A 72,089-nucleotide genomic window follows, 5' to 3' on the forward strand; every position below is an offset into this window, starting at 1 on the left:
GTGTTTTTTCTCACACAGAATAACCTTAACCTGGACATATTCAAAATCTATCCTCTCTCTAACTTAACCAATTTTAAGTCTTTCTGGTGTATAACTCACTTTAATATTCTCTTCCAAGAAATCATGACAGAGATTTTATGTCTTACATACTCAGAGTTTCCAAAATGCATCTGTTTCTCTCCAACCCATATGAAAGAAAAGAAAAAGAAAAAAGCCAAGACAAAGTCCTAAATAGTATATGAAATATTTGTAGTCTAAAAACAACTTTGTATTTCAGGTTGCCTAGCTGTTATTCTGGGTGCTTTTGAAATAAACATCTAGTCAAAGTCTAATTGCATTGTAACACTGGACAGAATTAAGAAAAAAATTGCTAGTCCAGACCTAACTATTTGCAAAACTGAAAAAAAAAAAAATCTTCTGACAAAGAATGGATATATGTTCTCCGCTGTGTTGTGTTTCCAGTTGTCCTGGTTTCAGCTGAGATAGAGTTAATTTTCTTTATAGTGGCTGGTATGGGGCTATGTTTTGGATTTGTGCTGAAAACAGTGTTGATAATACAGAGATATTTTAGTTGTTGCTGCACTAGTCAAGGACTTCTCAGCTTCCCGTGCTCTGCCAGGTGCAGAAGAAGCTGGGAGGGGACACAGCCAGGACAGTTGATCCAAACTGGCCAAAGGGCTATTCCATACCACATGACGTCATGCTCAGTATATAAAGCTGGGGAAGAAGAAGGAAGGGGGGACATTTGGAGTGATGGCGTTTGTCTTCCCAAGTAACCACTACGCGTGATGGAGCCCTGCTTTCCTGGAAATGGCTGAACACCTGCCTGCCCATGGGAAGTAGTGAATGAATTCCTTGCTTTGCTTTGCTTTGCTTGCGCGCGCAGCTTTTGCTTTACCTATTAAACTGTCTTTATCTCAACCCTCGAGTTTTCTTACTTTTGCTCTTCTGATTCTCTCCCCCATCCCACCGGGGGAAGGTGAGCGAGTGGCTGGGTGGTGCTTAGTTGCTGGCTGGGGCTAAACCACGACAGTCCTTTTTGGCGCCCAACGTGGGGCTCGAAGGGTTCGAGATAATGACAGATTTGATTGGAATGTGCTAGATAAAATTTATAGCTGTTATTGCTGTTTAGCTATTAACTGGCAGGCTTCTGTGCTTGCCATGAGGCTTGCTTGCCTTACTGTATATTAGAGTCCAGTGCTCGTTAGTGGCTGCTTTTTGCTTTCACTGCTTGCTGTGCTGCTGTACTGCTGATCATCTTACTCTGCTGTGCCTGGGAACATTTTGATAACAGCAATGGCCTTGCGCCTGGGCTGGCAGATGGCCAGGGCATCGCTGCTGTTTCTGTGCTGCTGTACTGGACAGGCTAGAACTCCGGTGTGAACTTGAGTCAAAGGGACTGTGACCTGTGGATGGATCCATGTGGGAGCAGGACACCCCGAAGCGTCTGTGCCCATGGATAAGCCCATGCCAGAGCAGGTATATCTTGAAACGTCTGTGGCCATGGTTATGTCTGTGCCACAGCAGGTATACCTCTGAAGGGATTGTGGCCCAAGGATAAGGTCACGCTGGATAAGGTGCACCTCGAAGCATCTGTGGCTGTGGATGAAGTCCATGCTGCAGCAGGTACACCTCGAAGCATCTGTGGCTGTGGATAAAGTCCATGCTGCAGCAGGTACACCTCGAAGCATCAGTGGCTGTGCATGAGGCCATGTTGGAGCAAGTTTACTTCTGAAGGTACTACATTCTGTGGATAAGTCCAAGCTAGAGCAGGGGCAAGGGGGGGACTTCATTGCAATGTTAAACCTGATGGTCTGTCCAAAGGGACCAGGGGTGGAGATTGTAATGGAAATACCTTTAAATTGTTGTATCCCAGGATTTGAGTTGCATGTTGTGGGAATTACTATAGCAGGAACCCCTTGTTGCTAGCCAGGCTAGGAGCAAGGGGAGGAGTTCATTACAATGTTAAACCCTATATCCTGGTACAAAGGGACCAGGGATGGAGATTGTAACGGATATACCTTTAAATTGTTGTAAACCATGATTTGAGTTGCATGTTATAGGAATTACTACAGCCGGAACCACCTGAACAAATGGAGGAGAAGCCTTACAAGAAGCAGTGCAAGCGCAGCAGTGACCTGACCTGAGCTGGCTTTGGTACCCAATAACTCCAAGAAACACACCACCTCTCCTGTCCTGAGTAACAACCACAAGAGATGAAGCCCAAAGTCATGGACTAAATGAACTCAGTGGACATTTTGTGGACATTTATGGACATTTTACAAATATTTTGTTGGGGTGGTCCACAGACTAAGGGAATTATATGTGTGTATTATATCAAAGGATGGGAAGGGTGACAGTGGGTAATGAGAATGTATTGGATAATGTGAGACCTGAGCATGATGTAAATGGTATAGAATAAGGGGTGGATACTGTCCTGGTTTCAGCTGAGATAGAGTTAATTTTCTTTATAGTGGCTGGTATGGGGCTATGTTTTGGATTTGTGCTGAAAACAGTGTTGATAATACAGAGATATTTTAGTTGTTGCTGCACTAGTCAAGGACTTTTCAGCTTCCTGTGCTCTGCCAGGTGCAGAAGAAGCTGGGAGGGGACACAGCCAGGAGAGTTGATCCAAACTGACCAAAGGGCTATTCCATACCACATGACGTCATGCTCAGTATATAAAGCTGGGGAAGAAGAAGGAAGGGGGGGACATTTGGAGTGATGGCGTTTGTCTTCCCAAGTAACTGTTACTCATGATGGAGCCCTGCTTTCCTGGAGATGGCTGAGCACCTGCCTGCCCATGGGAAGTAGTGAATTAATTCCTTGCTTTGCTTTGCTTGTGTGTGCGGCTTTTGCTTTACCTGTTAAACTGTCTTTATCTCAACCCTCGAGTTTTCTTACTTTTGCTCTTCCGATTCTCTCCCCCATCCCACCGGGGGGGGAGTGAGCGAGTGGCTGCGTGGTGCTTAGTTGCCAGCTGGGGCTAAACCACGACACCAGTTCATACAGTTTGTAGTTTGATGCTTGATCAAATTCAACTAAATAGTTTCAGTTGAAATTGTTTTGTATGCTTCTGCATCTTAAACTCTATTAAAAAAGAACGATTTTTATGTTGCTGAGTTCTAAATATTATTCAAAGTGAGAGAATACTGAAAGAATATGATACTGCCCTTCTCAGTGCAGTGAGAAAAACATTAAATAAATGAAGGAGACATATCAGTTCCTTAGCTGGTGTAGATCAGTATAATTTTATGGAGTTCAAGGGGATATGTTTTTCTCTTATTGTAGAGATTCTGGTCTTTAGCAGCTAGATAGGAAGGGGTTGCTCTTCATAAAATGAGATGAAAATTTGTTTTCTAAAGGTTAAGATAAAAGGCTACCTGACAGTCAAATAACAATGGCCAGGATACTGCATATTTGATTGTTTCTTCTTTGACTAAGACAGTATTTTACTCTAATAAACAGACAGACCACCTCTGGACAGACACTCTTTACTTTGCTGAAATCTACCACTCATCTTCAGATGCATTTCACTCTTTGCTTTAATTCAGTCTCACTGTACAAAAGACATTGGTTAGAATTTTACTCCACTCAACACTAAATATTATCTGTTTAAAAATTATGCTAGGTACGTCCTTTTCACTCTGAAACAAAGACCATAATTCCCAGTGTTTTTGTTGGGCTTTTAACCCTAAGACTGCATGAACTTATAAAGTAATCTAAATGCTTGGAATTTGAAGTACAAGAAAGACATGGACCTGTTTGAGACTGATCAGAGGGATGGAACACCTCTCCTATGAGGGAAGACTGAGAGAGTTGGGGTTGTCCAGCCTGGAGAAAAGAAGGCTCTGGGGAGACCTTATTGTGGCCTGTCTTAAGGGGACTTATAAAAAGGGGCTTATAAAAAAGACAGAGACAGACTTTTTAGTAGGACCTGTAGCGATAGGACAAGGGGTAATGGTTTTAAAATAAAAAAGGGTAGATTCAGACTAGATATAAGGGAAAGAATTTTTTTCAATGAGGGTGGTGAAACACTGGAACAGGTTGCCCAGAGAGGTGGTAGATGCCCCTTCACTGGAAACTTTCAAGGTCAGGTTGGATGGGGGTCTGAGCAACCTGACCTAGTTGAAGATGTCCCTGCTCATTGCAGGGGGGTTGGACTAGATGACCTTCAAAGGTCCCTTCCAACCCAAACCATTCTGTGATTCTCTGATTCTTCTCCTAGCAGAGTATTCTTCAATGCAGCCATTATTAGAGGAAGATAGGCTGGGGGCAGGAGGGAGGAGGAGGCAAAAAAAAAAACCAAAAGGCTGAATTCTAGATTAGAGAAAATAGGAACTAACCAGTAACTCCTAGATATCTGTCAACGTTAGTTTTGTTTTATTTTGTTTTCTTTTGTTTCAGCTTTCTGCTTTGTCCTTTTTTCTCCATCTTCACAAATATTTGAGCAAACATATCCCACAGCAAAAGAAGAGGGATAACAGTATTAGCAGAGTAACTTAGAAAATAATAATAGAGAGAAGGAAGGAAATTATTTTATCCACACTAGCAAATAGTAAGGACAAATAATAGCAAATCAGTAGAACAAGACAGCTTTTGCAGAAGACCCAACATCCATACAATGTTTGAGGGGGTTTCCTCAGATAACCTCTGGTTTGGTACTGTGAACTGAACATAAATTCATGGCTGGAGAATGTTAAATGTGCTCCAGGAGTATATCTTTCCGTTTATTTTCACCTAAAAAAAAAAATAAAAACCCAACCCAAACCCAAACAAAACCTTTGTGTGTTCAGTCCTCATTCCACAATGTGAGTAAAAGTATAGCAAATGCTAGGGACAGTCAAGAGTTTCTGTTTAAAAGAACCATGGTTGCTCTTGATCTGAACTGAAACAGTACATGTATGCACCTATAGAGTTCTCTCTGTGTGTATGCTTTAACAACAAAAGGAAAAATAACTTTTATTTGCATAGGACAGAGCTGTCAGACTTTTTTTCACCTTAATAATTCTTATCACAATTATTCAGCACTGCTAATCTGAAAAAAAAAAAAAAAGAAAAAAAAAGGTCATGGCTTTAGCAAGAGGATACTGTCATACCTATGCACATACCCTGTGACATAACGCTATAACTAAATATGGGGGGTTTTATGTCAGAACTGTTACATAAAGAAAAAACCTCAATTTATTGTGCTTTTAAATCTAAATTATTAAACACTTTTCCTATCTCTCCTTTTCCTCTGAACTGACCCCATAATGAATGGAATCACCATGTTCAAATACCGCCACCTAGGGTGACCAAAGCAAAGGAGTTATCTTGGTTGTTGCTTTTTTTCTAATGTTGGAATGAGCGGTAAGGTGTTTGAGATCTCTGCAGATATTCCCAGGTAAATCTATGTTGGGACCCATCTCAGCTGCCCATCTCAGGTACACAGAGTATCTGGGGCCATGGCTCTCCCTGCAGAGGTGTAGGAATGAGTTTCCCACTGCAGCAGCATGCAATAATTTGCCAGGGAACAGTTGTTAAGACACTCAGAATTGTTCATACTGTCTGACAATTATTTATCTGGTTAACAGGTAAATAGTTTTTCTGTTCTAGCCCTGGCTGTCATTCTTCCCTTACTCTTAGATAGGAATTTCTGATACAGAGATAGATACATTCCTTGAGATCCTGAGTAGATTCCTTTCAAAAAAATCAGAGGTATATGATAATGTCCTTAAACAGACACAATAGTGAAACAGCATCATCCTTATCTGGAAAACTTATCTCCAGACAGCTCTGGAAACCAGACTTTGTTGTCTTTACTTATAACTGTTATTATTTCTTTTCAACTCCCATCATTTGGTACTGCTGTCATCACTGAGCAGCTAAAGTTTTATAACATTTTATTTTGTCTAACTGTCAGCTCAGTAGTGAGAGATCAGGACATACAGAGATGTGGAAGAACCTTTAACCATATAGTTATATAATGATCATGACCTCAGTTTCAGATTATAGAAGGCAATATTTCCCTACAAAACCAGAAATAACATCTTCTTATACTCCTAAGAAACACAAGAAGTGTAATTAACAGTTCTTTTCTATTTTGAGGGGCAAAAGTATTCTAAAGCGGGTGAATGTGAGAGGTACACAGTCTTTAAATACAGAATAGAACTTTTTCTTGCTTATTTTTACTGTACCAAAATGGGATGGCAGTAAATAAAAATCATATTCATACAGAATTAGAGTGCTTTGAAAACGTTATTTAAAAGAAAATAAACCAAAAACAGTCAATGGAAGATGGAAAGTACAAGGTCAAATTATTTTCTTTCTGTATTAGAAAAAATCTTGCTTAATTTTGAAACAGATCTAGGCTTATGCAGAAAAAAAGATGTTGAAGTTTCAGACAAATGGCAGACTTATTTTTAACTTTAGTAAATTTAATATACAATAAAAGTTTTTAGATGTCACTGCCAAAAGATTTGTGTAAAATTCTAAAGGACAGCTCTAAATCCTTGCAAACATATAGGGCAGTAAAATCATGAAAGATGCCACAGTAATTTTCTCATTCTGTTGTCTGCATAGCTGACATTTACATAACCAGAGATCTTTTTGGTGTCCAGACAGAGTTCATGATGCTATTTCATTTTCTCACTGAAACAATGCAAAACTATAGGAATACTGAGAAGGCTATCAGTCTGTTCCCAGGCAAAAGACAAAAACTTTTCTGACATCCACATACTGGAAAGATTAGTCAGTTTGGGAGAAAAAAAGTGTGGTGAGTTGACCTTGGCTAGCTGCCAGACCCCCACCCAGCCGCTCTCCCACTCCTCCTCCTCAACAGGACAAGGGGAGAAAATAAGTTGAAAAAAAGCTCATGAATTGAGATAGAAAAAGGGAGATCACTTACTAATTACCGTCCTGCGTAGAATAGACTTGACTTGGGGAGAATTAATTTAATTTATTGCCAATTTAAAATAGAGTGGTATGGTGAGAAACAAAGACAAAAACAAAAGCATCTTCCTCCACTTCATCCCAGGCTCAACTTCACTCCTTCAGTCCTGAGTCTTCTACCTCCTCCTCACCCCAAGGTATTGGGGAATGAGGGTTGTGGTCAGTCCAGAATAGTTTGTCTCTGCCACTCCTCCCTCCTCACACTTTTATCCTGCTCCAGCATGGGTCCTTTTATGGACTGCAGTCTTTCAGGGAATATCGACGTTCTCCAGCGTAGGCTGCAGTGTAGTTATCTGCTCCGACGTGGTCCTCTCCATGGGCTGCACTGTGGTACCTCTTCCACCGTTGTCATCTTCATCATCTTCTATGGGCTGCAGGGGAATATCTGCTCTGGCACGTGGAGCACCTTCTCCCCCTCTTTTTTCTCTGAACCTGGTGTTTGCAGGGCTGTTTCTCAGACTTTTTTTCCTCACCTTTTGCTGTTGTGCAGCAATTTGCCCTTTCTTAAATACATTTTCCCGGAGGTGCCACCAGCTTGGCTGATGTGCTCAGCTATGCCTTGCAGTGGGTCCATTGCAGCCGGCTGTGTTTGCCATGGGGCAGCCCAAGCCTCTTCTCTCAGAGGCAACTCCTGCAGCCCCTGCAGCCCTGCTACCAAAACCTCACCACATATCCAGCCCCTAAGGCTTTCAGGATTATTGTAATAAGCAAAAGTATTGGTTGGTGAAATTTTATTCAATGCATAAACAGTCCATCACCTGCACTCACATTTCTTCAACTCTTCTTGTTAACAGGATAGCTTAAAAGAGCCATCTTCATGAAGGATTTAAGCAGCAAATTGTTTTAATTGGGAACTTAATCAGAATTGGGGGTATTTGATGGGGTTATTTAGTCTGGAGAAAAGGAGGCTGAGGGGAGACCTTATCGCTCTCTACAACTACCTGAAAGGAGGTTGTAGAGAGGTGGGGGTCAATCTCTTCTCCCAGGTAACAAGTGACAGGACAAGAGGAAATGGCCTCAAGATTGCACCATATTAGGAAATTTTATTTCACCAAAAGGGTTATCAAGCATTGGAAGAGGCTGCCCAGTGAAGTGGTTGAGTCACCATCCCTGGAAGTATTTAAAAGACATTTGGATGAGGTGCTTAGGGACGTGGTATAGTGGTGGTCTTGGTAGTGTTAGGTTTACGGCTGGACTTGATCTTAAAGGTCTTTTCCAACCTATACGATTCTGTGATTCTGTGATTAGATTCTTCCGAGAAGTATCCATCACTTGAGGGAAAACTGTGGTTTGGCTATTTAGAGGATTGAAAAGTAAGCAATGATAAATACATGCTTCATCCTTTAGAGTGTTTGTAGAATGAGAGAACAGATGGAAATGAGATCTAATTTGCCTAACCTAGCAACATAATTTACTCATATGTTTTATGTGCTTAGATTATACATATATAGTCTAGGTAGCAGATGCCAGGGATTTATCCTGAGTCTGAAGCCAGGTATCAGACTGGCTCATACTCACACTTCTTATGCCTAGGTTGCTCATGGTTGATGAGGGAGAGAATCGGGGAAAAAAAAGTAAAACCCATGGGCTGAGACAAAGACAGTTTAATAGGACAGCAGAGGAAGAGATAATAATAATAATAATAATAATAATAATAACGCTGGAAACAATGGAAATATCTCAGTTAATGTCATTAAAATGGTTAAGCCCTAAGGTAAGTTTTTTTCATTGTTCATTTATAGAGCAGCTTGTCAGGTTTCTGGTCATTGAGTCATTGTTTCCTGAATTCCTTCCAGTTATCAACATAGTTTGTAATGGAGCATCTATGAGTAAACATATCTTGGCAAGCAGGCTCTACCTGAAGGTGAGACAGGAAGGAAAAGCAGGCTTATTACTGGCAACTTGCTTTTCTTTTGTCTATACAGCTTAATTAGTCTGGTTATTTTTGTGTAACTTGTCTGGCTATGTAACTTGTGAACTGCTGCCCAAATTGGTATTTATACAACTCTGCCTCCTCTGGAATCACTAAAACCAAGTAAAGTACTTGTTCATGTACTTTCAATTAAGAATGAGAGTAATCCTATTACACAAGCACAGTTTAAGTACATACCTAAATTTTGTAAGGTTCAAGCCTAAGTGAGTTATAATGTTTTCCTGAATTGTATCTATTGTTGGTGCCACCTTTTATTTGGCATTATCATTTGTTTTTTCTAGTTTAACATTGTTTGACTATATTCTGCCTATTATTCTCATTTTGCAACCTTCTTTTTCGTTTTTTCTCATTTCTAAATGTAATTCCAGAATCTCCCAGTTGTGTTTCACATGCAAATTACATCAACATACTGTTTATCTGCTCTTCCAGGCTATTAATGAGACACAGTTCAACTGACAAAATCATAGCTGACTCAGTGCAAACAGCAGAAAAAAGAAGTTTACATTGAAATATGCAGATATTACATAACATCAACATACATTTGCAACTGCCTTAATACTTGGAGCACATGCTATCATTATATATCACTTGTTAGCTACTTTTTCCTGTTAATTTCTTTGCTTATATACCTCTATTTGGCCTATGAATTTTAAATTATACAAGAACTTTGACTTTTTTCATAAATATTAACAACAAATAAATGAATAAATAGTCTGATAAAATTATTGTAAAATATTAAAAGAATCATATATACATCAGGGTGACAGATTTGTTTTTATAAAATAATTTTTCCCTGCTATGTGGAATGATTTTTTAAAATAAATTGAAGACTTGAAAGGACACAAAGCATGTTCTGTGTTCCTCAAAAGACCCCAGGAAATAAAATGTAAAATTTATTTAATTGAAGTGATTCTTGAAGTACTTTTAAGAAGGATTAGGATTAAGCAAAAGATTAATTGTACAGAATTAATATCCAGTTCAGAGATGTGGGTTTATTACTGTGTTAGATGCCAGGTTGCAATTTTATCCTGGTGCTAATTTAACAGAATTCACTGTTTTCAATGTCTTCTTCCAACTGTCTTGCAAGTGTTATTTTACCAATAGATTTGCAGAACTGTGCTGTATGGAGGCAGTTATTGTTCTGTTTGATGACACAGACAACACAATTTTCTGTATACTGCCTACTGGTCTAATGAACAAGGTCTATTCCAATTTAAACTAACACAAATTTTACTTCATGGTCCCAATATTGAATCAAAGTTTTGTTTTTCTTCTTCTGAAAAGGTCTATTCAGTATTAATATATGATTGATTAATAGCCATGATTCTAGATGATTTTCCAACCATTTTTAATACATATCGGCTAGACCAGATTGCCCAGGGCCATGTCCAGTTGAATTTTGATATATACTCTAGGGATAGAGACTTTGCTGCCTCCCTGGGCAACCTGTTTCACTGTTTGACACCCTCAAAATAGCCAAGTATTTTTTTGTGTTTAAGTGGAATTTTGTGTATTTCAGAGTATACCCATTGCCTCTTGTCCTCACTGAGCACCACCGAGAAGAGTTTGGCGCTGCCTTGCTTACATGTCCCGCCCCTTTGATAAGATCTCTCTGAACTTTCTCTTCACCACGCTGAATGGTCTCAGCTCTCTCAGCCTTTCCTCGTATGACAGATGCTCCAGCCCCTTTACTCCTAACTCTTTGCAATGGACCAAAAAAAAACCCAAACAAAAAGGACAAAAAGAAGAATGCCCATAGTTCCCATCATCTAAGCCTCCATTTTCCATGAGCCTATAGTTCATTATGAGCTGTGTAACTCCTGTGACCCTTTCTTACATGTGGCAATCCTTGGTCTGCTCTAAAGAGCTGAGAATTTTCCAGCCTCCTCTGTAGCCTGTGCTCCCGCTGGACTTCACCAGTAACACTCCCTCTTGCTCCTGTTTGTGGACCACTCACATGACAAGGACAAAAGTACCTTCACATTTTGGGGTGGATCTACCTGGCCCTCTATTTCTTATTTTCATTTGAAGTGTTATCCTACAGTCCTCAAAGAAACAAAACTGCTCCTGAAGTCAGTGACTGTGCCTGAAGCAAGGTATACGCACACGTTGTCCCACAGACATGTTTTGTTTCAAGAGAGGAAATATTTTAGCACTGACAGCTGCAGATGGAAACATTAGGTATTCTAGGTATTCCTACATGCCTGACAACCTTCCCCCTCAAGCTGAACTAATCCTCCTGCTGTCTTTCCTTGGGACACGTTCTTCTGGGACCTCTCACGTGACCTTATAAAGTACTTTCTAAGCTGGGAAAAGACTGGAACTGTTTGTAAGTCTAATCACTACACATTGCAGATGAATTTGGTTTCTTAAAATGGAAAAGCTTCCACCATTTCTTTCCTAAGCTTGAAATATTAGGCTTCTGTTGGATCATTTGAATTTGCAAGGCACATCTGTGTTAAATCTGATGGCCTGCACAAAACAAAGAGTCATGGTAATTATTAAAGCCTGTCAGTAGTGGCTGCTTTTTGAAATATCTTGTTATTGGACTTTTAATGTGAAATAAATTATCATTATTCAGAATAGCCAAACCAACATTTTAATGCAAATAGTGTGAAAAAAACCAAATTATACTCTTTTTCCCCCTAATGGGACCTAGTTTTCTAAAACAACCCTGGTGTTCACAATACAATTTTCAGCAGACTGACACTTTGAGTGGGAGATTCAATTCACTCAGGAACAGTAGAACTGTCCAAGTAAACATATTTCTCTTCATTGATTACAGAGAGTGGCTGTGTTTTAACACATATGCCTCAGTTGATTAAAGCACATTAAGGCCAAAAAATTGTCCAGTTTTAACAATTTATTTTGATTGTTCTATAAATTACATCAGTACACTAAGTGAATATCATTTTGCTCCTTTCAGGGATTGACTTGCAGCCACTGAGAAAAATCAGTGGGGAATCTGACTCAAGTTACATGATAGTGCCTGTAAAGATAGAAGCAAAACTTGAGAGACATGCATTCAGTACAGGTTTATTTAAATGAATGAATGTCTGCTCAAAACTGTGGCACAGTTTTAGATAAATGTATTAAAAATATATTCTTGAAGGTATCTAGAATGTAAATAATAAGAGGAGCATACTCTTCAAAAGGAAAATGTACAGTTTTAGTCTCACAACTGAGCAATGTTCTTATGTGATAGAAGTCTGTGCGTTCATAAGTATTCTTCTTTTTGTTTATATTTTTAGAAAATGCAACTTTATACAGCAATATTTTGTGAACTTTCTGCATATTTGTCTATTTATAAATGGTTCTTCTGCTCAGAGGACTTTAATAACAGGAAACAGTTGGGGTGCTTTTTCTAATAACTCAAAGACTTTTAAAGTTTTTTTGTTTTGTTATGAGGATTATTATTTTATAGGTTTTTCAATTTTAGTAAATACAGTGGTTAAGATAAAAATATTGATTACAGAAGCAATTTATTTTAAAATTTAGAGAACCATTAATCAGCAATTTTTCCAACCGCTTCTACCATTTTCAGTAAAATTCTTATGCTGCTTAGAGTTAGATGTTGCCCACACGAAAAAAGCCAAAAGGAACCATTTAGTTACTATGCTTATATATTGTTTAGAATATAGATACCAAAAGTGGTGTCACATTCCATTTCCAACATAAGAAAAATATCCAAAGCTTCAAACCATTTTGCAACGTTATTGAGTTCAGAGTGCTGGATTTGTTCATTTTTGTTTGAACTGCTGAAAATTAATAGCTAAATATTCAACTTTGAAGTGAATCATTGGTATTCATTTGCAGACTTCATTACATGACGTACTGAAAAACACATACAGAAAAACTTTATAATATATGCTTTTAAAAAGGACCTTTTTTGGTCATCGACTACTTATAGTGTCCCCTGTGTAAAATTAATTGATTGGTACGAAATCCTTCAGGGTTTTATAATACCTCATTTATGAGTTAGACTTATCAAAAAGAATTATCATTTGAATCAATACATTGTGAGATATCAATATACATAGTGAGAGAAAGTTGAAAAAAACCCCAATACAAATGCACAAATATAATATGTCATGGTAATGTTAAGGTACTTATATACACCAACATCTTTCCTTTCTTAAACTATGTATAATTTATATATACTTTTCAGGCATGCATGTATTAATGGAAAGATGGGAAGGAGAGAGAGAGGGAGTGAAAAAAGAAATAAAAATATTGTAAAAAATGTAAAATGTCATTGCCATGATGAAAAGCAGCTTGTCAAGACATCTTCAATTTTCTTCACAGGCTTCCATGACTGTTTATCAATCAAAAAACATTGTGTCAAAGCATTTTGACAACCTCAAACCTCCACAGAGTTGCTCTGACAAGAAGAGAAAGAAAACGCAAGCAAACATCCATTTCACTGCTATCCAATAATTATCTGTCTCTCTTTGATATCTGCTATTGTCTGAAATACAATTTAAGTTCAAATATTAGTTGTTTAAATGTGAATAAAACTGTTATCTGGTTTAACAGATGCATCCAGTGTATAAAAATAAACTTGACAAAGTTGCCAAATTTAATATATTTTTTCCAGTATATATATACTATGTGAACATGAGCCAGCAGAAGATTTTGTGTCTTAAGATCCAAAAGAGATATCATAATGACTACTTCTGCTAAGTAAATTATATGGTCATTTTTTTATTTTTCATTTTTTAATTAAGATAAATTTCATAAATTTTATGTATGAAATTGTATTTCAATTGTATTTCAATTTTCCTTTGTACAAAAAGGAGGGAATTTTTTAGTTAATTTATTTATTTTTATAGCTTGAGTAGTGTGTGACTGAGTACAGAGTACATTTATGGTCAGGGAGAGCTATTCATCACTGGCAACTCTAGCCAAAAATCAGGTTTTGAAAAAGAGAAGAAAAGAGGATGAAAAAAAAGATCAACCTAAACTTGACTTCCATTTCCTAAGTAGTGACTTTTACACAACTGCAAAAGCCATGGAAATGAAGAACACGTCAAAATAATGAATTTAACGTTAACTTAAAATTTTTGTTCTCTTATTCTTAAAGTGTCTAATCACTAACAGAAAAGCACGGAGATGTAAACTTTAAGTGAGTCAAGGAGTCTTGAAATTTCTTGTTAAATACTGAGATATTAAAAGTACTCATTTGTTTCTTTGAAATGTTTTTGTTTTGTTTTTGTTTGGTTTTTTTTTTAAGAAATTTAGAAATCCATGTGAATAAAATTATGTTCCTTGTTTTTTGAGTCATTATTTGAGCCTTTTGTCCCATGACTTCTAATTTACTGTATATCCATAGCATTTTAAGGTCAGAAAAAGAACATAAAGGCACATATGCAGTTGGCATATAAGTGTAACGGTCATGATCTGCCTTCAGACAAACACAGGACTTTGCTCCAAAATGCTGTTAACGCCTAATTAAATTTTTCAATGAAAATGTTGAAATTCTTAATTTCTAAATAAATAAAATTATTTTTATTTAAGTGGTAGTTGTATATTTATTACCATCTTTCTTATGAAAAATTTTTTCAGGTTTCATACAAGCAACAGTCAGACTTACTCTGGAACACAAAAAAGCCTGAAGAGCATTAGATGACCCTTCTCTAAAACATGAGTCACCCATTCCCTTCTATGGCTGGCCTCCTTGTGGCGGTGTGCTCCCCCCCCCCCCCCAGCTCCCCAGCTCCCTGCACAAGCAGTAACCATCAGTGGGAGTCATCCTGATAGCTGCATCCAGTTATCCTGGACCTTGAGGACAAATGGCAACAAAGTAGCCATTGGCTGCTTTGAAGCAAGGATCTAAACCTCTTGCTGATATGCAAATATGACCATAAGTCAATCATCTTACTCCTTAAATAGTGGACAGCCCAGGGCCCTTTGAGCTCTCCTGCACGGCAGCGGGCTGCACGCCAGGATCTCCCCTTGAGCAGGGACGCCTCTCAAGGTTACTCCTCGAGGTTGAGAGATTCCTTGCCGCAACAGATCCTCGGTAAGTGACTAACAGCATGCTAAACTTTGAAATCTTAGCTAAGTGATATAAAGGATTGACTGCGCACATATAATCCTTTAGATATAAACCGTTGACCAAGTCTGGGACTAGGACTGGATCTAGCCGCACCTAGACTCCTCTCTGAGAAGGAGTTTAGAAAGCAAGGGATCCTTTCTGAACCTCATGACTCAACGCAGGAGGGTCTCCCTGACAGTTTTGTCTGACCCTGTCCTCTATGCAGTAAATAATCAAGTGTGCCTCGCCATCGAATCTTGTTAAAACACTGTCGCATTGAACTTTGTTAACTCCCTATTCTGTATCGATAAACTATATTTTTACTTCTCTCTTACGAGTGAAGTGCACTTCTCACTCCATCCGCGACAAATTGGCGTAGTCGGCAGGATGGCAAGTAGTATCACTGATTATTTACGGAGGCATGGAGTGAATCCGAGTCCCAAATTCTCAGCAGAATGGACTCGTGACAATTGGCATAATTGGGAAGCCATTGAAGAACACCTAAAAGTAACTAGAGGCCACACAAAAGATGGAAAAGGGAAAGGAATTATCTGCAAGATGCTAGGTGCCTGTTTAGAAGCTGCACATCAGGAAAGAGATAACAGAAATAAAAGGAAAAGGAGCAGGACCTAGAGAAGGAAATAGAAGGTAGAAAGGCAACTGAGTTGTTACTATCTTTTAAAATTGAACAACTGCAGAAACAGTTACAGGAGGAAAAGGAAAAAAGACAAAAGTTGGGAGAAAAGGTCGAGATGATGCTTATACAGGCTCCCCGCCCCGACATTGTACAGATTAGGAAACTAATAGTATCCCCTGAAGATTGGGATGGAGACATCTGGGGTGATCCCGATGATAGCGAGCCAGAAGACGACGACCCTTTGTTCCCCACAAATCCTCCTGAGTATGAAGCCAGACCCATTGTTAAAACAGAAAGAACTGTGGGTCCTCGAGGTGGTCATCCGCGACATACTACGCGAACCATCCCCTGGGATCCGTTGCAATTGACAAATTTGCAAGAGAGATATAGCAGAAAACCAGGTGAAACTGAAACGGAATACTTGTGGCGAGTATGCCTCAGTGGTGGTGACCGAATAATGTTGAGTGAGGACGAAGCAAGCGGCTATTGGGGTCCGGGGAGTTTTCTTAAATTTAGGGGCCTGACCCGACAAATACACCTCATTCTATCACCAGCCGAGTAGCTTATTGGGCTGGAGGAATAGACAGCATGGAGCGAGGTGAACCCTCCATAATTCCCATTAAATCTTTAAGTGAGCTCTCTACAGCCATCACAAAAGCCGCCTGTATACAAGCCATGCACAAACGAGGGTCCCATGATGTCCCACTGTCTGCTACAGTAGATTTTGCAATGTTAAAACCACTGATTAGAGGAGCCCCGGCAATTCTTAAATCCCATTTAGTTGCAAAACGAGATGAGATCAAGAAAGACACAGAGCACAATGAGGGACTAGGTGATAACGCTCAAAATGCCTACAAGCAGCTCCCTACCTGGGCAGAATTGATGCACGGCATTGTTAACTACAGCCGTGAGATGGGCTGGGACGATGCACCAGCTGAAAAACAAAACCTGAAGCCCCAGGGAGGAGATCACAAAGTAAGACCCATAAAACAGGGAACAGAAACTAGATCGAAGGGAAACAAATTTAAAAACCCCCAAACAGAATCTCGAGAACAGAGGAATGAGTTGTGGAGGAATGCATTAGCTTTAGGCATTCCCAGAGCTGCGATTCAAGGTCAACCTACTGGCATTATTTTAAGTCTAATTGAAGCATTCCAGAAACGAGATAATGGTGAAAGGAAGGACCATATTTCAACTCCTCCTGCACCAGACCCCAGAAGGGGAGATAACCCCTTCCTCCCCCTTAGGAGGAACTGCAGGACATGAAGTCAAAAACGAGTAGTGTCCGGGAAGGCAATTGGGCCTGCCTGTCCGGAAAGTGGAGGCTTATCAGTGGATAAATGATAACGGCCCATACATTCTAATTCCAGTTGGTCCTCAAAGACAATTGGTAAAGTTTTTAATAGATGCAGGAGCACAAATTTCACTATTAACACAACAAGATGCCGAGAAGCTGGGTGTACGACCCAGACGGCAAAGAGTTAAAATTACCGGCGTGAACGGAGTGAGTGTTCAGTGCCAAACTGCCAAGGTCAATTTATGGCTCCCGGGCGAGAAGCGCATGTCGAGTACTCGCTTTGCAATTAAAGATCACCATGAAAATATTTTAGGTTTCGATGTTTTAAACGGACGAACCTGGCGCCTGCCAAATGGCAGCGTGTGGTCCTTCGGCTCGAACATCGATCCCAACCCCAGCAGAAGCCGGGAGGCTGCAGTGCGGGGCACTGCGCGCAGCCCCTGCGCTCCCAGCGTCAAAAATCACTAACGTACCGCAAATATCCCATTTCTGCTGCGGCACGAAATGGAATTTCTGAAGTCATAGCTGATTTGGAGAAACGACAAATTATCTCCAGAACGCACTCCCATATAACTCACCTGTCTGGCCCGTCCGGAAACCAGACGGGAGGTGGCGTTTAACTGTCGATTATCGGCGCCTGAACGCCAATACAGCCCCGCTCACAGCTGCTGTGCCAAGCATTGCCAACTTAACAGCTACTTTGCAAGCAGCTGCACATCCCTGGATGGCAGCGCTAGATGTAAAGGATATGTTCTTTATGGTTCCCTTAAAGGAGGAGGATAAAGAGAAGTTTGCTTTCACTTGGGAGGGAATACAATACACCTTTAACAGACTCTCCCACAGGGTATAAACATTCACCCACGATTGCTCATGCTGCGCTTGCTGAACTTTTACAGACAGTCTTACTCCCCCAAGAAGTGAAACTGTACCAATATATAGATGATATTCTGATTGGAGGAAACATGTGCCTGGATTTTCTATCATTTCCCGTCCCTTATACTCACTCTTACGGAAAGGTAAACCCTGGGAGTGGAAATTAGAACATAAAGAGGCAGTCAAAACTCTAACTGAAGAGTTAAAAACATATCAGTCACTGGGACCAGTACACCCCCGCGACCCTATTATAGCTGAATGGGGTTTCGCCGAACATGCTACTTACTGTAACCTGTTCCAAACTGGACCCGATGGGCCAAAAAGACCTTTATTGTTTAGCTCAACTGCATTTAAAGAAACAGAACAACGATACTCTGAATGGGAAAAGGGACTTTTATCTTTAGTCCGAGCAGTTAAACAAGTTGAGAAAATACATCAGGGACAACCTGTGCAAACTAGAGGACCATTTAATTTACTAGAAGCAATCCTAAAAGGGACTGCTCCCCCAGAAGGAGTTGCACAAAAACCCACTGTCCGAAAATGGTATGCCTACCTAACAGGAGTTGCAGAAAATATGCAACTAACTGAAGGACACACTAAGCTTTCCAAATTGCAGATGCCCATAAACACAGACCCTTTAGCTTTACAACAACCTTTTAAACCTTCACCCATTCTGGATGCACCACCCCTCACTGAGGGTACACCAACAGAAAACATTTGGTTTACAGATGCTTCAGCAAAAAGGGTAAACGGTAAATGGCAATATAAGGCTGTTGCATTAGACATTACCACCGGCAAACAAGTAGTAGAAGAAGGTGAAGGCAGTGCACAAGTAGGAGAAATAAGAGCAGTTGTTTTAGCAGCACAGAATGGAGCAAAAGTCATATATGTAGACTCCTATGCTGTGTGGGCCGGTGAAAGCCACACAGTGGCTCTGTCAATGGGAAACCTTGAATTGGGAAGTAAATAGATCCCCAGTTTGGAGAAACAAAGATTGGCAATTATTACTAGATATAGCCAGGAAAACACCTTTCAAGATGGGATGGGTAAAAGCTCATGCTAAAGATAATCAACCAGCCACAAAGTGGAATCAAAAGGTAGATGAGCTAACTAAAATTAGGAAAATCGCCTTAAATCCTGAGTGGTATCGACTGGGAGAATGGTTACATCAAAACCTCAGGCCACACAGGTAAAGAAGCACTTTACTTTGCTGCACAGAGTAAAGGCTGGCCTATAAATAGAAAACTTGTGAAACTATTCTTACAGAATGTCCTCAGTGTAGATTGAAATTACAAGCAGATCATCCTGCCAAAGCACCACCTTTACATATCAATGAAGGAAAACTTTATGGTCTACATGGCAAATTGATTATATCGGACCATTCAAATCCTCTGCAGGATATCGATACATCCTTACAGGAGTGGAAGTAGTCTCCGGCTTGCTTATGGCGACTAAATGTCGGAAAGCCGATGGGCGAAAACACAGTGCGAGGGCTATCATTTTGGTTCTCAAATCTACCTACTCCTGATGTTATCCAGAGTGATAATGGCTCACACTTTTCTTGTAAGGAAGTGCAAGATTGGGCAAAACAAGAGGGAATTAGATGGGTTTTCCACACCCCATACTACCCTCAATCAAATGGGATGGTAGAAAGAGCTAATGGCTTGTTGAAAAGGAGTCTCAAACCACAGGAAGCTCAATGGGATACGAGACTTCCCAAAGTACTCCATCAATTAAACAATCGGTATGGGCCTACTGGAAGCCCTGTAAGCCGAGCATTCTTTGCAAAAACTGAGCTTAGCGCTCCACCTACTAGGAAAAGAGAATATCCAATGACATTACAGCCAGGACAGCCTGTGATGGTCAATTTGCCATCTATCGGTACTGTGCCTATGACTTTAACTAAACCTCGTGGCCCACTTGCCTGGGAAGCTACTGATAGCAGTGGTGCAAAACACAGAATTAGTTCACGATGGATTTTTCCTTCTTCTTAATGGGGTAACCTGTTCGGACTCTCCCCACCGAAACAAGTCTCTATTTTCTCTTACAGCACCCCACAGGATGGCAGACCGAAATGCTGTGTTCATGTTACTATTCCAAACCCTAACAATGCTGCTCTTCTTAGCCTGTGGTCAAAGAACCCTAGAATGGCCATGGTCCCAAGCTCGTGTTAAGTACACTGGAAGTATGGGAATACATTCTAGTAAGGGAGATTTAAAGCTTTCCACCGTGGTCATGCACGGAACTGAAACATACTTAGAAAACGAATGGAGTTGGGATAAAGATGAAGCTGATGATAAAGTTCCCCGGCTCCGAGGAACAGCAGGGAAAGAAATTAAAATAGGATGCCGGATGATCAATGGGTCTACCCATGAGAAGGCATCTCAGATTTCTGTGTACAACATTACATCAAAACCAATAGCCAAAGATACGAAACTTTGCGCCTTTGAAAAACTGGACTGTTGGTACAATTTTACCTTAGTACGACCTGTTTTTGTAGTCTGCCTCTGGGCTCACCATCGTGTGGGATTATCCTTTAAATTTAAAATAGACATTATTAAGCCTAGCACAACATCCGCCCTGACTGTAAAGGATGAGACAATTCTATCCCCACAGGTTTCTGAAGTTGGACCATATGTGATCAAAAATACAGGCCAACAACAAGTGTTATTTAATCCATCATGGTCTCTTAAACAGTAGAACTACTAATGCAAATTAATATCTCTGCAATCAAACCGACCTGTTCACCATTCCTAGGTACACGTCCTATGCAGGATGGTTAGCATGGTTACATGGGCGAACCCTCACCTCTCCAAGACGAACAAGGAGAGATGTGACCGGTATCATAGGGACAGGATTGGGAGTCTTAAATAGTATCGATGCCGAAGTACTCGTAAAACAAACTGAGCACAACAACAAGTGATTTGAACAAATTAGAACACCCATTACGGTCTTCTCTATTAGCATTGGGAACTAACCAATGGCTCTTATCTGATATATTACCTCAGTGGAAAAGAATTAATGAAAGGGACCACCAACTGATTGTGGATGCACTTGGTGTAGCCCAAACCAATGTTTCTCTAGCTCTTAGTTGTATCCAAGCTCAACTGTGGATGCAATCTATGGTAGCAGCAATTATAAGAGAAGGTGAAGAGGGCACCTTACCCACTGAAATTCGAAAGGTAATTTGGGATAATGCAACTAAATTTGAGAAAGAATTCCAGTCCTGGTGGTATTTAGTCAATTTCACTTATGACCCCATTAGCAATAAGGCCACAGCTTTTGTCTTAACAATTCACAATGCTTCGGTATATACCATATACCCAATCATTGCGCTGGGATTGAATCACAATGGAACTGTACTCTATCCATTAGAACATAGAGTATGGGCCCACCGAAATGGAAACAAATGGCAAACTGTTGATGTTAATGCATGCGTTGTACGGAACAACAAGGATTTATTTGTGAGAGTAACACCCTCAAAGCCCAAGACATTTGTCTTGACACCGAACAAAATGTTTGTCATTTTGAAATACGACCTAATGAAGCCCCTGAAACTGTACTTGTGTATACTGGAAAAGGATGTGTTTGTATGAGAACCCTTTGTGATGTTATATTTGTAGATAACGTTACTGTAGATACAAGCAATCGCTCAAATATTTGTGTTTGTAACTTTACTAAAATTGTGGGATGTGACTTCAATTATTCAGCTCCTGTTACGTCTTATCAATTGTTACAATCTAACTACACATTGAGTCAAGATTTATTGTCTACCCCCATCGGAATGAATCTTACATTGGTGAAGAAACTACTACAACATGATGACCTGTGTCAACTGCTAGAACGCATACGAAACAATGGACACAAAACTCTAATCACCGTTCATCATGATGCAGAAGAAATACACCATGTCTTGGAAAGAGTGAAGAAGGATGGAGAACACCATTGGTGGGAAACTCTTCTTGGATGGTCACCGACAGCAACGGGAGTGTTCAATCTTATGCTTCACCCAGTTGTCATTTTACTAACTCTAACATTAGTGTGTCTATTGCTTATAATTATATTGTATATAAAGGTTTGGCACATGATAAAACAGATAACCCAACTTCAACCACCCAAAACATACAAATTAACGCATAACAAATAGCAGTGCTTCACTGTCTACTTACCATGGATCTATAAGCGCACAAACCATCAGTATACTATTTATGGCACAGAGGCAAGAGGTGACCGTACCACCACTCTGTGAAGGTAAGATGAATTGACTATAGTCACGGGGTGGAGTGTGGCGGTGTGCTCCCCCCCCCCCCCAGCTCCCTGCACAAGCAGTAACCATCAGTGGGAGTCATCCTGATAGCTGCATCCAGTTATCCTGGACCTTGAGGACAAATGGCAACAAAGTAGCCATTGGCTGCTTTGAAGCAAGGATCTAAACCTCTTGCTGATATGCAAATATGACCATAAGTCAATCATCTTACTCCTTAAATAGTGGACAGCCCAGGGCCCTTTGAGCTCTCCTGCACGGCAGCGGGCTGCACGCCAGGATCTCCCTTGAGCAGGGACGCCTCTCAAGGTTACTCCTCGAGGTTGAGAGATTCCTTGCCGCAACAGATCCTCGGTAAGTGACTAACAGCATGCTAAACTTTGAAATCTTAGCTAAGTGATATAAAGGATTGACTGCGCACATATAATCCTTTAGATATAAACCGTTGACCAAGTCTGGGACTAGGACTGGATCTAGCCGCACCTAGACTCCTCTCTGAGAAGGAGTTTAGAAAGCAAGGGGATCCTTTCCGAACCTCATGACTCAACGGGAGGGTCTCCCTGACAGTTTTGTCTGACCCTGTCCTCTATGCAGTAAATAATCAAGTGTGCCTCGCCATCGAATCTTGTTAAAACACTGTCGCATTGAACTTTGTTAACTCCCTATTCTGTATCGATAAACTATATTTTTACTTCTCTCTTACGAGTGAAGTGCACTCTCACTCCATCCGCGACACTCCTTCAATAAATAAATAGAATCTAGAATGCCAGCATTCCAGAAATTAAAGTTTAAAACTATTTAAATTATCTTCTGTTTCTTAAATAAAACTGATTCTGACAAGAAGACAATAACTTTTAATAATAGGTTAAAGGTCTGTTCAGTTTCCCCCTTAATCCATTAACCATAACTCAGTTATGTAAGTAACATAGTCAGTAATACTTGACATATAAGCACCAAAGATGCTGGTCAAAAATTGCAATTTAAAATGCTATCTTTGTTACTTTGTGCTGGAGCCTGCATCTTAAACAGCTGCATTTTTTCTAGACATCACGAAAATCAAAAAGTCAGAAGAGTATACTTTGAAAATTTACAGTCTATAATCTACAAGCAAATCTGAAATTTTCTAGGAAGTATCACATAGTTAGCTGGTTTGACTGAATATCTTTGAATATCATCTTTTTAGTGTTTCCTGTTTTTTTGGAGACGTTTTTGCAATAGTTGGTTGCTATCCATATACCCCTCTGTACATTTCATATTCATTTGAAAATTACTGTTAATAATTAAGTATATTTGAAATAGACTTAATACTTTTTTTATTTTTAAAATCCAACAGAGCTTTTTTTTTTTTTTTCTGATTTGTGATGGTTAAGAATTCTATCTCTAAATGTGTGTGCCTCAGTGAAACTTTAAGTCCTATAAGATCCTACACTTGCTGTTACCATTAACAATATTCTCTAATCAGTCCCCACACACACACAGGAAGATGACAGCACTTGCTTGTACGTCCTTGAATGAACAGTCACTTGTCAAGAACTGAACTCACTTTTCCCTGGAAGGACAAAGAAGACTATCATCCTAAAACTAGTGACTTTAAAATGTCCCTTATTGTCCCCCTTGCTCTCTTTGTCTGTTTCCCTTTTATTTTCACCTCTCCTGAGACTCTCTTGAAACAGAGAGTTGTGTGTGTATGTGTGTATGCAAATAACAAGTGCAGGCGCTCTCACTGGGTTTCATGTCCAAGAACACATTTACAAGAAGGGAAGCTCTTGTTTACCAGAGGGAAAGGCTAGAATACAAGACAAGGCAGGAGGATACACTGGAAGGAAGCTGGCTCTCCTGGGAAGTGGAAGAATATGAATAGTGTCTTGATTGCTGATATTTGGTTTTGCTCTTGTAAATCTACACATCTCTTTCTTGTTTGTCTGTGAGGAAAATGTAGTGCTTTTTAAAAATTATTTTGCCAAGTTTCTGTGCTCTTGCTTTGACTCACTGTTCTAGTCACAGTGGGTGAATAGAAACCAACATGATCTGAACTTAGGAGAAAGGATGTGTAAAAGATTTGAGATTAAGGGCTTAGATACCCACCAAAACACCTAAAGTCATGCAGGGTTGCTCTAAAGATTCCGCTTATAAAAAGGAGCATTTGTAGAATCTAAAGTGTAGTTAGAATTCATTGCTTATTCAATGATTATTGAAGCATATATGTCCAAACCCTTTCCTACTTTATGTATCCTTCAAGGTGTGGGTAACCTTTATAGGTACATCATTGTGGAGTTTTGAAATTGACATGAGTAGAAAGCCAGGCATTTGTTTGCATAACTGACAGTGTATATCAGACTGCACATTCGCTGTTTGGCTCTGATTTTATATTATTTTCCTCAGGTAATACCAATCTAATATATGATGTAAAACCTTGCAACAAGGAAAGAAAAGTTGCAGGAAACAGTTATAAACTCCATATCTATAGCCCTGCTCTCCCAAGTTTGTTTGGGGTTTGTTTTGTTTTGTTTTGTTTGGAGTGGGGTGAGGTGTGTGCATGTGTGTGTATGTGTGTTAAGGACGCTATATTATCTTCATACTGGTTTCCCTGTAGCACGTCTGTAGAAAATTTAATGAGATGAGCAGAGGAAGTCTCAGCAACAGCCTTCAGTCACCTTCAGTGGCTACTTGAGGAGAGACATTTTTCCTACCATTCCAATAACAAAGGGAAGAACAACAACCACTGCCTCAGCCAGTCGTCCCTTGTAGTCTCATAAATGAAAATACCTGAACCATTGACTTACCATTTTTCTGGTTGTGAGGCAGTGGTGGAGTTCACAATTCATGGTGCCATTACCATGTCATCCATTCATGGTGTTGTTACTGCATAATGAATCTATAACTTTTGTTCAATGAGTGAAAGGGTTTCAGTGTGTTCTCATGTTAGGTGATATGCACAGATTATTTGAATAGGACTGAGATGAAGCTTGGGGCTTTGGGCCTGGGAACAATACCCCATTTGGTGATGTAGGTATGTGTGAGTTTTGTCCTGCAGACGTAATAGCAAGAGATGTATTCTCAGAGGTGTAGTGGCTGTCACAGTCAGATCAGTGATATACACTATTTCTTGACAACTTTGAGTCAAACAATGGAATTCCTTGAGAAGGCCCCATAACTGCCCTTCCATCTCATTTTAAAAAACACAAATAAAAAGCTGAGCATATATCCAGTCTGTATTCTCGAGCACTCTTTATGTAGGCTAAAAAGATGTCCTTGGACAGGATAAAAAGATGTCCTTGGATGTGCTTTCACAGTGATGTTCTGTTGGACCTCAGGATGGGAGCCCTGGAGCATTTTCACAGGGCATGCACACCTTCAGGTTCCCCTCATGGTAAAGGACAGCATTCATACCTTGATGCTATGAAGAAGAGCTACTGGCTTGTATTCCCACCCAAAGTTTTCTCCATGTAACAGGTATAGCTCTGTCATGCTGCTTCATATGTGATTCCAGATCTTCAAAACTGTCTCTTTCTTCATAGCATTGCTGACTAGTGTGAGATACTGAAAGAGTTAATGTTGCAAACACTGTGGTGAAGCAAGGCGCTATTTGCATGGCGACGGCAGGTCGGTGAGCATGGGCTGGGGGAGTGCGAGAGCGGGATGTGGAGAGCGCATCAGAGGATGCGCGGTTCCGGGTTCCGACGGACCTGACCATCTATGGCCAGAGATCACACAGAGTTGATCTGAGGGAGGGGCTTGTGACTACCCAAGAAACCCCTCACGACCACCCCCCTCAACCAGCGCCTGCGCAGAAGATTGAGAACTTTCTAGTACAAGAATCATGTAAGTCCTGAAGGGGCGTACCTGGAGGCGGGGATTAGCTTATAAAAGACATGCCCCCCCAGGGAACCACGCGCATGCCCACCACTGGAGGATTGCCACATCTGTCATCGTCATCGCGGGATCCAAGGGTGGTGATATGAAGGAGTGAAAGGGTTGGCAAGATTGAAGTGCTGAGGGTTTGGGTTATGTCTGAGAGGAGGAGGCTGTGTGTCAGGAGTAGGAGTGGATGAGACTGGAGAGAGATAAGGTGGGCGCGTGATTTTTTTGTTGTGAAGAAAGGAGCTGCAAGGTTACAAGAAGATGGCCAATCGTATTAGCTGAAGGAATGCATGAAGGACGCATGGACAAGACATATAAACCAATAAGGGTTCTCTCAGTGGCGCATGTACAAACAATTAGAAAGTATATAAGCCATGTAATAGTTCAATAAAGGGTCTTCAATTTGCCACCAACACCGGAGTCCGTATCTCATTCCCTTCAGTGATACTTTTTCTTTCTCTTTCCTCCTCTCTTCTCCTTTCTTTTTCTTGCTTCTCTCTTCCTCTACTCTTCCAATATATGCAAGTTTTGGATAAATTGTGACGGGTTGCCAGGAAAATAGCTCCATTGCCTAATCGCCTCTGTTAGTTCGTTGAGCTTGCGAGTTCGTTAAATTTGTCCATTTGTTGAATTCACCAGTTAATAAAGTTGCTGGCCAGACTGTTCCTCTGAGTCATTGTCATGGCTCTACCAACCACGTGGCTCTGCCGAGCAGAGATCAGCTTTTGTCAGTACACAAACTGTCAGGGAATCAAAAAGATTCACCCATCTTGCAACCCACTGAGTGGGACGAGACATTTAGTCCCTTCCTACGCAGCAACAATCATAAGGTTAACAAACTCCTGATACTGCCAGAGGGTTATCCTCCCACATGAGAAATCCTTGGCTTTTTTTACAGCACTGATTTACAAGAAATATCATTTCCTCGAGGCTTCAGGTTACTTCCCTTTGAATTTCCTGAGCATTAGAAAAAGTTGCTATTGGAATTGCAGAAACAAGAATATGAAGTAGAAAAGAAGTAATGAAAGGACAAGGGTATTAAAAAAGAATAATAAATGGTTTAGAGAGGAGAATAGTAAGAAAAAGTAAGTCAGGATTTTGCCCAAAAGAGTAACTAGCCAAACTGAATCCAGTAAGGCCTTATTGAGGGGTTAGAGCACTAGAGCAGAGAAATGCACAGAATTTGTGAGGAAAACACACATGCACGCAGCCATACTGCTATACTAAGTTGTGAAGAATTGGCTGGTAAGTCAAAGGGGTTTGGAAAAATCAGGGGCCTGAACAGGCACAGGCAGAGAAGGAGAGCTTGGACTGCTGGGAAAGCCCTAGCTCTTGGGGCAGGCAGGGAGAACAGGCAGCTCTTTCTGTCTCAATTCTGACAATCCCACAATGAGTCTGGAGCCATTCCCAAACTAACAGTCCTTTATTCTCTCTCTCTGAGATCTTTGAGTTTTTAAAGAGTCCTTGGCTTTTGGCCTTGTTGTGAATCCTGATTTAGGATCCTACCAACTATGCCAATTTGTCACGAATTAATGATTTAGATCACGTAAAAAACCACCGTCAAAGGTATTAGCAAAAGCAGTTTTAATGTGATTTATAAAAGTGTGACTTAACAAAGTTCAATGGCAAGGTTCATTCTATTAATTACTGCATGGAAGAAACATACAAAGGAAAATTGGGTTACACTCGAGTTAGAATGATTCACAGAGAGACCGGGGGATACAAAAGGGTATGTAGGACCTTCCCGTTGAGTCACGAAGTTCAGAGTAGACCCCCTTGCTTTCTAAACTTCTGATGGAGCTTAGGTGTGGCTAGGTCCAATCTTAGTCTCAGACTTGGACAACAGTTTATGTCTAAGGGATTATATATGCAAAATTTATCAGTTCAGCATGCAATCAAAGTTACAAAGACAAAATCAAAGTTACCATACTTTGAATACGCATATCAGTAGCTTACCAAGGATCTGCCATTGCTAAAAGGTCTCTCTGCCTCGAGGAGCAACCTTGAGAGGTGTCCCAGCTCGAGGGGAGATCACTACCATGCTGCCTAGCAGGGAGAGCTCAAAGAAGGCTCACTTAGGCTGTCATATTTATAGGATAAAGTGGTTGGCTCCTGAACTATGTACTGCACAATGTTGAAGAGTGTTACTTTCCCAGGCAGCAGCAGGTGCCTTATCTCATTGCTCAAGTGCTTTTTTTCCTTGTTTAGTGTCTTCTTCTTTTCCTTATTATATTTAAATCAATCTTTTTCCCAGATGTCAAGGCAGTGACGAATACACCATCATCGATAGTTCTGGAGCCTCTGCTTTCAACCTTTCCCTACTTTCAAAACCTTTGCTGTTATCCCATACTCAAACTGCATATCATTTCAAGAGACATATGGTTTAGAACTCATGTTCACCTAGTGAGTTCTCATAACAAGGTGATTACAAGTCTAATAGGCAAGGAGTAGGGCTTTGTAAAGCAAATGGCTTTGCACTTGCAAAAAATAAAGCAAATGGCTTCTAATTAGCGATGTCAATACTGTTTCTGCTAGGCCACTATGCAACAATGGAACAAGGAGAAAAGATGTGTGGAAAGAATAGGAAAGAACAGCAATAAACTGCAACAAACTTAATGTGTGCTCTTTATGTAGCACATGAACCACTTCAGATATTATGGGGGGTCTGAGTAGTTTCAGAATCTTGTAGGCACATGCATGGTAGGAACATGCTGAAGTATTTCATAGTGGTGCAGTCCACAAACTGGTTAGAAACATAATGACTCCACTGAGTTTTGGAGTCCTGCAACAGAGTTGCTGTTTCAACTTTCTTCAAAAGGAACGATTTTTATCAAAGCTGCTCAAGAACTGAACAAACACAAGCAAATGCAGGCAATAAGGGGATTTGCTTCAGACTTACGCTGCTGCTCCAAAGCAACAGACTACTGTACAGAAAGCCTGTGCCGAACGCACTCTGACTCCCATATAATAGGAACTCAGACACCTGGCTAACCATGTAGACTCCATATGGACTCTTACACTTAGACATCAACAGGCTGAAGCTGAATACCGGACAAGTTGATGCGAACATAATAATGTGAACATAGGCATCAAGTGTCACTTGGGATGCCTAGACTATCACAACTTAACTCCAACTGCTCCACCAGAAGGTTATGAATCTCCCGTGAGTCCTTTAGTTATGTCTGCCACATTTAGGATTCTTGCATACCCATACATTTTTCAAGTGGCATCACTTCATAACTTAAGGAGATGGATCATAATCATAACATTAATTTCCAAACAGATAGTAATGCTTTTTCTAAGTAGCTGAAAATAATAACCTTCTTAGTGATATTTAATGACCTATTGATTAAAGGAGAAAACTTTTATGAAACATGTAGGAATCCATATTTCAAAGTGACATAAATGTCAAAGAAGTGTCAGAGAGGAATAAGAGAAAAAATAGGGAAAAATATTTTTTACAAAAAGCTACAACTATAATTATAAGGTAAATATATTAAAAGATGTGTGTATACTTAAGAATATTAACTGTTACTTGGCTTCTACTATACGCTTAACCAGACAGAGATAGAGAATTTTCAACTGCATAGTGCTTTAACTCAAGCATTTTTTACTCAACTAAGAGGACGAAAATAAGTAAGTCAGTCACACTTGTTTGTTCATCATTGAAATAAAATCTAAAGAACCTAACCATTTTGTGTTTCTAAACAATACCTGTGTTTCCCACCTGCTTTATTTCAAAGTAGTTTCATTGGCTGATTACAATGGTTTACAAAGTATGTTGGCAAGTAGCTCTAGGTCTCCAGGTTTTCTTATCTGAAACACTTCCTGGAATTTAATTCAACCTCTGTTTTGAGTGGCATTTTCCCTAGCAGTCTGTTTTAAGCCAGTAAACTGTTTAGTGCTCCAACCAGGTCATCCAACCAGGCCAAAAGCTAAATGCATCCATCAACAGCTTGAAACCATGTTCCCATATTGTATATTGTTTAGAGGAAAACAATTGCTTCTTTTGTTCTTGTGTGAAGTAGAAAATTGTTGATTCTCTATGTTAAGATGTCTTTACTCCCACCTTAGGTGAAAAAAAAATAGTTTTTTACTGCCTTTATTTCAGAAGATGGAAGATGTATTCAGAATTAGGAAGCAACCGGCAGAAGTTAAAGCACAATAATATGTTTAAAGGAACAAAATGGCATTCTGGCAAACTGCATTCTAACTCTGTCTCTGCCACATAATTCCAACGCTTTCAAATGAGCCAGGAAAACCATTTTTTTCAAGGGAGCTAGCCTTATTTATTCATTCCCAGCTTGAGAATCTGAGGCTTTTAGGACCTGGAGGCTAGAAGTGCAGAAGTGCTGAGAACATGCACTTGACTAAAGTCCACAAAGCTTGGATTTTGAATATTTGTATATTATTGGAATTGTATGAAATTTTGAGTCACCTAAAATAAATGTCATAGGGCATTTGAATTAGTGTATACTTTACAATTTTATGTATATGATTCATCTGCCCAAATTTAGATGCCTATATTATCCACTGTGTTTATGTCTACAGGCTCTGTAGTCATTACCTTAAGTTTTCTTTATAAGCACTTTAGGGATATAATTTGTCTTATACCAATACAGGTGATTAAATTAAGTCAACTGAATCACATCCTGAAAGTATCTTCTCTGTCAATAAAGCAAGCCTGATTTGACTAGCTCATATGTAGACACCTGGTCTGAATATAGCTATCTCTAGGTGAGATAGATTGTCTCTGATGGACAGCTTTAAAGTCTGGATAATGTCACTCCAAATTTCATAATGAAGTAATGAAGTTCAATTAGGCACATTATGGTTAGTGCAATAAGAAAAGTCAATGACTTAATGAATAATTTTTTCTTCAGAACAACAATATATGAAGTTTCTATAAATGCAATGAAATCAGATTGTATTTCCCAGGATCGCACAGTCCTAGACTGAGGAATAATTCTTTGGGTTTATGCCTTATCTTTTCCTATTATCTTTAATCCACAGTCAGGTTTAAGTGAAAATTTAAGTAGTTGCTCATAAAGTAAGTGTCATCAATCCTCTTCACTGTGTGACACTGCATGACTGGATGAGTTCACATAATCCCGCATTGCCTACTTATGGGCTTGAGATGTAACCTGAGGTCTTTTGCAATCTTCCTTTTGCCTGTCTGAACTCTTAAGTTCTTGACATTGTTACATTAATTCTCTAGTTACACAGACTTGTATAGAGCATATAATCTTAAAATCATACTGATTGGAGCTTGCTAAGACAACAGTTCATTTTTCAGGAATTACCTCTAGAAAAGAGCAAGACGTACAACGTTCTGTTTCAGTGAACAACAGAAAAAATAGCAAATACTGTTCAGTCCTATTTTAACACCAGTATTACGTTTTACATATCTATCAATGGATAGGTAGTTTTCATTCATAAAACTACTACAGTGTAATATAGCTCATCAACATAATTGTTGATGAGGAAACACAAGACAGAAATGGGTATTTTTGCCCTTTAAGTATTGATACATTTATTATTTTTTGTTTTGTTCTATCTTACATATTCAGTGGAACAATAAGCTTTAGACTCATTATAATGAAACGCAAAAATAGTATGTGACCTAACAACAGTACATTCTATTAGTTTCAACAAAATGTGTATCAAGATATACACTGTACTACTTGTCCGCACAGTCCTGAATTACTATAAAATGTAGGGGCTTTTTACACTTATCTCACTCATAGGCTTAAGAATTTATCCAAAGTATATAAGACATGAGTGGACAAACTTTTCGATCTACATATTAAAATCTTCTAATGGTTGAGAGAAACGTCTTATTCCAAATTCCTTGATAAAACTCTACACTGCCTAGTTAGTATTTATCATAACTTACTCTTGGGTAAAACAGTAGTTCTCAAAGGCTGTGTCTTCTTCTCAAAACAAGTTTCTTCGACCTGTAGAGAACAAAACCAAAGTACGTACCATCAGAAAATATATCAAATGAATGGCTTGTTAAATTAATGTAGATCATAGTCTTAGGTTTGAACCTTATTTTAAATGTTGTCAAAACTTTAGGCAGCATATGTACAAAGCTTATATATAACATATGTGTGTATATATAAATCTTTTCTAAATGTCATTAAAAATGATAATGCAAAAGACACTGGGGGGAAGGGAGGCAAAAACAAAACCAAAAATGTTAAAACTTTGTTAATGAACTTTTACAAGTGAAGAGAAACCTTTATAGCTTTTTGTTTTAAAGATATTCAGAGTTTAAAGCTTGCATAATACTGTAAAATTACTCATGTTGTCTCTTGAGCGCAATGATGTCCAGCAGAGTTGCATTTATTAGATTCTTTAATCACTCTGTTTAACTCATGGATGATTTGTCACATTGCCTTTAGGTCTTGATTAACATCTCTGCTGTAGGTAAAACTGTCAATAAGAAAATGAGTAGAAGACTTGTATCTGTTACCTTGCAATCAAGAGGATGAATAATCACAAGGAAGGAATAAAATTACAAATGTAAAAAAGAAAATGGAAGGACAAATGCTAAAATGTACTAAAGCAAAAAACTTGACAAGTTATCTTTCCACTGAATAATGCATGTCTGGCATTTCTTTTTTCATTTGAAGAAACATAATATACAACAAAATACATTCCCTTGTCAGCCAGAAATAAAGTTTTAGGGAAAGTGAAAGAAAGGCCTGAATACTTGGCTGAACGTGTTTCCTAGATTATTTCTTGAGTGGATGAAACATGAAGTTTCCAATTGTGTAGAATTTTAATGTTTTGAGAATTCTAATTCTTAATCATTAACATGGAACTAATATTCCATAGTTCAGCAAATAATAAAAGAAGAAACAAACCCAAAACCAAAACACCCCCAAAAAGTTCATTTAGAAAACTAGAAGCAACATGACTAAAACATACAAATTTGAAGACCAGAGGTTTGATTTTTTACAAGACCATTTTTTCCTAGGGTACTGCTTACACTACATTCATTCTAGCTGATCCTAAGATTCTTTGATGTTTTGATATATCATTCAGTGTTCTCTCTGTCACCAATTGCAAATAAGTCTACCAGAACCCTGCATCCAGAATTTGTTGTTCCTATTTCATTATATTTTATATGTCTTATACTACATTCAGTTAGAAAATGAATGAGGTTTGCAAGCATTGTACTGAATTAAACTTCAAACCAAGCCCCACATATAAGTGCCATATAAGTGTTCTAACAATGGAACCTAAAATACAGAAGTATGCAAATATTAGGCAACTTTTTAACAATAAAGCTAGTACTAGACACAGTGTTGACCCATAAAATGTTAAACTCCTGTCTGTTTGGCACATGCCATTTTAATTTATCACCAAAAAAAAAAAGTTTAAAAAAAGTATTTTAGTAAGAGTATTTCAGTAATTTGGAATGGTAAGTAATACCCTGTATGTGTACAAGATATGAGGAAGGAAAATTCATTCTTGTTTCTGTTTAGTGATGTATTTTTTATTATGCTAACACAAAACAGTGTGATGAATGCACTAACAATTGTCATATACTTCTAGTTAGCAATGCTGTCTTAAACTTAAAAAAAAAAAAGGGGAAAAAAAAGGAAGACTCTTGCAATAATAACAGTGCATAAATGCCAAAGTTCTTTAAGGTTATTTTGCAGAACTGTTTGCTTTGTAAATATTTTTTATCTACACTATTATCATTTCAGTATTGTATACATTTATCCTTCAGCAATTCTACAACATTAATAAACCATGAGTGCATAAACATTATGTTAGAGATATCTTTCAACACCTATAGTACTTTAAAAGTAAATACATTCAGGTGGAATCTTTCCAAAGTATGCTCAATTTACTTTATTCTTTGCAACATCCTGGCTTGTCAGTAAAGTGCGATTTGACACAGAATTACAAAAAATAGAGAGTAACAGTAGAAAGAAAGGTAATATTATCAGAGATTAATGTAAACAGGGGGGTCCTCTTACTGTTGAAGCATAAAGTACATAGGGTACTTTATGGGTAAGCTTTTGTGGGTAAGCTGTGCTGCCCTCCTATACAATATGCAGTTCTATATATTTTAGTAATTGTTAATCATTATTGATTATATTGTAGCATTTTACAGATATGTCATAACTACACATTCCATTGTCCCTTCTGTATCGATAATTTCTTCAGTGACTACTCTCAGTTGTCTTACAACATCTTGTTTTAAAGGTGAGGGAGCAATCATAGGAGACAGCCTACCTTAGATGGGTTAATTACACAAATGGCAAAATTTAGCATCCTACTTAGTGAAATTACTGTGACTGTGTACAAAAGAAATTATACTGATAGTATGAAGGGTGTAACTGGATAAAGCAGTGTGTGGCTTCTCTGAGTTATTGCATTTGCCAGATATTTTCGATCCATATTGGACAGACGAGAGACATCGGACAGCTCAGATGTCTTTAGAATACTGTACAATGTATCATTACATTGGGTGCATATCTCCAGTTTGAGATGTTTGAATGTGACCAGCTAAGGATGTAGACTTCTTCTAAGCTCTGTGAATACAGGGTAGGAGAAATGAAGAGTCACTGCCACTTGATCTAGGCCTAGATATCTTCATACAATATTTAAAAGTGATACATGTCTGCTTCTGTTGGATTTTATGCTATCTATCAGCAAAATGCAGTGACAGTGTTCTAAGCTTTGCAGACTCCCTAGAGGCTGTTTGTACTGTCTAACCTTAGACACTTAACAAAGCAGACAGCTTTGACTCGGTTCCCTGTACTATTAATGAAAGGGGAGGGGATCATTCAGAGGGTGATTCAGAACAGGAGCCTGAAAAGTATGCTTAAGTTAAAATGTCATTCTGAGTCATATTCTGGAGAAATCTAGCTCTCTCCATTAAAAATGTGTAAAGGACATGTAAAGATGTGTAAAAGATGTGTAAAAGATATATAAAGACAGTATGGACACATCTATTGTAAGTGTCTTAAGTAGACAATTGAAGCTAGTTTGTGTAGACATCCTCCCATGCTTCTGTCTTCTGTGAGATGACAAACCATAGATCAAACATGGTGAGAAGATACCAACCCTGGGAGGGCAGTTATAGGAAGACAAGAACAGTAGTACATGGCAGAATCAGTACTCATTTTGCAAAGTCTTCCATTTCCCAGTAGTAGGCTGTAACTTCAGTTTGATACTTCAGAAGATACAATTACACCATCTTCGGAGACGAGAATATAACATTGCTTCAAAGACTATGAATGAGGGAAACAAGATTTTGAAAACTGTTTGGAGCCTATATCAGCTCTCCAGAACACAAATGCAATGGCAGACCTATGAGGTATGAGTTGTTGCTTTACTGAGGTGTGTGGTGGGAAAATCACAGGCTGTGGTTGTAAATTGAAATGAGAGATTCGAACTGTGTAAAAGGAAAAACCTTTTTTGACCATGGGGACAGTAAAGTATTTTCAAAACTTTGATCAAAGAGGCTGTACAATCTTTGTCCTTAGAGGTTTTAAAAGCTGTTAAGGGATGTTATAAGTGGACACTGCCTCGAGCAGCTCTGGGCCCAGGAATGCACCAAGATGCACAGAGCCCAGTGCACCCTGGGTCTCCATCCTGGGCTAGGGATTGCAGTTGCCACTTTCCTGTTTTCAGGTTCAACCAGTAGCAAAGCTGAGCATATGTCCAAGAGACACACACACACACAGAGGACACCAACAGGGCCGGTTACACAGATGGCCACAAACAAGGTGCTGCCTTCAACAGAACCAGCAGACAGGACTCACATCAGACACAATCCCAGACAGCCACATCCCCTCCTCCTCTTGGGCTGGCAGAGGCAGAAAGTCACTAGTGCAGCACACACATGACACTCTCCAGGTTCACAGACACACGCACATTCATGGATCCCCCGAGCACTGGCTTGGCCCTTCTGTCTGCCCAGCATCCTTGCCTGGATCCCGGACCCTCTTACCCACCCTATGGGTCCCCGACTTGCCAGCTGGTCCATCTGGGTGCTCACTGCAAACACACAGCACTCACACACTTATCCCACAAGCACTCTGCATTCGCAAGTCCCTCTAGGCATACCAACACTGACCCTCCAATCACCTGATAGCCTGGTCCATACCCAAGGCCTCCTTATCACCAGCTGGTCCAGCTTGAAGCTTTCCAGTGAATACACAAGCACACCCCCCACACACCTGGTTTGGGGAAGGTACAGACACTCAGTCCCCCAGCAGCCGGCACCAGGCACATGGGCTGTGACCCATGGTCCTGCTCCAGCCACCAATGTGGAACCCCTCACTTGCCTCGCTCACCTCAGTACCCCCAGTAGCTGTTTTATGGGACACACAATATTCCCGGCACAGTGGCTGGAGGTTAAAGAGCCCCACTTACTCCAGTAGCTGACACTGACACCCCACTGGCTCCAGTAGCTGATACCACAGGCCAGGAGCTCCCACTGATCTGACTCCAACCAGTCCCCAGTAGCTGGCACTTAGTCCTTGCAGCACTCACACACATGTGGAATAGAGAGTGAGATTATGCAGAAATAGCTAAGAAAAGATTTAATAAGACAGGACAGACTGCAGTGATCAGGCACAGGGCTCAGCCTGATCAGACAAACATGCTGACCATGCCCATTTTACATGTGAAAGGTCCCTTTTATATCCCTTTCTGTCTGTTCCTCCTTTGCTCCTCCCCAATTTCCTTCCCTTGTACACTTCTGTATTAGTTTGCATAGACTTACCAATCCCCTTGCAATATCCCAACTACTTATGTTCCTCTTCCTCCCCCTTCCATTCAGCTACAAAGTCCAGGTGGTCCTCTCCAGACCTGTGCCTGGAGATTTTTAATATCTCATCAATTATTGTGACTGACAAGGTTTGTTTCTTGTCATTGTTTCCATTATTGTTTGTCTATAATATCTGCATCTCTGTACATTTTTATTTATTGCCTCCCCCTTTTCTTTATCATCCTGTTTGACAAGATCCTTAATCAGATGATCTTAAGGGAGCAGACATGCTCTCCCTCCACATACCCTTACAAAGACCTGAAAGGATAAAGCCTTGAGCAAAATAGTCTGGCCTCCTGTGTGACCTTGCATTGAACAGGAGGCTGGTCCAGTGACCTTCTCAAGTCCCTTCCAAGCTGAATCACTTTATGGTTCTATGACTGCATACAGGATCCTAATTTATGGGTTGCATCCAGGCTAGTAATACTTACTTACCAAGATCAGAGGGAAGGAGACCCTCATTAAACTGTAACATTAAATGTTATATAATTGACATTTTCCAAGACACCCCTTTGGAGTATATTTGGATAAGTATTCAGCCATTTTCTTTTTCTCCATCTTGAGAGTAATATTGTAATTGCTATCTATCTACCCTAGCTAATGTTTCAATATAATCGAAAAAGAAGAAACATTGACATACTGATGTTGACACATGTAAAAATCATTCCCACTGTCCCAGAGGACAGATGCAATCCTCTGGAACTATGCCTTTATATAGCTCTACTGTAAATGTGTTATTAGTGTACACATATATGTTTCAGCCATTTTTAATGCCTTTATCAACAACATTTAGAACGTAATTTTTTATTATAGCTGTGAGTTTTTCTTGTTGGGGCAAGGTAAATTTGTTGTCAGGATTAATACCTTCTTGTACTGGGTTTACATAACCCAGTACAGGTACCAAAACCCAGGTTTTGGTAGCAGGGATGGGGGGTGTGCATTCTGCAGGGGTGACTTCTGTGAGAAGCTGCCAGAAGCTGTCTTCATGTTGGACAAAGCCAGTTTCAACTAGCTCCAAAACAGACCCACCACTGGACAAAGATGAGCCCATCAGGAATGTTGATAACACCTCTGAGACTGGCAGAGACAAAGTATGATGAATTGACCACAAACCCCATTCCCCACCCCCCCTGTGCCGCTCAGGGCAGGGGAGGAGGCAAGAGTTAGGAGCGAAGCTGAGCCTGGGAAGAAAGGAGGGGTGGGGGGAAACTGTTTTTAGTTTTGTTCTTATTTCTCATTATCCTACTTTGTTACAATTAAATGGCAATAAATTAATTTCCCCAAGTCGAGTCTATTTTGCCCATGATGGTATTTGGTAAGTTATCTCCCTGTCCTTACCTCAGCCCATGAGCTTGTTGTCCTATTTTCTCCCCCCTGTCCTGTGGAAGGAGGAAGAGTGATAGAGCAGCTTGGTGGGCACCTGGTGGCCAGCCAAGGCCAACCCACCACACTCCTTTAAACTAATGTCTAAATATAAATTTCCATACAGAAGAGTAAGACTTACTCATGTAATTCCAGCAGCTTCAGTGCTGCCCTTAAGATCTGCCCTTTTACTCTGTCTGTGGAACTGTCTGCTGGAAACTGGAGCAGCAATTTTCCTGGAAGAACCCCCTTGTGTGATTGTTTCTCCTTGCAACTCACATACCCATGCCTCTAGGGTGGAGGTAAGTTTTCCATCCCACTTCCTCATGTCCTCTCCATGGTCATGCAGGGAAAACCATAGGGTGCCGCGTGGTGTGTACCCTTTATATCCTCTCTTGAGCAGAGGAACTCTGACTCCTAATAGCTGACATACTGATCCATACAGGTGGAAAGTAGGACCTATCCTCTTTGAGTTGCTGGACCTCCCAGGACAGTCTCTCCACAGCCAAGACAAGGGAGGAAGAGATACTTTCTTCTTATTCCTGGAGTTGGCTAGCCGCTTCATCCACTGTTTGTCCCTCTTCATCTTTCCAGGTCAATATTGTCAATCAGTTGGCATACAATGCTGATGCGCTCCATACAGACTTCTGCCACATGGGTCATGTGCACTGGACTTCATCTGGATCTTTGGGTAGCTGCTCATCGTCCAGGTCACCATAAATCCCCTGTAACATGGCTAATTCCTTAAGGTACTGGATACCTCTCTCCACAGTGGTCCATTTTGAAGGGCGATACATAACATCTTCCTTAAAGGGATATCTTTCCTTCATAGCTCACAGGAGTTTCCTCCAGAGGCTGAGGGCTTGTGCCCCTTTTCCAGTCGCTTTGTCAATGCCCCCTTCCCTAGAAAGGGATCCCAGCTGTTTGGCTTCCTTAACCTCTAATTCCAGGCTACTGGCCCCATTATCCCAGCATCAGAGCAGCCAGGTGACAACACGCTCACCTGGACGATGGCTGAAATCTTTTGCATATCTCACAGCTCACCCAGGTATGGGGATCAGATGCTTTCTGTCTTGTTTACAAGTTCTTCTTCCTCCTCATGATGGCCCTGCTTTTTCATCTTCCCTTTCTAAATTAGCTGACTTTCTCTTCCAAGATTTCTTCTTGTTTATAGTATCATAGAATCATTAAGGTTGGAAAAGACCTCCAAGATCATCTAGTCCAACCATCAACCCAACACCTCCATGCCTACTAAACCATGCCCTGAAGTGCCACCTCTACATGTTGTTTGAACTCCTCCAGAGATGGTGACTCCACCACCTCTCTGGGCAGCCTCTTCCAATGCTTGATAACCCTTTCAGTAAAGAAATGTTTCCTAATATCCAATCTAAACCTCTTCTGATGCAACTTGAGGCCATTTCCTCTCATCCTATCACTTGTTACTTGGGAGAAGAGACTGACCCCCACATCACTACAACCTCCTTTCAGGTAGTTGTAGAGAGCGATGAGGTCTCCCCTCAGCCTCCTTTTCTCCAGGCTAAACAACCCCAGTTCCCTCAGCCACTCCTCATAAGACTTGTGCTCCAGGCCCTTCACCAGCTTTGTTGCCCTTCTCTGGACACGCTCCAGCAACTCAATGTCCTTCTTGTACCGAGGGGCCCAAAACTGAACACAGGATTCGAGGTGCGGCCTCACCAGTGCTGAGTATAGGGGGACAATCACTTCCCTAGTCCTGCTAGCCACACTATTTCCGATACAAGCCACAATGCTATTGGCCTTCTTGGCCACCTGGGCACACTACCGGCTCATGTCCAGCCATCTGTCAACCAGCACTCCCAGGTCCTTTTCTGCCAGGCAGCTTTCCAGCCACTCTTCCCCAAGCCTGTAGTGTTGCATGGGATTGTTGTGACCCAAGTGCAGGACCCAACACGTGGCCTTGTTGAACCCCGTACAATTTACCTCAGCCCATTGATCCAGCCTGTCCAGATCCCTCTGTAGAGCCTTCCTACCCTCAAGCAGATCAACACTCCTGCCCAATCTGGTGTCATCTGCAAACTTACTGAGGACACACTCAATCCCCTCATCCAGATCATTGATAAAGATATTGAACAAGACTGGCCCCAAAACTGAGCCCTGGGGGACACTGCTTGTGACCAGCTGCCAAGTGGATTTAACTCCGTTCACCAGAACTCTCTGGACTCGGCCATCCAGCCAGTTTTTTATCCAGTGAAGAGTACACCCTGCGAAGCCATGAGCCGCCAGCTTCTCCAGGAGAATGCTGTAGGAAATATTGTCAAAGGCTTTACTAAATTCCAGGTAGACAACACCTACACACTTTCCCTCATCCACTAGGCAGGTCACCTTGTCGTAGAAGGAGATCAGATTCATCAAGCAGGACCTGCCTTTCATGAACCCATGTTGGCTGGGCCAGATCCCCTGGTTGGACTGCACATGCCTGTTGAGTGCACTCAGGATGAACTGCTCTATAATTTTCCCCAGTACCAAGGTCAGGCTGACAGGCCTGTAGTTCCCCGGATCCTCCTTTCAGCCCTTCTTGTACATGGGCATCACACTGGCAAGCCTCCAGTCATCTGGGACCTTCCCTGTTAACTAGGATCGCTGATAAATGATGGAGAGTGACTTGGCAAGCTCCTCTGCCAGCTCCCTCAGTACTCTCTGCTGGATCCCATCCAGCTCCATAGACTTGTGAGTGTCCAGGTGGAGTAGCAGGTTAACTGTATCTTCCTGGATTATGGGGGGTTTATTCTGCTCTCCATCCCTGTCTTCCAGCTCAGGGGGCTGAATACCCTGGGGATAACTGGTCTGACTATTAAAGACTGAGGCAAAGAAGGCATTAAGTACCTCAGCCTTTTCCTCATCCTTGGTGGCAATGTTCCCCCCTACATCCAATAAAGGAGGGAGATTCTCCTTGGCTCTCTTTTTTGTTGTTAATATATTTGTAAAACATTTTTTATTATCTCTTACAACAGTTCTATCTGAGCAGATTGATTTCTAGCTGGGCTTTTGCCTTTCTCATTTTCTCTCTGCATGACTTGATGAGATCCCTGTACTCTTCTTGAGTTGCCTAGCACTTCTTCCAAAAAGCGGTAAACTCTCCTTTTTTTCCTGAGTCCCAGCAAGAGCTCCCTTTTCAGCCAGGCCAGTCGTCTTCCCCACTGGTTTGTCTTACGGCACATGGGGACAGCCTGCTCCTGCACCTTTAAGGCTTCCTTCATGAAGAATGCCCAGCCTTCCTGGACCTCTTTGCCCTTCAGGACTGCCTCCCACAGGATTCTGTCAGTCAGTGTCCTGAACAGGCCAAAGTCTGCCCTCTAGAAGTCCATGGTAGTGGTTTTGCTCATCCCCCTCCTTACTTCGCCATGAAATCGAGAACTCTATCATACCATGGTCGCTAAGCCCAAGACGGCCTCCAACCACCACATCTCCCACCACTCCTTCTCTGTTTGTAAACAGCAGGTCAAGTGAGGCACCTCCCCTGATAGGCTCACTCACCAGCTGTGTCAGGAAGTTATCTTCCACACATTCCAGGAACCTCCTAGACTGTTTCCTCTCTGCTGTGTTGTATTTCCAGTAGACATTCAGTAAGTTGAAGTCCCCCACAAGAACAAGGGCTAGCGATTGTGAGACTCCTGCCAGCTGTTTATAGAATGCTTCATGTGCCTCTTCATCCTGGTTGGGTGGTCTATAACAGACACCTAGCAGGATATCTGCCTTGTTGGCTTTCCCCCTCATCCTTACCCATAAGCACTCAAGCTTATCATCATAATTGCTGAGTTCTACACAATCAAAACACTCCCTAACATACAGACCCACCCCACCGCCTCTCCTTCCTTACCTATCCCTTCTGAAGAGCTTATAGTCATCCATTGCAGCACTCCAGTCATGAAAGTCATTCCACCACGTTTTTGTGATGGTGACTAAGTCATAGCTATCCTGCTGCAAAATGGTTTCCAGCTCCTCCCGTTTGTAGCCCATGCTGCATGCATTGGTGTAGATGCACTTGAGCTGGGCTATTGATTTCACTCCCAACATTGGCATACCACCTTTAGGCTCCTCTCTATTGAGCCTGGTTACACCCCTTTCCCCTTTCAAACCTACTTTAAAGTCCTCTCAATGAGCTCCGCCAACTCATGGGCGAGAATCCTTATAGGTATAGGGGCAACTGATACCGACACAGGCTGGTTCCCTGGTTCAGCCACAGTGCCTGTCACTGGGGCTGGGGTAGCCACAGCGCCTGTCATTTTGTTGTTCAGATCCAGAGACCTTCTCCTTCCCTTGAGGGTTCTGAAGACTGTTGAACAGGGCTCAGTAAGCATGGGCCAGGCCCCAGCATGTTGCAGTGATTTGTATCTCCCTAGAATTGCCAGGGTGACAACATACTTTTTCCAAATATTCTACTAATTTTTCAGGATTCTGCACTTGTTCAGGGGTGAAGTTCCAAAACACTGGAGGTGCCCACTGTCCTAGGCATTCGCCCATGCTATCCCGCACACCCTGCCACTCATAACTATCCAGTCTTGGGGCAGATGTCTGGATGATATTCTTGAATTGCTTACTAACATTAGACAAACCCGAAACAATATTCCTAATAAATACCAATAGGTGTATCTTAACTACCCAACAATGTTCAAAATACTGAAAAGTTATTGTAACGAAGGAGGAAACATCCTAGAAGAAGGTAGCAAAGGTACCATTCTGTATTTCCTCCATTAAAAACCTCTCAGAGGAAGAAGTATAATTGCTACTTGTCTCCATGAGGTGGTACCTGACATACAGTAATGGCTTCAGTACAAAACCCAAATACCAGATTAAGCTTGAGGCCACTGTTTTAATAACAAATCTCCCAACTAAAACATCACTAGTCACTGCAGAGCACAGCAAACTGCAAAAGCCAACACTGATCTTTAACATGTACAGCAAAAAATGAGCATGGTGCAGATCACATAAGCTAATATCGAGAACAGATGAATCTATATAGTGACCTGCAACTATAAACAGGTCTAAATTCTGTAATATGCTCTGGTTAGTCTGTTATTATCTCAAACCCTCCGTGCCCCATGTTAGGCTCCAAAAAGGACTGTCGTGGTTTAGCCTCAGTCAGCAACCAAGTACCACACAGCTGCTCACTCACCCTCCCCCCTGGTGGGATGGGGGAGAGAATCTGAAGAGCAAAAGTAAGAAAACTCATGGGTTCAGATAAGAACAGTTTAATAATTGAAATAAAATAATAATAAATTGTAATGAAAAGGAAAACAACAAAAGAGAGAAAAACAAAACCCAGAAAAAAAAAAAAGAAACAAGTGATGCAGCAGCTCACTGACCAACACCCACCCAGTTCCCAAGCAATAATCACTGCCCCCTGGCCAGCTCCTCCCAGTTTATATACTGAGCATGACATTATATGGTATGGAATATCTCTTTGGCCAGTCTGGCTGTGCCCCCTCTCAGCTTCTTGTGCACCTAGCAGAGCATGGGAAGCTGATAAGTCCTTGACTTGGCGTAAACATTACTTAGCAGCAACTGAAACATTGTTGCATTATCAACATCATTCTCATACTACATCTAAAACACAGCACTGTATCTGCTACCAGAAATAATATTAACTCTATCCTAGCTAAAACCAGGACAGTAATTAATACATCTGAAACTTTAGGGTACCAGATTTAAGATCAGACCAAATACAGGTAAAAGGTCTACCTCCCTTCCAAATATATGATCCAGAAAATATTCCCCAAACTAATAAGCAGAGAACAAGCACTTAGTCTTCTTAGAAAAAAATCTAAGAATGACATGCCACATTAGTGACAAACTGTCTCTTTTTTTTTTTTAATTTAAATCATTGCCTCCACAAGTCTTTAATAGAGTGCAGTTAACAAAAACAGCTCACAGATGTAGCAGTTTTCACAGCAAATTTTGCAGGAAGAAGTATAGATGGCAGCCAGCAACTCTGCTGAGGACAGCATAAAACAGCTCAGCAATGGTGGTGATGTACCATAAGGTCTGGATAGAGCAGCAGGAGGTGGGCTTCTTGCCTTCAGGAGGTAAAGTGGTGGTGGACCATCTGTGTCATCAAGTGAAGAAGTTGCAGAAACACTTCAGCAGTCTCTGCAATATAAGAGATCAACTGGATCTTCTCTGATACCCCACAGCTATAAAAGAAGCCTGAATCCCCACTTCTACTGAGGAAGGTGTGTCAGAGTCTGTAGTTATGGGGTTTGGAAATTGACACACCTGTGATGGTAAAGGCTGGAAGGTCGTGATTTAACACCAGAAGCTGCTCCAGCTGCAGATTTGAAACTGCAGAAGAGATTTAGTGTCCTGGTAGCAGGTGAAGGGCTGAGAGCTGTGTCCAATGAAGCATCTGAACCAGCTGACCCCAAGCCCCACAGCAGCACTAGGAGGAACTAGCCCCATGTTTGCAGGCCCTGATTTTATGTGGAACTTGAACCAGTCCAATATCAGCTGGAGAGAAAACACAGCAGGGCACAAGCAATCAAGGAGGTTTCCTGAGTGCATTTATGATAGCTTCCTGATGCAGATGACCAAGGAGTCAATGAGGGGAGGCCACTCTGGTGGACCTCATACTTACCTCTGGTGGACCTTGGGGATGTGAATGTTAGGGGCAGGTTTGATTGCAGTGATCATGAGGTGGTGCAGTTCAGGATCCAGAGGGGAGGGAACAAGACAAAAAGCAGGATCACAACCCTGTACCTTTGGAGAGCAGATCTGAGACCTTCTTGAAAAAATCCCAGTAGAGACGGTCCTGGAGAGAAGGAACCAGAAGAGCTGGTTCATTTTCAAGGATAACTTCCTCCAAGCTCAAGAACAGTCTATCCCAATAGGCAGGAAATGAAGCAAAGGCAGAACAAGTAGCTCCTGACAAAATTCAAACTTAAGAAATGATTAATAAAAAAGGGGAATCAAGGTGAGATCACCAAGGGGGAATATAAAGACACTGTCTGAGCACGAAGGGGTGGGGTTAGGAAATCTGAAACTCAGTTGGTGCTGAATCTGGTGAAGAATGTGAAGAGTAAGAAGTGTTTATATAGGTATATTAGAAGCAAAAGGAAGACTAGGGAAAATGTGGTCCTGCTGCTGAATGGAACAGAGGATATGCTGCCAAAAGACATGAAAAAGACCAAGGTATCGAATACATTCTTCAGCTTGCTCTTACAGGTAAATCCAGCCTTCAGGAATCCCAGGCCCCTGAGACCAGTGAAAAAGTCAGTATAGTTATGAAAATCCATAATTTTCACATAAGCCTGCTATTTTAAAAAAGGTCTAAAATAAAATAAAAATTTGGTTGTGATATGACATTTAATGGAACCCAGCAGACTTCAAGGTTCATATTTTTATCTGTCTTGGAACAGCTGTTGACATCTTTGTTGATATTACTCTTTGCCTGAAAATAGTTTCTTCAAGACTATAATAGTAAATCATGAACAAGTGTCAGTCTTGTATTAACTGAATTAATTTTGGCAGAAATAAAAATTGCTAATTTTTTACATTCTATATTTAAAAGAACTTTCAATTTTCAGGAAATTACAAAGAGAAAAATAGACTGCCCCCACAACAATATTATCTTTTATCTGTCTATATTTAATGTCAACTTATTACATGGAAGTAAATACAAGCTGAACTTTCTCAGCACAGCTCAGGACGGATGATAGAATTTGTGTGTAAGGGAGCTTGTCATACTTACCCTTCCCAATTCACATCCAGAACTTTTCATCAAAATAGATCCCAAAGACATTAGTGTTGAATAAAGCTTGGACACATAAGTACCTATTATTTCCTCATCTTTGAAATAATATTTTTACTGAGTTTACTGAGTGCTGAGAAAATCTATAGTTATGAATCCTGACATAACTCTTAGTTATTCCAGTGTTTATATAAAATAGTTCCTATGACTTCAGTGAAATTGTCAGTAATTTATATGAATGCAGAATGAGATGTTCTCTTCTAACTAGTATTTGTCCCAAATTCAGATTTTGCAGTATCTTTCAAATATTTTGAAAAATTAAGATGACAAAATATTACTATGTTAGTCTTAACTTTGTTATTTTCTTGTTTCTCTTTTGTGAGTAATCACTTCATGGAACTATATCTGAAATACGTAAAATAAGAAAATACCTGTGAAATAACAATAAAAAATATAATTGTGTAATTTTTTAAAACAATTAAGGTTGATGTGCCACATTGCTTGATCATGCATCTTTGTTTATATTAAAATCCAAGCACAATCAAATAATATACCTTAATAAATAAAGTTTTGAAACAAGAACCTAAACTATTCTTACACAAAGTAGATTTCAAGTAGCAGAAATTTGATGGAATTACAGGACTAATTACTGTACCAGGATGAACTTGCTTTAAAATACTTGTTTTATTTTTGTGTTTCTTTCATTTTTCTCCCCCTAATGGTGTAGATAAAGAAAACATTTCTTTAGAACTTATCTGGGTTTCATATTTATTTTCATATGTGGGGTATGATACAATGTGAGTAGTTTTACATGGCATAACGAAGTGTAAAAAATATTATGCTAGTTCTGAATGAACAAGCTTCAGGTTTTGGAGATAATTTAGCCATAGTAGAGTGTTATTGGATACTCCAACTAATAGACACTGCTTCTTTAACAGTGCTACTTGTATTATTCATGATAGGAACTAGCTCATCTGGACCTACTCAAAGCCTCTTGTATGACACTTCATTTTGCCACAGAGATATGCTGGGTAGTATTCTGACCAAATGTAGACAGCTGCTGTGTAGATTAATCATCAAAGGCTCTTTCCTGTCAACGGAGAAAAACAGCTACTTGTATAAGACTATTCATCTTGCCCTAAAATAGATGCCTAAAATAGGTCAGATGAATAGCACTCTAAAAGAGACTATTTCTCTCAGTTGACAGACTGACACTAATGAAGTCTAGGGAGAACACTGTAAATGTAATGTCCATGCTGTGTGTACTGCTAAGTTGGTTGAGGTGTATCCCACGTACATTGTGGGGTACAGCCTGGGTGGGATCTTTCATAGTGCTGAAATGTGTTTTGTACAAGGAAAAACTTGAGACAGATATTTAATTATATAAATTGTTCTGTTCATTGTTGTAGGGCTGCTCATTTGCTTAAAACTAAATGCTGACATGAATGAGCAATCCATGGCACTTTTATAAATACATCCATTTTAATATTTTCGGCAGTGAATCAAACTACTCATACAATGTTGGATGTCGCTTTTCAACAAAAGGTACTGTTAAAGTGAAAAAGAGGCAGATCTGACTCATGTCACTGATGTCAAAGATGAATTCTTCCTTCATAATAGCTGTATCCTTATATGAAAAATCTGATTTAACCTTCAGAATTTCTGAATGCACAACTTATCTTGTTGTCAAACATTTACAGAGGCATGACCAACAAAGAAAGCATCTACCAGCATTTGAACATCACAAATGAAAAGGTTACCAATGAAATACGGAAGGCCAGCCTCCAATTACTTTGGGGAAAATATTTAAATTCCATATTTGGAGACATATTACATATGAACTGATCCAGAAATTAAATGTGTGAACTCACAGGCTGTTGGGAAAAAAGAAACAGGAAACTGAAAATATATTAAATTATTCAAAACGAGAAAAAAGAAAGCATAACAAAACAAAAACAGTGACTAGAGATTCAATAATGACAAAGGATACCATCATAGCCTAAAATACTTTATTTTCTGAAATGTGTGGTACAATTTTTTAATGTTATTTTCACATTTAAAATTCCAAAGAGAAGTATCAAATTAACAAAGTGCTATGATTATAATCTTCTATTTAAAGAACAAGTACAGCATATAAAGAGATGAGCCTAATGACTGGTGTTCTTTAGACTAAGTGTTGCACTCTTGCTCTAGAGCCTACAGGGACATTTAATGAACAAGATTACTTCCTCCACCATGCTGCAGCTGCTTCTGCCTGGGGCAAATATTTTTGTGTCTCACAGTCTTTTTATATAAATAAGTATCCATTTTTAAATAGAGATATATGACCTAGAGACAAGCAGGACAGTTTAATCCTAATTCTACAAGATGGGGTGCATTCACATCTTCCATATAGGTCAATGGGAATTATAATTAATCTCAGTGATTTGTGAAGTAAGGCACTATAACTCCTGAATGTTGAAACAAATGATAAAACAAAAGCTGAATTTGTAATTTAATTTTTCATTCTTAGCAATATTTACATACAGCACAAGTACTTTATTTCATCATTCCTGTTTGAAAATATTATTAACCCTAGAGGCAAATGGAAGGAAATATGTCTTACTCTATGTCACAGCCTGGAGGCTGCACTATCTTGAATATAATCAAGGTCAAATGTGTGTGAAGGCTAGTTAATGTAAAAGCCTTTATTTGCATATTACTGTGTCAAAATCTCTTTACATTGCAAGGCAAAGATGGATAAAATATTCTGAGACACCATTGAATTTATGCAAAAAGTTTTAATTTAACACAAACTTTCTTGCCTGTATGAATTAATGATGATTTAATTATCCCTACTTAATGGACTAAATTTGTTAATTGTTTGATGCACATTCACAGATAAACATCACCCGAAGCACACATAATTGTTCAGGCTCTCATACCAGCTCCTATTCTATTAACATTCACCAACATTTTGGGAGCAGTGTTAACATTGAACTGTAGAAGGCTAACTTACCGTTAATTTTTATTATTATTATTTTACAAAAAAAAAGCAACAACAACATAGAATGAGTTTCTCAGCTTCATCTAAAGTTTCTACAATGATTTATGTAGCCTCTTTCCCTTTAAATCCAATATGCCCATTATAAAAAGATCAGTATTATTTTGAGGTCTATGTTCAAGCAGTTAGTTTGTGATATTTGATGAACCAATGGCCTAAGAGAATCAAGAAAGGCTCTAAATCCAATGCTAACATTATAAATATCACAGTTTGTGGATTTCCTGGTTTTACTACCAACTATGTAATGTAACCATCCTGCTTTTAATGAGCATTGGACCTAAATCCTTGTATCAATATGCACCATATTTTTCAAGTGTGACATATCACAGTCACAGTTGCATTAATGAGATTGAGAAACTTTGCAGTTCCAGAAAAGAACTTTAACTGAGTTTGTTTTAGAGTGTTATACAAAGCCTGGGGCTCAAAGTCTGTGGAATAATTTCTCTCAACCAATGTTTCTGCCTCCAAAACAGTTTAGCATTTAAGCAGAAATAAGTTCAGTCTCACAAATTTTGTATGTAAGTATTAGCGGTAGTAGCTTAATATCTTAGGTTAAATGAACATTATTATTATACCATTTGCTGAATTAGAATAAACTTTTTTTGGACAACAGTGTAATTTTCAGAGTTGGTATATACATTCAATAACTTTCAACTGGAAATTCTCAAATATCCTTACACCCTATAGATACACATCCTCTAAGAAGCATTTAAAAACCTTGATAACAACAGGAATAAGCAAAAAAAAAAAAAGTTCTAAGAAACATTTCCTAATTTCTAATAGAAATTATTATGAATTCTACCTTCAGGTAGCACTGCTTCTTATTCTCTCATTACTTCAAATTTTAGGATTACTGAATATGTTTAAATAATTGTAGTTGACAATATCTCTGCAAAAACTATTTTAAAAGCTTTTGTAATTCAATTACTATTGGGTGTTTGTTAAAACAATTTTAAGAAGTTCTGTTTATAAATCAGTAATGCATTGCTGAATGTAATCTCAGTAATTTGAAAAAAGTACTACCCTAATGAAGTTTTCAGGAACTTCACTTGTAGGCTCTATTTTTTTTCTTGGAAGTTTAGATATTTTTAATTACTTACATACTAGTATAAATGGACTAAGATAATGAAAGAGCCTATTTTATTCCATCTCCTCCCTTCCATTATCTATTTCTCAGTTCGTGAATGAGTAAAGTGAACATGACAGAAATGTGATTTTTTCGTTAAAGTTCCACCAAAATACTGGATCCACATTTTCTTTTCATTTAAATAAGACTGTGTGGAACTGCTATCCAAATGACATTTATTGATTTTTCAGTCCAAAGTATGTAGCAATAATGATACTCAGTGGAAACAACATTCATAGTGGGCATATCAATCATATTTTCTGCAAGGTAGATGCATTTCTCATTGTGTTATAAGTTTTAATATCCTCACCTGTAAGGCAGCTATAACCATTGCGGTGTGATGCAACAGCATCAAAATAGTGTTTATGTCATCTCATGAGAAGACTTATTTGACGTGGTCTTTTAACTTTCCAGAACAACTTACAAACATTAGCTTCTTTGGGTTGTGTCTCTTCATAAGTAACAGTTTTTAATCAAATTATGTAGATGTAAGCGTCGCTGACTGAACCTTCTCCCACTTAGATATCCTGTTTTGTTTTCACTATAAGTGAAATTAAGTTCCTTTTAACAATATTGACATTTCCCTTCTCTGCATTGACAGGAATGTTTCAGTTAGACACCCTCACAGCTTTTATATTTAGTAGCTGAAAGGCAGAACAGTAGATGAGCTTCAGCTGTGGAATTCAGTTTTTCTGTATGGAGCATTCACTGCTCTATTTGCTAAAAGCAAAATCCACTACAGAATTTAGGCACCTGTGAGTTAAGGGCTGTGACACATAGGTTTTAGATTCCAAAGTAGAGATTAGAATTGAAAATTCTGAATAACATATTGTTGGTTCTTATACATGATGAGAAAGTCTCCTAAAAATAACTGAGAAAATCTATGTGCCTGAAATATGATGTGTTTCTCAAGTTTAGAACTACTAGTATTCTTGAATACTTGAAGTTGAGGTGGAAGAGGTTTCAGTAGTCAGAAAATATAGTGAGCATTGATCATGTGTCCTTTTAACCATTTATGTCTTAAAGTAAAAAAAAGGTGATTATCATTCACATTTCTTCATATTTTGAACTACAGAATAATTCTTTTCCTTCCTCAAAAAAAAATTTGGTATATTAATGAAAGTAACTTTTTGTACTACCATCTCAAGAGTCTCTGAACTTTACTTGCTACTCCTTTAAAAACAAACAAACAAACAACCTTTTAAACAAACAGATTTATCCTCAGATTCTTCACACTACTAAGTGTTCTATATTGTTGCACAAAACAAAGTCTCTTACTCTCTACTTCTGAGAAGTTTCCAAGTCAATTACATAACTTTTGCTGGTAATATGTAGTCAAGGTGCTAATAAAGTTGTATTCTGTATCGTACTTGAACAAACCTTGCAAATCCTTGCTCCCTGACAGCAGAATGTTTTTCAGCTCAAGAAAGTCAAATCATCAGTAAACTAGCTGGCTAAATGCCTTTCAACGATTTCTTTCCAGGTGTTAAAATTAGCTTTCAGTTCATAAGGGCACTGTAAGAAAACAAGTATAGCTTAACTGATTTAGCAACCATCATTTGTGCCATTGCATTCAGTGGCCTCAGCACAACAGAATTGTCAGGAATGCAGAAAGAATTACCCTTTTTCCTTCAATTACAGTGTAACATTAAAAATATGACTTTGTGTTGTTTCTATAAATCATCCATTAAAGCAACATTAATTTTTAAAAAGCCATTATTAACAAAAGTATGACTAAACTCCTTCTTTTTAAGTTTGTAGTATTTTAAGTAGATAGGCATAGATCTGCATTCAACTGGTAGATAGAAAAATATCAACATTGATGAAAATCATCTATTGTGAGAGCTACTGATGCATAATAATTCCTGAAGTCCATTCAACAACAGATGTGAAGTGTATTCCAGTTTGATCTTATTCTGATTGCTAGCTAGGACATCCTGCAAAAAGCTGAGGTTTTGCCTTTCTCCCATGGAGAAATGCACCGTACCAGGTGACAGAGCTCTACCTAACCTCTGACAGCTGTACTTTAAAATTAAACATTGATTAGCTCTTTGACTACTGTGGGAACTGCTCTGGGTCTGGCTCATTTATAGTCCTCTCCCAAGCACTGGCTAAAGGGAGCTTGACCCTCCCGAATCAGGGGTCAGCCGCAATAAGGGCTTCTGGTACCCTAGGTCAAGGGCAGGCGGTCATGCTCTTTCAAATTTGCTAAAGCTTCCTTTGACCTACAGCCTTGTACCTCCCCTATGTCATCCTTACCTGGCAGCAACAGAGCCCTCAAGTTTCTCAGAAAGTTTCCAGGTGTTCCCTGATGATCCTGAACCTTGTCCCCAGAAGATCCAAAAGCTCCCAAAGCAGAACACAGAGACTGCTGCACAAACTGCTGCTTCTGTTGCCATATATTTTTTATATGTATAAATATATATGTTTGTTTCCTGAATTTCTTACAAACTATTTCTGGTGGATCAATACCAGAAATAAAGATTAGACCAAAATCCAATTTTATGCCAGATTTATTTCCTTTTGGAGGGAAGTAAAAAAATAAGAAACTAGGATGATATAATGTAAAGGGAAAGGTACTTAAAAAAAAATTCTGGGATAATTTTCCTTTTTAAGAATGCCAGGGAAAACAGTTATTTCCAAAGTGTAGTTCTGCCTGAAGCATAATAGCTCGGGATGATAGTAATACCTTTGATGGGAAGAAGTCCCTTAATTAAAGAAAAAGAAAGAATCACAGGATATCCACAAAAGTTAAAAAATAGAACATACCTGAAAAATACAGCTAGTTTCACCCCAGTGGTTTGAAGTATTAGTTTTTTTAATGAAATTTTTATATTCAGGGATTTATTTCAAGTAGGATGGAAAGAGTTCAGGATTCCTTTCACTGAATGGGAGTACACTTAGGTTTTTTTCCCTAATGTCTTTTCCTCTTCAGATAGCTGAAATAAAAAGCCTACCTTTCTGACAACACAACTGACAGCAAAAGAAGAAAGAAGAGAAAAAGCAAAAGAGAAATAACAGAAAATAATTTTAAAAAGTTATGTGCCTGAGGAATACAGTCAGTATTTTTTTTATTTCAGAGTGTGAGTCTTTCTTTCCCTTCTCAGATTTAATGCATGTACATTTTTGCTTATTTGTTATTGCTCTGCAATATCAGCTGAAAAGAACCAGCAAGACATCTAACTCCAAGCAGTGTGTTGTACCTCCCTGAATACTCTCATTTCTCCACATTAAGACTAACTGCCATCCTGGGAAAATAACCTGTTGAATGAAACTGCTGTGAGGTGCTCTCCTGTCTTCCACTTCTGCCACACTCTCTCATAAACTACATCAACTATTATGACTTAACAGTAGCTGTGGTGATTCTTGAAGGGATGAAGAAGTATATAATGGAATGCCAACTTGTTTTGTTTGAGTCATTTAGTTTAGAACTTTTGGTAGTGATAACTTCAGTCATAACATTTCTTACCCTGAAGCTCTGTAAGTGAAGAGTGAAATACAAAGACAGAGCTACGCAGAGAAGCTCACAGAGGTCCATCTCTACTATAAAGGCAGCTGTGCACACTTTTCCACAGCTTGATTTTAATTTTTTAAAAATAAATTTAATTAATTCAAATAGGTATATTTCAGAAGCATATGTAACCTCAAAATAAGAAAAAAACCATGAAGTAAATAATCGCATACAATAATATGAGCAGGAGATGTAATTCTCCTTTTCTGTGGCTCAGAAAAGTTATATACACAAAGTTATATATGCTACCATTCTTATTTATCCAGCTGACTGAGTAGCTGTGCAGTTTGGTGGTGATACACAGGCAAATAAAAAACATCTGAGTTGTTTTCATTGTATATTAGATTTAAATCATTAGGAGCATAAAGGCAGAGGAACTATGGGAGGGGGCAAAAGTCTCTATAGTAACTATATCAATTAATTTCCCCCCTAATGAGTTGTTTATATCTTATAACTCTTTCTGATTTTGTGGTTATTACCTTATTTGTCTCCAGAGTTTTGTGTACACATTTAAAAAGCAGGGGAGAGAGTTGAAGGACAAGAAAATTCTCATAGAAAAGAGGTACATAGTGACTGTATTTTCTCTATTAGTTATGATTTCTATTTAAAACAAATACAATTTGTGGAAGCCCAAGTATGTCTTTAAACAGCAACCATTGGCATCAGATGATGGAGTCATATTTTTTTTTACTTGTTATTTGATTGAGGCCATTGGAAAATAAGATGGATATCCTGAATATGCTAACCTTTAGGAGGGCATATTAAACAGAAACAGGATCAATTGTGTGACACAAACACATGAAATAAAGTGTCTGTTTTCCTCTTATTATTTAAGGTACCCACAGAAACATAAAAGTAAAGAAAATATTCATCATTGATGGATACACTGGAAAAGGATGCAGGACTGGCCATTAATGCTGAAAAAAATGCTTTTGGTCTCTGCTTTTTCTAAATGAAGACATTTGTCTACAGAAATTTTTTTTAATGGAAACCAATTATGTCACATATTCAATACTGCTTTTCAGGGGGGAAAAAAGGATTTTAAAATACTGAAACAAATTTAACAAACTTTTTATTGTAAAGTCTTGAAGTATTTGGAAAGAGTTTTAAAAAAATGTTTTTTAATAAAGAATATAGTCTAGCTTTCGATCACCACATAACAGAAAATGCAATCAAATTTTCTATCATCCTCTTTTCTCACACCCCTGAAAGCTTTTCGAGTGGGGTATGCAACTTTGAAAGAGAGTACACTAAAGTTTTAAACACAGTTCTTAAAGATTGTCAAAGATAGTTGGCTACTTTTTTGTAAGTTTTTGATAAATTAGAAAATTAAGGTCACAGTGTCACACTAATGATGATATGCCTTATTAGCAATTGTTTCCACAGTTCCATTACAAAGTGGTCTAGGAGCCACATACAAAATCTATATATGAATCTGTTTCTAAATAGTCTTATTTATGACTTGTGCATATCAGAACTCTAGGTTGTAATTTGATTTATAAAATTAAAAAAATCATATAAGCTGATACTAAAATTATAAATGTAGTATTAGTCAGTATGCATTATTAGCTTGAATTGTCATTTGTTCATTAGTCTTTGGTTTTTGTTATTTTAAATTTTAAAGGAGGTGCTTGTGTACCATACAACAAAAGTTAAAAACCATATAAGTCTGCATTTGGTATAATAGGAACATATTTTTTCAAAGATATTTCTACTAGTACTTAACGACACTGTAGGTAAAACAAGCTCATTCTAAAACTGAGCAGGAAAACCACTAAAGCCACTACTCATCCTGATGTTCTTAGAAGTCAATATATATTTCAGATTGCCTGTTCATTTTACCAGTTTGAAAATGAATCTAGCTAAATAAATATAACTAATATAATATAATGATATGATAATGCAATATCATACCAATAGGAAATTCTAAATGCATTTCATTTATCCTGTACAAAATCCATTTATGGAAACATATTTTTAATTTTGCCAAATAAATATTTAATCCACATAGAAGATTTTTTTTTGGCATAGAAAATAGCTGATGATTTCTGCAATTGTTCAGACTAGTGGATTCCAGTCAGTTAGTTCATCCCCTATCTTACATTCTTTCAACCCTGTAAATTAGCACTAAAGTTCCTAGCTCTTCTGATTAACTCTAGCTCCCTGACCTCATTGAGAATAAGAGCTTTAAAAATGTGATGAAAGTCCCAGCAGGCATTGTATCTCCAGGTTTTTGTGCAAAAGGTAAGACACTTCAAAAGCAAGCTTAGTGTCCTTCACAACTTCATGGTCAATAAGTATCATGGTTTAGAAACTGTTATTCTGATGTTATCTCATGGTATGGGATTTGTATATGAAATGCCAACAATTTTTCTGCAGTTAAAGTGTTTGGGCTTCTGAGATTATTGGGGTTTTTTTGCTGTTTTTTTGTTTGTTTGCTTGGGTTGGTTTTTTTTTTTGTACAAAATATAATAATTATTTGAGCTGTTATTTCAATATTTTCAAGGAATTTTCCTTCCTAATAAGAAGCAAAAATTTCCTATATAATAACAAAAGATGATACAAAAAAACATAGCCTTAAGTGACAATGTTAGGTCTTGTAGATTGAGTGGAAATGATAAATTTTCTAGGTCTAATGTGTTTGAGCCAGCACATAGTAAAAAGCCAAGCAACTCAGTTTTGTACATATCATCAGTACGCTCAGCTGAAATCTGACAATTATATTCCCTTTAGCAAACTAGTAATTTAAAGAGTAAAAAAATTATAACTACATGCCATTATAATTAGATTTAGATTTTTCGCTTTTTTTTTTTTGTATAATTCATTTTGAGAGCTACAATAAGTGACATGTATTCCAAGAAATAAGACATCACAATTAAAATGTATATGGAATTTCAGTGGCAATCTGTAGTTTGTGATATTTCACTTCACCTGTTTTTCACACTAGGAGGCTTAACAAGCTCTAGAAAAATAATTATATTTTACACCTCTGTATCAAACGATGCACACAGTTTTCATGCCACAGTTTCCAGTTTGTTACATGCAATTTTATAAATGATAAAATGGCTTGTAGCTGAAGATTGAACAACGATCTGTTTTTTCACAGGCTTTCTGTGTGACCTTCATTAAATTGCTTATGCCAGATTGAAGAAGGAATTTAACCATATGATGAATTTTAAACCAATTTTTTGAGTTTATTTACTATACATTATTCTTTGTTTCTTCTATTTGAATTGTTCCATTAATCCAGAAGCGGTTTCCTGAACTATTGTGACCTAGGTGATCAATCATATACATTGAATAGTAAAGAGTTACTATTAACAACTTAAGGACAACTGTCAACAGTTAAAGTGTTTGACATATCTTTGTTTCTTTTTTGACTGAACTTGCCTCAGGCATTCCTGCTTTTTGCCTGCATATGATTAGAGTTTGAATCTCACAATTATTCTGATCTGGTGTCAGGATTTACTGTACCACACTGTCTCTTGTCCTTTCAGCAATCAAGTTTGGGTACTAGTATTTCTTCCTAATGAGAACTTCCTATTAAACTTCCTGTTTAATAATACGGGGCCATACTAGCTTATGCATTAAACTGGGCACTCTCATAGTTCTGCAAGGTGACACTAACTTCTTTATATCCGAATTCAGCATGGAATTCAGTTCTCAAATTACTCTCCTTAAATTTCCTAAAGAAATAAAATGGGGAGTTAGCTGCTCAAGAATTAGATTTATGGAGGTCATGTTAATCTGAAAATGTTTGGGTCACTTAATAGAGAATGCCAAAAATGCACTAGAATACTGTATTTCATCTAGACATACATGACCTGGGAGGCCAGGACTCAGACCAATGTCTCTTCACAATCAGGTATGACTCAGCTTCTTTTCACATAGAAGTTATTCTCTAAAAATGAGCTCAAGAATGGCATCCTTTTTACTTATGACATTATGGGGTTTTTTCTTCATGTGATTTGAACTTACTTATCTGATTTAGCAGCAGTGTTCTAGTTTAAAGCTGGCTGTTGAGACTGAGTCGGTGCTTAGAGAAGAATACAAGACTAAGAAAGAGGGAACAAAAAATAATTATAAAGTATATGTATCTATTGTCCAAGGAAGCTGTCAAGGGACTTCTGGGTTCTTGCTTGTGTTCCAGCAACTGCTTTGGTCTAAAGAATCAATGATTCTGTGCTTCAAGCAGGTTCAGAAGCAGAAACCAGAATCCAGAATACCTTCTTTTTTGTATTACCTAATACTCTATCACTATGACTACCAGTTTAAAATGTCTTAGTAAAAAAATATTTCTAAAAGCTCTTCTATTTGCCATTCTAAAGTAGAAGCCATCTCGTCCTCTTTACATAAGCCATTTCAGACAGTCCGCTATTTATTTCAACAGAGAAGTGTCTGTATCGCAATCTAGCTAACACAATGGCATACTCCTAAAAAAACAGCACCTCCACATGTCATAACAAGTTATTGTACAGGCAGACATACATCCCAATCCATTCTTGGTTCTATAAGCCTTGTTTCCTTAAGTAACTAGGCTAAGTCAAAATTATATGCATAAAATGCAATAAAATGCATTTTAATTCAGAATTATTTACTTTTTGCAGCCTTGTAATTCCTCGCTTTTTTATATGCACAATCTGATGAAGCCTTCTACTACAAATAGGTTTGTTTTTGAGTAGAAGACATACTTCTGGTATTATAAAGAATTTGGTCCAGCATATTTTTTTCCACAGTTGTGAAACAACAAACATGGTTCTAATTTCACAGGAGAAAATTGTATTTTTCAAAACAGTCATTATTATCAAGAATTTTTCACAGAACTAACTCAAGAGTCTTAGAATCAAGTCTTAGTTCCGGACACTAAAAAGTTTGCTCCATTTGCAGGTTTCAAGTAGTTGCTATTTCCAGTCTGAGAGGGTTAGTATTCTACAAAACTAAAATAATAATAATAAAAAAAATTAAAAATATAAAAAAATGAAGTATTTTCACAGTACCTTTTCCTGTTTTTCAGTCAACTTTACTGTCACTATAGTGATTCTTCATCACAGTTCTCCAGTAGAGTACTGTAATCACTGTCTGAACAGCTGTTGTTATATACTTGCAGCGCAAATAATCAAGAAAACAGCTGACGCCTCAGTAATGGCAGAAAATTCAACAGGGAGGCAGAATCAAGGAAAAATAACCAAGACTTCAAATCAGGAAAGTAAATTGTTATGGGTAGCTAAAGATTCTCTATAGCCCTTATTATGATATTGCCTTTCTCAACCACTGTGATTACACTTTTTTTTAAATGGACATTACATTATAAAAATAATTTCTATAATATTTAAGCTAAGATTATGGAAAAGGAGGAAAGGGGGAAAAAATACATAAATCAAAAACATGGTAAAAATTTTGTAATGAATCAAGTAGAAAAAAAAGAAGAGTTTAGTTTTTCAGTTGTGACTAAAGAAGAGGTCAATAATCTCTTCAAGTTCACCTTCTGATGAACATGTAGTTTAGTCTGATTATCAAATGCTTTTCTGTAAGAGAGAAACACAAAAAATAGTAGCAAAAAACCCCAATTGCTACAGAATACCTAGAAGGTTGTATTGTTAGGATGGCTTGCTTTCGCTTTTATTTTTCTCTAGGTTTTTGGTTTGTTTTTTTTTTTTTTTGACAAAACAATGGAAACGATGTGAACTCTGAGAACTGATCAGTAGGAATCAAGATACATCTCCAGGTCAGCTGCAGTTGATTGCCACAACTGATAATACATGAACATGGCTAGCTGCCCAAATCATATTCTTCTGCTGTCATTAGTTTTGGTGCTGTTTTTTCAGAAGCAGCTAGATGTCACACAAGTTTTCTGGAGATGTAATAGAACATTGTGAACTATTTAAATTATTTTACTCTTAATCATTAATTAAATTATTTAATCATTATTTACATTCTCATATTAATATTTTGAATACTATTGCCTTTGCTTACTATCTTCATAGTTTTTTTGACTGTCATTTGAACTAAACCATAGTTGGGTGAACATTTGCTGCAAGCAAAATGCAATAGCATTTCACATTTTAACATTTTCATGTCTATCTGTAATTTGTTAAAAACAAAGTTATCTTTGGTGGTTAAAAACAAAGTTATCTATTCAAGAAAAAAAGAAAGTAAGATTCCTCAAACAGGTTTTGCATTTTACAAATACTTTGATGTTTAAAATGGACAATCCACTGACTCCAGTGATGCTTATGATTTCAGCTGATTACTTAATGGTTCCCACTACAACAGTTCTGAGATTTATTGCACATCTGGCCCTTTGTAACCTCCTCAAGGATACACTGTATATGATCCAAATCTTGACCCTTTATTTTCTTGAGAGAGGAGACACATGATCCTTCTCCTTGAGAACAAAGTGCTTTGGGGGCTGAAGTCCTCAGAGAATTTTCCAGCAGGTCTGAGCTTAGTGTACTACATACAGCTCTGCAAACTCTCCTTCAGGGAAATATGACACTTTAAGCAGTGACTAGCCAGCTTACAAAATACTTATTTTTTAGTATTTGGGACAGAATAATACAGAGGAAACATACTATAAAGCAATCAACATTACAGGCATGTAAAACATATCAGGAATTACCTCTCTTGGATGCTGCCAAGTTTAATATACAAACATATAATTATTTTATTTTTTAATTGTAATTTCCGAAGAGAATGTTGTAAGCCTCAGGAGACTACTGGAGATTCACATCTGAGATTTGTCTGGGCACTTCTTGTCCTGTCAACATAGTCAACCATAGCCAGTGTACTAGTCATCATCCTAGGCATGTCAGAGACCTTCAAGAAAGAATACATAGCAGGTTTGAAAGTGTGATTCTTTATTCAGTGTAATAATACACTGAATGAGCACAGCTCCACTCCACCCCCTGCAGGTGCCCCATTTGTTATCTGCTGGCTTCAACAGGAGCATTTTCACCTTGCAAAATAATGCCTAATATGGGTGAATATGTTACATTACCTTTGCTACAGCTCTGAACAAAGACACTCCTCTCCCATTTCTGTTTTTCATATCTTGAGTGAAAGACAAAGCAGCAAGCCCTTATAGCTTTTAATAGCATGACATATTTTCTCCTCTTCTACTACACTCATGGCATCCATGCTCTGCATGATAGCATGTAGGTGTATGTGTACATATATATACATAAAGCATATTCTGTAATGTATTATTTATGTGTGTGTATGTATGCATATAACATCCTCTTTAATACACAACATATGCAAAATATTTTGTATCTTCCTGATCTAGTTTGAAAGACCAGCCTGAGTCATTAATTGTTTACTGCTGAGACAAAAAGAAGACTGGAAATTAACTGCTTATATGAGAAATTATTTGTCTCTCCATTAGTCTAAAATGGAATAAAAAGCTATGTTTCAGTTACAAAATTTGCATTTTTGATACCTGCAAACTCCACTGACTGAAAAGGCACAACAATACGGAGACACGATCTTCATTTGACTGTTAAAAACACATTTTATAATATTTTAAAACAAATAACTCTATGTCCTTTCCATGTTGTTTTTAGTCATAGACTGGAAGAGGAAAATAAACGTTTTTAAGCTCTTTATCATGTCTCTTCTGTCCACTAATAATGTAGGGGAAATTCAATAGTGAAATAAACTGAAAAAGAAAAAATATTTGCTCAGGTGGCTCACTACCACAAGCTAATTTAGCATTTCATCAAATACAGATACATAGCTGATGACCTCAGCTAGTTAAGTGATTTCCTTTCTTTTAAAACTGCAGCTACAAACATGATTCTTTTCTTACTTTTATTGAATTTCTGGATTTCTTGATTTGTGATCTCAATAATATGAACTAGAAGTCTGAAAAGGTCATAACAAATATTCTGTACATTTTCATATCTGAAAACACTCAGATAAAGCTCTTCCTGACCCATAGTAAGGTCAAGTTGTTTCCTTTTCATAACAACAAATACTATACTTCTAAGAAAATGTGTTGTTTCATTTTTAATGCAACTTGACACTTTTGACAGGGCAAGATAACGACACTGTAAAAGAGCTTTCAAAAAAGTTCAAAGACTAAAAAAGACAGACGTATGCTATGTAGCTACATAGCTTTGAACTGTTCAAGAAATTGAAAGAAGATCATTTATTTATGGTGCTGTATGAATGCAAATATTATGTTTCTGGTATCAAAAGGGGGAGACTCTCAAATGCTAGTTACAGCTAGAATAATCTGCTTTCATTGCCCAAACACAACTTTCTCATTGCTCAAAAGTCTTGGAGCTGACCATTTCAACATAAACTCTTCTATGTTACTTTAACTTCCCCTATTCAAATTCAGGCACCCATCCTTAAAGCTAAATTTTATGGATCTATGGAGCAGTTAATGTGTTCACTTTGCACATCCAGTATTGTTGTGGTTTAACCCCAGCTGGCAACTAAGCACTACACAGCCACTCGTTCACTCCCCCCTGCAGTGGGATGGGGGAAGAATCAGAAGGGTAAAGTGAGAAAACTCTTGGGTTGAGATAATGAAAGTTTCATAATTAAAAAAAAAAAAAAAAAGAAAAAAGTAAGAAATAAACCCCCAAAGAGATAGAAAAATAAAACCCAGGAAAAACAAGTGATGCAAAAGAAAACAATTGCTCACCACCAACCAACCAATGCCCAGCCAGTCCCTGAGCAATGGCAGCACCAACCAACCTCCACCCCTCAGCTTTTATCGCTGAGCATGCTGTCATGTGTTATGAAATATCCCTTTGGTCAGCTGGGGTCAGCTGTCCCAGCTGTGTCCCCTCCCAACTTTTTGTGCACCTCCAGCTTACTCACTGGTGGGTCAGTTTGAGGAGCAGAAAAGTCCTTGATGCTGTGTAAGCACTGCTCAGCAATAACTGAAACATCCCTGTATTATCAACACTGTTTTGCTCACAAATCCAAAACATAGCCCCATACCAGGTACTATGAAAAAAATTATCCCAACCAAAACCAGTACAGGAGTAAGTTCCTTTCATAATCTATGGCAAGAGATAGGTACTTCCAGAGAGAAAAATCTTAAAATCTATCTTTAGAGTAAGATAAATTACCCTCTAGAAGTACGTATTTCATACCATAGATGATAGAGGTAGCTGACGTTTGCTACCACCTTTCTAAATAGAAGTTTGTGGTGAAGTGATATAATAGGAATTCAGAGTGATTAGCTCACACTTAGGTATCTAACATTAGGCCAGATTAATCTCTTCCTCAATAGAAAACGCCAGTCGTATTGTAGTTTATAAAATTCAATATATGCCTTTGAAGATTTACAGAGGGACACCTTATCCACTGTGCTGGTTTTGGCTGGGATAGAGTTAATTTTCTTCATAGTAGCTAGTGTGAGGCTACGTTTTGGATTTGTGCTGAAAACAGTGTTGATAATACAGGAATGTTTTAGTGGATGTTTTAATATAGACTGTTATTCCTACAGTCAAATTTCCAATTGTCATATAGCGTAACAAAATGAAATGATAAAGCTTGAAGTTCTGATCTTTTTCAAATGTAGAGAGCCACACACATACTCATGAAGGAATGCACGCACAAGATTTTTCAGCATCCTCGAATGATGAAGCAAACCTCATGGATTTCAGGAAATCATTCTGGAATTCAGAGTATCCTACAGGAAGTGATGCTGACAGAATTGTTATGTTTAGTAGAAAAGGTGTGAGGTGAAGTGTGGACTTGCTACTTTATCTCAACAAATTCAGTGAGTCAAGTTTAACCGACCAGAACGTTAAATGAAGTCACTAGTATGTTGATAATAATATACAATGGAGGTAAAAATACTTTAACTGGTTTTTATTCATAGGACTTAATCTTCTTTCACCTCCACTCTTACATATTTAAGGTTCTATTTAAAGCTGAAATATTTTAACATATATTTGTTTACAAAGAAATATCAGGTACAGAATCTGCATTTGGATTTTAAGCAAAAACTGTGACATTCACTGGTTTATCTCTTTACGTTACAGAGGTTGGGTTGATCAGAATTTTATGTTTAGATTAGAGATGAACCTTATTTTCAAACATGAATAATTTTCTGTGTCAGGGATTTGAACTCTATCATAAGCAGCAGGCCTTGGATTTACTTTGTTTGTACAAAGTGTGGGGAAAAAAGTTAATTTTCTTCAAATATTACCTTGAAAACTTAATATTAGGAATGCAAGTTATTTTGTGAGTTCTGATATAATAATGTGATTTTAATCAGATTTATAAGATATTAGAATCATAAAATCTTGGAACAATAGAATAGAATAATACAATTAATTTGGTCTGGAATAGTTGTCTCAAGGTCATCTGGTCCAACCTCCTGCTCAAAGCTCGACTAACTTCAAAGTTTGACCAGGTTGCTCAGACCTGTACCGAGCTGAAGTTTGAAAATCTCTACAAGTGCTGAATCTACAAACTCTCTGGGCAACCTGTTCCAGTTGAAATGTAACCAGTGTTGAGTACTCAGGATCAAAAAAATTGAATTATTTGTTAGAATTCCTTTACAATAACTAAACTTTCTCAGAAACCATTATTACAAATCACTTGTTATTTGATAAGGTACAGACTGATTAGACTATTGCAAATGTCTAATCATAGTCTGCTCTGTAGAGGAATCTTTAACTCTGGACCTAGTAGAAAATAGTGGCTGCAGAGTGTTAAAAACAGAGAAAGAAAACAGTTCTGTCAAAAGAAACTGAATATTTTTTTGTATCATTTCGACGAATACACTGTATAATAAACTTTGACATCTTTACTTCTTTGTGATTGAAAAAGCAAGAGAACTTTATTGAAAATGACACAGTCTTGATGAATTATTGATTTGAGCAAGTATAACAGAGGCCTACTGGACATATGGGTGAATTACAAGTGTGTTAGAATGATACATAATTGGTAATGTCAATACCATCAAATGCTGCAGGAACATTGTGTTTGGCAGAAGAAAACTACCCTATTTTCACTGCAGAAACTAATTAGTTGTAGAAAAACAGCTCCAAAGAACTTTGAATTGCCCAGCTAAAAGTATTTGGCAACTCAGCTGCAAATATTTAGACTTTTATTTCAAAATTATATACACTGGGTTGAGTTCTCTAGCATTCCCTGGTTAATGTTCTGTAACTTGCTTTGCCACTAGATATGAATATTGCTGTCTAAATCTCTTAACTGGTAATGTGTTGGCAGAATAGGAAAACACAGATATTCAGCACATGAGAGGAACCAGGAAAATTAGTTCCTCATTTAATTAGTCAGATGTTTTTTAAAAAAAGTAATTATTGATTGGAAAAGGAATTAAACTTTTAAATATTTATCAACTCTTTCTATAAAGTCACAGTTGCTTAATCTGATCCAAAGAATCCAGATCCTGGACAACACAATTTCAGAATTCTGCTTATCATCCAGACAATTGTTAAACTATTTTCTTAAAGCACTTTTTGTTTCCATCTTCGTCTTTACCTGAACTGCTAGAGTAAATTAAATCTGCTTCAGGTATCTGAGAAGTTGGTATCTGAGAAGTTTTAAAGGACTTAGGTCTTACTTCATTAAGGTCTTATATGAAAACGTTTGTGTCTGTGTGTATGTGCATGTGCGGCTGCTGAAATTTGTTGATGTCCTAGAATTTTTGGAACTACTTATTTTAGGATTTTATTCATGAAGTCTCAAAAGCTTTAATGGCAAGTTGTTTGCACAAGATAAATCATAATAAAATGTTGTTGATTTAAAAACTAAATGTCCCTAATTAATTTTATGCATAAACCCCTATATTTCATTATAGGAAAATCAGACTGACCTTGTAATCTGAAATTTAATTGAGAAGCAGAGAATCCTGAGACTGACTTAAGAAAGGAACATTAATCATGACACAAGACCAAGCAAGTAAAAAAGTCGTAAGACTATAAAAGTAAAAATTAGACTGAGTTTAAAATCGACTATTTCTTCCTGGTCAGTTAGAGGGATTTAACATTGCTGATGATAAATAAATAATTTAGGCTGTGTCTATACTGTAGGGTAAACAGTCTAGTGTGTTTTACAGACCAGGTCTCCTGGTTGTTCAGACTGGGAGATTTATTGGCATGTACTACAGCTCCCATTTGTGCCAGGATTTTATTTGGATGGGAACCATGGGCTACTACCATGAGCAGTGCAGTATCTCAAAAAAATATCACTTTAAGAATAAAATTCCTGATGCTTTATGCAGCAGTCAGTTTTTGCCTCTGGCTTACTAATTGTTCTCTGCCTATTTAGTTTTATGACATGTCAGATGATTGCTTTGAAAACCTTTTTAAAAAATGTCACATCAGTAAGTTTATTACACCTTTTCTTAATCTTTGTTTTTATTATACATTTACTAACTATAGTCAAAGACAGTCAAAAGGAGATTCTGAGTTCAAAATCTATCAAATGGTTCTTTTACCACAGATTCTCACAGCAGCTTCTGACATGACACTTTTCTAAGTCTTAATATAAAATGTTTAAAAACACTTGGCCTTTTCACCGAGAAGCACTTCCAATAAACAGATTTACATGGAAGTGCTAAACTTATCTTTTAATTCCCTATTATTCTGCTAAAAATAAAAAGAAAATAATAATACCAATAATACTAAGCTTCAAAAATATATAATTATGGCTTATTTTTGCCCATTTTAGGGCAAAGCACTTGATGCTAATTGGATGATGAATGAATTTACAGTGAGATGAAAACATCTAACAATGGTTGCTTACCTAAAAAATGGATCAGAAGAAGATTTCTGAAGTACATAACACTAACACAAAATTTTAAAAAGTACATTATTGTCATTAATAATATTTATTTTTATTATTAAATCAGAAGTCCCAAGAAGCAGTGAAATTTTATCATGGAAGGTATGCTACAAACAGATATGAATAACCATTTAATGCCTATAAAAGTGGTGAATCAATGAAAACTCAATTTCATATTGATATGTTAGGTCAAAATAATTTTTGAAGTTATACTATAGATAGTTCCATCCTTTTTTGAAAATGATGAAAGTTTTTTTTTCCTTCTGATATTTTAAAAGGTATAACAGCTCTTTTTTTTTTTTTCCTTTTGCACTACAGTATAAGGGCATTTGTTATATCCTGAGCAGCTGTGACTCTTCTCTGAGAACTTGTGACAATGCATCACACTGTGGACTAAAATGCATTCTCCTAAGCATTACTAGGGATAATAATAATAAGAGATAGATAGATAATTTTTTCTTTGGACAGAGTCTGGAGCAAGTAAATCAACAAAGTCAGTCCCTTGAGACTCAGTTCATCCTTGATTCTCCTTATTGTAAGGTTGAAATGATTTGCTACAAAGCTGGTAACAATTCATGATAGCTACCACACTACTTACAGATTCCAGGCTGGCATATTCAAGGTAGAATAAAAAGTTTCAAATCCACCTGTTCAAATGGAAGAAGTGTCAGGGAGAGTTCTTATTCTCTATCACTACGCTATGGATGCCTATAGTCCATGTCACAGTCTTGGCATGTACATTAATATCTGATTTGAAAAAGGGCTTTTGAAATTTAATTGTAGAATTTTTTTATTTAATTGCAGTAACTTTTATTTAATACCAAACATTTCTGCAGTCCCTATAAAACATGTTTCATCCTGACAAGATATTGACTATAATGAGCTATAATGAGGGTAATAAATTATACAGAAAAAAAGTTATGAATTTTACTTTCTTTTATCAGCTTTCCTTTCCATTACTCTAGATTATCCTTTCTTCTTGTACTGTTATGGAAAGAATTGAACATTTCTGACTAGCTTTCTCAATAACATTATATAGCATGTATTTTTCACATCTCATTTGATTAGTCACTTCTTTAAATTAAACAAGACCAGTTCGTTGTTTTGTTGAGATCTTGACCTTACCCATGATTATTTACTCAGTATATTCTATTGCTTATTAACACGTAAAACAAAAAAAAGTTTGTTAGAAAAACACATTCTTCTAGAGAACATGCATTAAGGAATTATTTTCCCAAGAGAAACTTATACCCAAAAGTGGAAAAGCTATTTCTACTTTATTTTTCTATAGCTCTTTATCATTGGCTAGTATGCTCTTGAGGGTAAAACTAGCTGTATTTTCATTAGATAACAGTGAATATTTTCATAAGGACTAGTAATATACAGCTAGTAAATTTTTCAAAATATTAAAATATATATTTAATATTTAAATGCTGTATTTTTATTATAAGAAAAGATAAGAAAAAACATACAGTCCTAAGTTTCCAGTGTGCTACGCAGAGATACTGAAAGAAGTTTATGAAATCCTGATGTGGAATTAGGGCCATGTACATATATAACAGCAATGTAGGCTGCACAAGGATTTTAGTGGTTTATACCACAGTAATGAAGTAGAGAGGTAAGACTGAAAGTTAGGGCAGGATTCAGCAGCCCACATGTAGGTGCCTAGTGTCATTTGAGGTCTCTTAAGGTATCAAGGACATTCATATAAGTTTGACAAATATGACACTGACTTTCTGGCAGACTCATGACCTTTCATTTAGTCCCAGTATGGTCAGGTGAAACACTGGAGGGCATTAAAAAAAAACCTGGCATACAGGCAGCTGAATCCTACCCTTGGGAAGCATTCTGGTGAGTTCTTACAAAGGAAAGGCATTGAAGGAGACAAAGATACAGAAATCTTTCTTTAAAAGGTTGCCTATACTAATGTCTGAAGGTATTTGAAATAGATCTATGAGTAGGAAGCTTCAGTGGTTACATGTTGTCCAAATTTAAGACTCTGTAGGTGAGCTCAGTGTCCAAGCACCCGTCAGGATCAGTAGGGTGGCAATAAAGTGCATAAAACTTAGGCAGTCCAGCTTACCCAAAAATAAGACATTAGGGGTGGGATTCTGTTTCCTAAAGGAAGGCATCTAGTCATTTCTAGGCACCGTGAGGTACCTTTTCCAGCTTCCACCTTGCTGTAGAAGGAGGCAGATCTTTTATAATTTCTGCGTGTATTGGGTTTGCATGGCAAGGTTTTGGTAGCAGGGGGCTGTAGGGATGGCTTCTGTGAGAAGCTGCTAGAAGCTTCCCCCATGCCCAACAGAGCCAGTGTCAGCTCACTCCAAGGTGGACCCGCTGCTGGCCAAAGCTGAGCCAATCAGCGACAGTGGTAGCACTTCTGTGATAACATATATAAGAAGAGGAAAAAACTGCTGTGCAATGACAGCCAGGAGAGAAGAGTGAGAAGATGTGAGAGAAACAACTCTGCAGACACCAAGGTCAGTGAGGAAGGAAAGGGAGGAGGTGCTCCAGGTGGTGGAGCAGAGATTCCCCTGCAGCCTGTGGTAAGACCATGGTGAGGCAGGCTGTCCCCCTGCAGCCCATGGAGGTCCACGGTGGAGCACATATCTACCCTGCAGCCTGTGGAGGACCCCATGCTGAAAGAGGTGGATGCCTCTGAAGGAGGCTGTGACCCTGTGGAGAGCCTGTCCTGGAGCAGTTCTTCTGGCATGACCTGTGACCCCGTGAGGGACCCATGCTGGAGCAATCCATTCCTGAAGGACTGCACCCCATGCAAAGGACCCATGCTGGAGCACTTTGTGAAGAACTGCAACCTGTGGAACGACCCACATTGGAGAAGTTCATGGAGGACTGCCTCCCATGGGAGGGACCCCATGCTGGAGCAGGGGAAGAGAATGAGGAGGAAGGAGCGGCAGAGACAACATGTGATGAACTGACTACAACCCCCATTCACCATCCCCCTGCGCCGCTCGGCATGGGGAGGAGGTAGAGAATTCAGGAGTGAAGTTGAACCCGGGAAGAAGATAAGAGTGGAGGAAAAGTGTTTTTAAGATTTGTTTTTATTTCTCATTATCCTACCCTGACTTTTGATTGGCAATAAATTAAATTAATTTCCCCAAGTCAAGTCTGTTTTTCCCGTGATGGTAATTGGTGAGTGATCTCCCTGTCCTTACCTGGACCCACAAGCCTTTTGTTATATTTTCTTTCCCCTGTCCTGCTGAGAAGGAGAGTGATAGAATGGCTTGATGGGCACCTGGTGGCCAGCCAAGGTCAACCTGCCACACTGTGCCATATTTACCAGGCCTGTGCAGATATCCTGTGAGTCTCGTATGCAATTGTCCACCTAAATTTAAGCAACCAAATCCCACCCTACTGCTAAGTCATATAAACTGTGGTCTAGAATCTACTAGCTGTATTGATGAAATCTAAATGATCTACAGTGGTAAGTTAAGTTAGCTACATAAATGTATAAACATCTATCACCTATTATGGGATAGCAACTTAGAGTTAGAGGCTATGACTCAAAAGTTCTCTACAAATTGTAGCTGCTTGTCCAGAAAAGAACTGATCTCCCAGATCAGTTGGGCATGGACCCAATCTCCTTCCACGGTCTGGGGCCATCCTCTGCGTGCATCCAGAGGTGCTTGGCAGGGACAGGTGCTTCTGCCTGCCAGGTAATCTGTTCTGTTCTTAGATCTCTTACCATGTGATGAGTAGACCTCGGCCAGCAACCAAACCCCCACCCAGCCTCTCAGCCTCTCTGTCTCCCACGGGATGGGGAGAAAATAGAATGAAGGCAAAAAGACTCGTGGATCTTCTTAGTGACAGTTGAATAGGCAAAGCAACAGCTACATGCTTAAGCAAGCAAAATAGGGAATTCATCCATTGTCTTCACCCAAGACAAGCACCATCACCATGAATATCCCCCCTTCCTCCTCCTTGCCCTGAGCCGTTCTTACTGAAACACAACATCACAGGGTATGGAATATCCCTTTGGCCAGTTTGGGTCTGCCATCCAGGCAGTGTCCCCGCCAGCCTCTTGCCTCTTGCTGACCCCCACCTGTGGGTCTTTGGGTGGCAGGGTGGAGAGGGAGCCTTGATGCACTGTTCAGCAATAGCCAAAACACTACTCAGCAAGAGCCAACACCATTTTAGCACCAAATGCAAAGCACAGCGGCATACGGGCTGCTATGAAGAAAGTTAATTCCATCTCTGCCAGACCCAATGCATAGCAACACTAAGGACATCAATGCTTGGCCTAAGTGCAACTGGGCTGGGATACCTAAAGCTGCGGGCAGCCTGCAGCAAACTTTTGGAGCCCCAAGGATTTAGAGGGCTGCTGGCTGCTGATGCCTTTCCTGTGCTGTGCTCTATGTCAGGTCTGGCTCATGCTACTTGTGCTCCGACATCCCTTGTCAACTAGCTGAAATACTGCCAAATCCCTCTGCCACCCCAAGAAGGAAAGATACAGTCCCATGCGTGACTTCTTGATTCCCTGCAGAGCATGGGAATGGGCATCTGTATTGGGTTTACATGACAAGGTTTTAGAAGCAGGGGGGCTGCAGGGGTGGTTTCTGTGAGAAGATACTAGAACCTGCCCCCATGCTGGACAGAGCTGATTTCAGCCGGCTCCAAGACGGACCCACTGCTGGCCAAAGCTGAGGCAGTCAGCCACATTGGTAGCACCTCTGTAATAACATATTTAAGAAGGCTAAAAAGCACTGCACAGCAAGTGGGAGAGGGGAGTGAAAAAATGCGTGAGAAACAGCCTTGCAGACACCAAGGTCAGTGAAGAAAGAGGGGAAAGAGGTGCTCCAGGTGCCAGAGCAGAGCTTCCCCTGCAGCCCGGTGAGGCAGGCTGTCCCCCTGCAGCCCATTGAGGTACACGGTGGAGCAAATATCCACTCTGCAACCTGTGGAGTACCCCACATTGGAGCAGGTGGATGTGCCTTGAAGGAAGCTGCAGCCCATGGAGAGCACATGCAGGAGCAGGCTCCTGCCACGAACTACGGCCTGTGGAGAGGAGCCCACACAGGAGCAGGTTTTCTGGCTGGACATGCAGCTTGTGGAGAGGAGCCTGCTCTGGAGCAGGTTTTCTGGCAGGACTTGTGACCCTGTGAGGGACTCACGCTGGAGCAGTCCATTCCTGAAGGACTGCACCCTGTGGAAAGGACCCATGCTGGAGCAGTTCTTGAAGAACTGCAGCCTGTGGGAAGGACCCACATTAGAGAAGTTCATGAAGGACTGTTTCCCATGGGAGGGACCTCACACTGGAGCAGGGGAAGAGAGTGAGGAGAAAAGAGAGGCAGAGACAATGCGTAATGAACTGACCACAACCCTCCTTCCCCATTCCCCTGAACTGCTTGCAAGGAGGAGGTAGAAGAGCTGGGAGAGGTGACTGCAGGATGAACTCATCCAGGTTCTTGTACCAGGGGAGACTGCAGGCAACTCCCACTTGGTACCGACAATCACACCATCTGCCTGGCCTTCCCTTTGTCTAAGAGAGCAGCAGCAAGAAGTTGTCGTGTGAAGTTCCATTCTGCTCAACACTAGAAGTGATGGTTTCTTGTAAGAAAATACAGTAAGAGGTCGAATGACCAAAATGGGGTAACTTGTTCTACAGATGGGGTCTGAACAGCTTGCTTCAGGCTGGTTGGAGGTCTGCTCGATGCTGTGTGACTCAGGGTTCCCAGCATCCAAAAGGCTGTGAGACTATCTATACTACCGTCTCTTGCTTTAGAACATTAGCTGGAACAAAGAACATTAAAAATTATGCTGTAGAGAGTGTGAGTGCCTTTCTTACTTGGTTCATAACAGACCAGCACCTCCTGGTGCAAAACAAGGACCTTCTTCCTTTATCTCCTTTTGAAGCTGACAGCAGGAGGACAAAGTATTTTCA

The sequence above is a fragment of the Ciconia boyciana genome, chromosome 1 (genome assembly GCF_034638445.1).
Source record: "Ciconia boyciana chromosome 1, ASM3463844v1, whole genome shotgun sequence".
Taxonomy (NCBI): domain Eukaryota; kingdom Metazoa; phylum Chordata; class Aves; order Ciconiiformes; family Ciconiidae; genus Ciconia; species Ciconia boyciana.